The sequence below is a fragment of the Cibotium barometz genome, chromosome 53, assembly GCF_041138505.1.
Source record: "Cibotium barometz isolate CiBa-2024 chromosome 53, ASM4113850v1, whole genome shotgun sequence".
Taxonomy (NCBI): Eukaryota; Viridiplantae; Streptophyta; class Polypodiopsida; order Cyatheales; family Cibotiaceae; genus Cibotium; species Cibotium barometz.
This window is the reverse complement of record NC_141098.1, coordinates 12,593,250-12,665,338: the sequence shown is the minus strand read 5'-3', so window position 1 is coordinate 12,665,338 and position 72,089 is coordinate 12,593,250. Positions and strand designations below refer to the sequence as shown.

The 72,089-nt window shown below is 40.4% G+C and overlaps 1 protein-coding gene and 1 long non-coding RNA gene across 3 annotated transcripts; both read left to right on the top strand.

The window, feature by feature from the left end:
• The first annotated feature begins 14,404 nt into the window (after positions 1-14,404).
• LOC147608306 (uncharacterized) lies at positions 14,405-43,059 on the top strand. 2 transcript variants are annotated; one of them, XM_086789561.1, is made up of 10 exons: positions 14,405-14,537; positions 14,756-14,863; positions 32,130-32,191; positions 32,333-32,416; positions 33,434-33,465; positions 33,583-33,664; positions 33,950-34,178; positions 34,274-34,501; positions 41,948-42,219; positions 42,389-43,059. In XM_086789561.1, exons 3-10 carry the CDS (start codon positions 32,181-32,183, stop codon positions 42,606-42,608), a joined length of 1,158 nt encoding a protein of 385 aa, XP_086645687.1. In that variant the 5' UTR covers positions 14,405-14,537; positions 14,756-14,863; positions 32,130-32,180; the 3' UTR covers positions 42,609-43,059. The 2 variants fall into 2 exon arrangements, with proteins under 2 accessions (XP_086645687.1, XP_086645685.1); XM_086789559.1 differs by having other exon boundaries at positions 14,421-14,623.
• On the top strand, positions 38,974-39,398 carry LOC147608307 (uncharacterized). The gene is made up of 2 exons (XR_015264546.1): positions 38,974-39,151; positions 39,196-39,398. It is a non-coding gene; the product is annotated as an uncharacterized LOC147608307 (long non-coding RNA).
• Positions 43,060-72,089: the final 29,030 nt, after the last annotated feature.

The following is a 72,089-nucleotide window of genomic DNA, read 5'->3' as shown; positions in this document are numbered from 1 at the left end:
TACACAATGGTCTACTATACTTTGCTTTAATTCATAAAAATCAATGTAGCATACAATGTTAAAGCTCTACTTTAGTAATGCAGCATGCTCACTCTGCTCTTCAATTTCTAAAAATCAGATGGCATCATTGGAAATGTCATCAACTTCTACTCCAATAGAATCTGAGTCAAAAAGTTATTATGCATAAATAAAACTTACATTAGGCTTTAAATGAAACAAGGGTTGCAACAATGAAACCTTGTTACTTCATTAAAGCCTAAAAAGTTTGCATGGGTGTGTGTGTGTGTGCGCGCGTGCACGCGTACACACGCACGCACGTGTGCATGTGCATGTGTACATGTGTGTGTGCATGTATGTGTATGTGTGTGTACGTGTGCATGTGCATGCGTGTGCATATGTACATGTGCGTGTGTGTACGTGTGCATGTACATGTGTGTGTGTGTGTACATTTGCATGTGTGTTCATGTGCGTACATGTATACTTACATGCATGTGTGTGTGCGCACGCGCACGCATGTGCGTATATATGTATGTATATGAGTTCTAGGATTTTATTGGTGACACACCCCTCCACTCATTCATTGAGATTTTGCTACCCTACCAGGTCCGATTTGATCTCAGCTTCTCCCCTCTAGAATCTTCTTCCCTCTAGAATGTATGCATTTGTTTGATTTTTGGAAGAATGTACACTATTCATGCTTACATGTAGCACAACTTATTTCATGTCATTTGGGTGCTTGCACAGAGAGATTAATGTGGCCTCAATACATTGGTGCCACTTAGTGCATTAGAATTAGAAGCAAGGTCTACATTTGAAGAGCCTAGAAACTAAATCCCTTGGATCAAGTAAGTACTTGCTTATCACCATTTCAAAATGAGTTAAATTACGCATGATGGAACTCATGCTCAGACACATGGACAAGTTGATGGACACATGAGAACGGGGTTCCTAAAGTTGGCAGAGGAAAAAGCACCCATCTTAGTCAAAAATTAAAAAAAAGCAAAAAGTCAAACTATGTTGACCGATATAGCTGAGGGCACCATTGGAAAGAGGACATCGAACTATTGAACTTGAAATTGTGATTTTAAAATGGTGTTTGTCAAAAAAGTTTTAACATAGTTTGTATGTACCGCTTGTTTGTTATGTATAATGTGACTTAATGTCATCTTAAAGTAATTTGATAAAACATAGTAGTCATGGGAGTACATAACTATAATTTACACTTTATGTTGCATGTGTATTTTGTAGAGAAAAATGAACCGATGCACACTTTTTCAAATGGTAGGTGTTTCACAACCTTAAAATAAGTCGATGATGCATAATCTTGTCACGCCAACTTCTAGTAATGTTGAGAAAGATGGTTTTGATGATGTGAGATGATTAGCTAGAGAAAGGGTCATTGTCATATTGGCAAAATTGATGCCGACTGTCATAGGAGAGAGCTCCTACCTTGTATATGTAGAATTGTGAATATACAAGGTTTTATTTTACATGACTTTGATATATTAAATAAAAAGTTTCGACAAGAAGAAACTTGCTTTCCAAATTGTTTAGTCCTCAATACTACCCAAACTCTCTAAAATCAAGAGAGGAGAAAACCTCTCTTGGATTAAGTAGACTATTAGAAAAATTTGGAGGTCATGTGGTGGATGGAAAATTGAGTTGTATGCTTTTATGGATCCTACGTACTTGGGATGTGAAGACATGGCTTTGAAGAATGTATTTGGCGAGTATTTCTTATACGTCACATTGGCATGGAACATTTTCAAACTCAATGAAATTATGGTAGGTTATGCTAGTTATTCCCATTTCATTCATTCCTTGTGACAGAGTCTTCTCCAAACAGAATATCATGGAATTTGATTGTCACCAATGCTTGAAAGTTGCTACTTTAGAAGCACTAATGAGGGTCTCATTACTTGGACCAGAATTAGTAAATATTGATTTAGAGAGAGTCTGTGGTTCTCCAAACAGAATATCATCGAATTTGATTGCGCCAATGCTTGAAAGTTGCTACTTTAGAAGTCCTAATAAGAGGGACTCATTACTTGGATCAGAATTAGCAAGTATTTAGTTAGAGAGAGTCTATGAAAATTGGAAGCCTATAAAAACAAGAAGAGTATGTGATTTGTAAACATTTTTTGCTAGATAAAGACTTTGTGGAGGAGACAATTATGTGTTGTTTGTCATCATTCTTCTCTGTTATTTTTTAATTCATGTGAAAAGTATACCCAGAGTAGGGGGTGTTAAAATTATAGCAATGTGATGAGCTATGGTGGATCAAATGCTAGAATCAACATCATTAACAAAGTGATTAACAAATAATTAAGATGTGATTAGTGAGTAATTAACAAATAATTAAGATATGATTAGTGAGTAATTAACAAATAATTAAGATGTGATTAGTGAGTAATTAACAAATAGCTTAATGTAGGCATGGATAATCAAAAACCAGCAAATTCTCATTAGGCCAATGCCTTAATTTATAGAGTTTACATCCAAGCATCTAATCCCACTGATTTCTCCTTGATTCACTCCACCTCTCCACCTCTTTTGCTGGATTCTCTCCACCTCTCCACCTCTCCCAGAATATCTCCACACTTCCTAAATCTTCTCATGCTACCCTTTATTCTCTCCCAGTAGATTCTTCTCACCTTTTACTGGTTCTCTCACATTTACAGATTCTCTTTTATAGCCTCTAGCCAAGGGCCTGTTCCCGCACACACCCTATTCACTTGTATATTTCAACACCTCCCCTCAAGTGAATGCTCCTAGCACACCTGGACCCTATACCAAGTTTCCCTCTTACTTGATAGTCCGTGTGACCAGTGCCTAGCACACCTCCCCTCAAGTGAACTTAGCACACCTGGACCCTGTACCAAGTTTCTCTCTTACTTGAGTGCCTCAAGTCCCTAAACTCATAGTCCTTGACACTCTCTCTCTCTATGTGTCCAAGGCTACTATACATGCCCGTGACCTTGACTAAAGTGCTCACACATACATCTACCACGTGGCCTACATCATCGGTGGCTTAGAGGTGGTTTTACTTTGTTGGGGCAGGTTACATTGGGTTGTGGGGTCTCTCTCTCTCTCTCTCTCTCTCTCTCTCTCTCTCTCTCAGAGATTTTCACATGGCTCCTCACTCTTTGGAGCCTCACATCTTCTCTTGTCTTCAGTCTTCTTGTCGTGGCAGCTTCTCTCCACATGTCTGTCTCTTCTTTCAGTCTTCTTGTTGTGGAGCTTCTCTTCTCGTGTCCATGTCTTCCTTCAATGCTTCCTTTAGATCTTCTTCTCGGTGTGGATCCTCTTCTTGGAAAGAGATGTTCTTCTTCTTTCATGGCTGGGGCCATGAGCTTGTGCGTCAGGTCTTCTTGCTCCATGTGAGCAACGTGTTTAAATGTTTTGTGTTGATAGTTCTTTTGGGATTTTGATGTTTATCTTGTATCATTATGCAATGCAAACCCAAATCTATGCGGGAGGTCTTACCTCTTGCCTTATTCTGGACAAGGGTAGTGTCTAATCCCATTTTTACACTGATGTAATGTGCCCAATACATAATGCATATAGCATTCATTCTTATGCACATTCCCAAATGCAACTCTGGCCATGAATAATCTTGAGTTTGAGTGTGATTTGCAGGAATTAACCAAGGGTTAAATGCAAAATGATGATTACCATAAATTTATCAGCATAATTTTACCAGAAATTACATTAAATCAAGGGTAACCAATTTGTACAGAATGGTTGGAGTATCAAACCATTTTTGAATTGCAATCTGAAGTTATAGGGATCTGTATCAGATACCTAATAGTTAATTTGAACCCTCAATTATACCAAAATATAGTGATTAGTACTGATTAATCACTGATTAGTAAATTAATCCTCTATTTTATGTGCAAAAAACAGAGTATGCGGGGAGCCCAGATCTAAGGCCTTAGAGTTCAAATGAGCTCAAATCCTTTCAAGGCCATCAATAGCAATTAGTCTAGTAGAGGATTAAGCCAAGAAACACAAGATTTGACCAAACATTGAATGCGTAATCTCTATTTTACCAAAGTCACCTACAGATTTGATGAAGAGCTTGGATCTCACTGTAGACTTGATCAAATCAATTTCTGACTTCGCCACCTTGTAGAGCATGCTTGAAAACCCCCGGGGCTAAGAGGAATTAGATCAATTTGATTTGGAGTAGACAAGATCTGCAATTTTCTCAGAAAAAATTACGCTGGAAAAAACGCGATTTGCTCCTGAATGCGTCAGCGGCGGGCGGTTTGACGATCTTCTTGATGGGCTGGAGCCCAATGGTTATGGCTAGCTAGGGCTAAAAGGTTTTGAGCTAATGTTGTGCCTAGAGTGAGAGGGAGCTCCTCCACTGGCTAGGGGTACAGAAGGCTTCTTGAAAATAACTAAAAATTTGATTATTCTCTAATTATCTACTAATCTTAATTAACTAGATAATGGGCTCATAAACTTGATGGATTCTAGGCTAGGCTCTGATACCATGTTAAAATTACAGTAATGTGATGAGCTATGGTGGATCAAATGCTAGAATCAACATCATTAACAAAGTGATTAGCAAATAATTAAGATGTGATTAGTGAGTAATTAATAAATAATTAAGATGTGATTAGTGAGTAATTAATAAATAATTAAGATGTGATTAGTGAGTAATTAATAAATAATTAAGATGTGATTAGTGAGTAATTAACAAATAGCTTAATGTAGGCATGGATAATCAAAAACCAGCAAATTCTCATTAGGCTAATGCCTCAATTTATAGAGTTTACATCCAAGCATCTAATCCCACTGATTTCTCCTTGATTCACTCCACCTCTTTTGCTTGATTCTCTCCACCTCTCCCAGAATATCTCCACACTTCCTAAATCTTCTCATGCTACCCTTTATTCTCTCCTAGTAGATTCTTCTCACCTTTTCACAGGTTCTCTCACATTTACAGATTCTCTTTTACAGCCTCTAGCCAAGGGCTTGTTCCCGCACACACCCTATTCACTTGTATATTTCAACAGGGGGGAGGAAAATGAAGCCTTAAATGGGTATCAAACTTGCATATTGATGCCCAAGTTGAAGGCTACAACCTTGGCTTCTTACCACCAACAAGTTAAAGGGAGTCACTGCTGTTAATCCCATTTTGGATTAACAAAGATGCTCCCCCAATTGAGGACATTAATAAGTGTTATGTAAAGGCACTATAAAAGTTGTATATTTTGAGATATTGGCCACCCAAGGCCTTAGTTAGTAAGTTTTGGGCGCCCAAGTGTGAATAAGGGCTAGATGTATAAAAGGCAATTTCTCATAATGAAAGGACACAATCCCCCTTTGTGCTACAAGAGCTCTTGCTTTGTTTTGTATGTGTGTGAGAGACAGAGTGTGTACTCTAGTGTATGTTCCTCTTCTATGCATGTGTATTAGAGAGTGAGAGGAAGATTTCCTTACATTGTGATGTGAACAAATCTGTGGGACAGCGTGGAGGTAGAGATTGGAGGAGTGGAGGTAGAGATTGGAGAAGTGGGGCTTCCAAAAGCGAGCTTAGAGAGCCTCAAGGGACGTGAGCTCAAAGTATTATTAAGTACCCAACAATAGTTGTAGTCTATTGCTTCTTTTGATTGTGAATGGGTAGAGTTCCCTCTTGGGAGATGCAGTAGCCAATAACATTTTTGGTGCCGCTTTCGGGAAAGCACCATTGTTTCTTCCATCCTCTTAGAGCTCCAGCTCTCATTATGCAAGGTTCACTATTGCCTTTACATTTTGAAGGTGTATTGTGAAAAACTATGTAGATAAGGTTTGTGTGGAAGAGAAGAAATTAGAGTAATTGGTGGAAGAGTAGAAATTAGAGTAATTGTGGAAAATCATGTGTTTGGAAGTGTGGGTGAGTACTTGGTATTGCCTAGAGGAAAGCTACACTTAGTTTTATTTTCAATTTTGTTGTTTTTGTCACCAATTTCTAAAGCATGAACTAGCAGTTGTGGTGACACAATGTGTTCTGCTTTTTTAAAAATCATGAAAATTACAAAAACAAAGTGCCATTGGTTGTGTTGGGGACTTGCATTGCACTCCAATTTCTTGGCACAACCTTTTTGGATCTTTTGGATAGGGAAATCATACTCTAAACATCATTTTGTTGACACACGGCTGTTAACACGTGAACGTGCACAAAACAGTTCACGACGTGAGATACTCTATGCAATCAACACTTAAAATTTTGGGATTGCATTACTAAAGTTAGGGTGCCTTATCCTGACACACTCGACACAAGAAACGCCAAAAACCTTATCCCGTGAAAGTGCATTAAAATAGTTCATAACGTTAAAGACAATCTAGTTCACAATGTGAAACACCATCTGTTTCATGAACATGAACCACACTCTACTAGTTCACGGAGACCTAGTACTTCACAGTAAGAAAAGTCTTGTTCATGGAGTAAGAATTGTCAGACCAGCAGGCAAGATAAGTTCATGAGTACACCATAGGAGTCGCCGCCGCCGTCGACTATTATGGCTCACCTTTACCCTCCTTGAAACACACCCAACAAGAGATTACTTGGTGAACTGTGAGAATCTTTCCAATGGCTGAGCTCGTAACCCTTGAGATTTCCAAGCTCCATAACTCCTAGAGAAGCAATTCCACTGCGCCTCCTGCGAAAGCGTTGTCACACACCGCCGCATTGCACTACGTATACTTGTCCCTCCTCTCACCTCACATCACACTCACACACACTCACTCTAGTATGTATTAGAGAAAGAGATTAGCAAGAGGATTGGGAAGAGCAAGACTCAATTGTACAATGGGAGAGTATCGTTGTATTATGAGAGATTTTCACTTATATACATGGCCATAAGTGTTCACACTCACTTAAAATGTGGCTAACCGGGTACTTTAGGCTCATAAGAGGCCTAATGCTATTTACATTGACTACTCTCATAATATATCCATGGATTACATCACTTGGGACTTCATCCTAACTTACTACCACACGCTCTTAAAGCAAGAATCGCCATAAGTATTTCGTCACACCATTATGGGTGCCCGTCCAAGTTATAGATTTGGACACCATTGCTTCATAGCTTGAATGTATGACCTTTTGGTGTATCTACCTTGACTCCTTGATGTAAGATAACTGCAGTAGCTCTTGTTAACCCTAGAAATGGGTTAACATTCTCCCCTTTGATGGGAATTGTGTCCTCTGTGATCGCGTTGAAGATCTTTTTTGTATAGAGAGAATTATTGTGCTTGTAGATGGATTTGATTTTGATTGACGTTCAATGCTCTTTGTTCCTTTAGAAGGAATAAGAAGAGCTAGTTAGTAAATGAAAAGGTTAGTGGTTTATTGGGATTTATTAACGGGTTTTATATTTTTGTGAGCATGTTTTTTTTTCTCACTTTGTTTTTGGCAATCGTGTGCAATGTTACAATTAATATGTGTTAGTTAGGAAACTAAGAGATGTTTAATAAAACGGGGAAGAAAAGAAGGAAGGATCCAAAGGAACGTAGACATAATCATCAGAACAAGATTGTGTTTCTCAGTTTCTCATTTGATTCATTGAAGCGACATTCATCATTTGAAGAATTTAGACTTCAATGAAGTCCCTTTTTGTGGCAGGATTTTTGTTAAATGTTATTGAGTAGGACCTATTCCTCCTACATGCTTCTTCCCATGTGTTTTTTATGCTTTTATGTATACTTAAGTACTCTTATGAAGTAGATATACATGAAGTACAAGAACTGAGTCTCATAGACTCGGACACCACTACTTCTTTTTGTTGAAGTAGCTACTCATCGGCAGAACTTAAAAGAATTACGTCGACTTGCGAGACTTATATAGATGTCTTCACAAAGGATTAGGTATCATTGTGTTGTGAAGATTCTAGCTTCATTTGGAGAGGTTTTGTAGAGTTTGAAGGAATATTCCAAGCGATGGGTTATACCATTGACCAGGATTTTACCCACCATGGCCCCCCCATCTAGGGTTGTACCTCGAAGTTGTCGATGGTGAGGCTTTGGTACAAATGTCCTCCAATGCATAAGTATGGATATGTACTCATGGAGCAGCTGCTACATTAACTTAGCCAAAATAATAGTAAGCTATAAGCTTAACTAAATATAATGGCTATTGAAGATCCTTGGGAGTTGCTTGTGATATTGTACCATTTTTAGGTAGCCCATATGTGTTACTCCCTTGTGTTTGTGTGTATGTATGTGTTTTTTTTCCTTTTCCTTTTTTTTTTTGCTACCACCTTGCAAGCAACAAGTTCTTGTATCTACTCTCCTTTTTGAAAGAATAGGTTCTTATGTCCGAGTGATGTGCAATGCTGGAATTGTGGTGAGTGGGGTCATATCAGTCCGCAATGTGAGAAACCAGCCAAAGCTACTAATGGTGGTATGTATCAATTGTCTATAGGAATGAATGATAGGGTGGTTGACCCTAGTATGCAGATGAAGGATGCAATTCAGCCTAATGTTCACATGAAGTCCGTAAGGTCACATTTGCAGAGCAGGATATGGGACAGATTAACCTGTTGGAAATGGAGAAGGGTAAGGTTTTTGGAATCAGCCCTGAAGAGTTTTCAGAAGATGAGGAGGAGGAGGATGGAAGTATTGATGATGTGCAGCCAGTTATGATTCAGCCTATGATTAGGGAAGTGATGAAGACTCCAGTGTGCTATCTACCATGTGAACAGAGAAATCCTGATATGTTGTTTAAGAAGATTATTGATGATGCTGTAGATTGTAAAAGTGATGTTAATGCTGAGGAACCTGATGTGTTTGAGTATGGAAATGACTTAGATGATCTCTTTGATTCAAAAATGAGTAATGGCTTGCATGTGCCTGTACTTCAGCCAGTCAAGGTAGAATGTGATGATCAAAATGTTACTAATGATGATGAAGTACATATTGATGATCCGGGTGATAAGTTGGATATTGCAGCTTGTGAGAATTTGGATGATGAGCTGAACTGTATTCTTAATAATGCATTGGATGATCTGTTGGAAATGGCTACCTTGGAGAAGATAACAAATACTTGCATACCAGTTGTGCAGGAAGAGAATGATGGTGTGACTGATGATGAGTTAGATGCTATTTTGGATGATGACGTGATAGATTTTGCATGTGCGGTTGCTGATCATAAGGTGTGTATTTCTTGTCATGCCCAAGAGAATGAGTCAGTTGTCAGTGGTGGTGAGAATGCATGTGAGGTAATTGTTGTTGGTCAAGGGGACCAAGATGCTTTGCCTGGCAGTTTAGGAAGCTTAGACTTGGTAGAGATGCCTGTGCAAGATGTGGAGAATCTTGAAGGATCACCAATGGTCTTGAAGCTGGAGAAACTACAGGGAAGTGGCAATGATGAGTCTACAGTGCATGAAGTTGCTATGTTTAATGTTGATGGGCTGAAGGGAAATGAGTTTATGGTGGATATACCTCATGTTGATGCTCAACATATGGATGAGTGGTTTGGCTATAGTCTTAGTTTGGCAGTTTGTCCAAAGGAAGAGATGGAAACCAATGATGTAGGTTGCAAATGACCATGAGATGGAAGTTGATGATCAGATGTTTGTTAATTCAGTATATGATTATGAGTGGGATTCAGATGTGTTACAGAGGAGTAGAGGTGAGGAATGGTTGTTTCCATCACAAGACTATGTGAGCTGCTATGGAGGAGGAAATGCAATAGTATATATTGATGATGCCATATATAAAGAACCCAGGGGGTTGCTGAAAATGGAAGATCATGACAGGATGTATCAATGGTTATTTGACAGAGGAAAATGCTTGAAGAATTGGAAGGTGTATCCACCGAGATTTCTGTTTGATCCAAGAGGATAAATAGTCTCTGTTTGTACAGCTGTGCTGGACATGAATGTCTCAGCAGAGATAGGGGGTTGCTAAATATGTGTGGACAAAAACAGAGACTGATGATGTGTACATACTGTGCAGAGTACTAAGAGTTTTAGGAAATATGTAATTAGTTTGGGTCAGCTTTGAGTTTTGGTTGAGATTAAATCTGCTGAACAGGAGGAGCAGAGGCATAACCATCAAGCCTTGCATCCTCATGATGTGGTGATCTTGTTGCTTTTGTTGGCGAGCCTTCGGGTGTGTGTGTGTGTGTCGGTGCCTGCATGAGCGCTGACCGTTTGCATTTGGGCATGCCCTTTATAAATATATAGCATGGATGTAGGTGGCGTGTGACCTAAGGCCAATGAGGAGGCAAAAAAGGGTGGTGTTAATGGCATGTGAGCAAAAGGATGGAAAGGGCCACATGGCAAGAGGAGGTGAGCTTGCTGTATGGGGAGTAGGGAATCCCTGAGAGGAGACGAAAGAGAGTCGCCAAGGGAGAGCGTGTCGACGACAGTAGAGGAGGGGAGAGGGCGTCAACTGCAGCAAAGTCGAAAAAAGAAGATGGATGATGTCGTCTGCAGGGAAGGAAAGAAAGGTAGCGTCATCTGCAAGGAAGTAGAGATAGAGAGCGTCGACTGCAGAAAAACAATGAAGGAGAAACGGTGGCGTCCACTGCAGAGAAGCAGAGGAGGATAGAAGGTGACGTCAAGAGGGAGAAGGTTGACTGTTGCTTTTGGAGAGCTCTCGGTCGCTACTGCAAGTTGGGAGATTCATAGGAGAAGCGACTAGGAGCTAGAGTGGGCTGATTTTGAATGGGTGTTAGATGAAGATGGTTCTGAGGATGTAATGGATGTTCAACTCTGTAAAGACGAAGACTTGTATTGAAATAAAGTTTTGTATATGTTCTTGGGTCTGGTGTTCTGGGTGTGTTTGTATCAGTGTGTGGAAGTGTGACACTCTATAAAGGCATATATAGCTATACCGCTTCCATGTCATCATCGTGTGTGAGAGAATATCTTGATACAGAGTTCTATACCCACTACGTTAGTGGGGATGTTGTAGTATCTAGTCTATACCATGCATAATGGAGTTGATAGTTATATAGTCTTATGGGTTGACTACCATGAGTATATAACATGCATGTTCCTAAAAGGTGAATTTGGGCATGTTCCTGGATTCATCTAGGTATATATATATATGTATAAAATCACCTGAAAGCTAGGGTCCATCCTTGTACTCTAATCCCTTTAATCTATTAGGGGTTGATGATAGTGAAACATCCTCTATGGAAGATTTAACTAGCAGGTGGAGACAGCATGGAGGGACATCTGGGGGGCATGATGATGTTCCAGTAGTTGAGGTGGAGATGGTACCGGCAACTGCTTTAGAATGAATACAAAATGCGAGCTGAAAGGGTGTACCTAAAATGTGAAGGGGATAAGGGATAAGAATAAGAACCCATCTTTTTGGGGGTTAGTCAAGGAGTGGGGGATGTCAGTAATGGCGATTCAAGAATATAATCTATTTGGTCTGAAATGCTAGAGAAAAGATAGGTTTTTGGATTGGGTGGTGTTATATGGGGGGGTGTTATATGGGGGGGTGAACTTAAGCTATATTGGTGTTCTGACTATTGTAAAAAAGAACCTAAAACCTAGTATAGTAGCTAAACATCCTAATGGCAGGATCTTGGTAGTAGAAATTCAAATAGAAGAGGAGAGGATGTGGGGGTAATTAACATATATGGAGATCATAACTATAAGGTGAGAGGAGAGATACAAGATTGAATAGCTAAATTAGACATCCAATGTCCCGCATCATTATGGGGGGTTTTAATGTGGTATAGATACATGTGGATAGGCATGGAGGAAGTACTATTTTTATGGGTCAAGAGAGAAGGAAGTGGGAAAACCTCAAAGGCAAGTTGGGACTGACTGATGGATGGGGACTGGGGACTTGGGGTTCTGAACTAGGTCACACCTACTTTAGTCTCCAGTATTTTGGGTCATCCTCAAGAATTGACATGGTTTTCTTTACTCAATAGGCTATATAGGTTCCTCATACCTTTTATGTTGAAGTTGATCCCTGTTCATTTTTATAATCATATGCCATTGAAATGGGGATGGCATGTTATTAAATGGGGGGAACATAAGCTTATACATTTTCTTACAGGGAAGCTGAGAGTGAACAATCTTCTGCTGAAGGATGAATTGTTTATTTCTTGCACTGAAGAGGCTATTAGCAGATTGAGAAATAAAGGGGGCAGAGATGGATCATGGAGGAGTTTTGCTAATGAGATGCAAGGTATTATCAAGAGAATTAGCAAATTAAAGGCTGAAGAGAAGAGGCAGGAGAGGAGGACTTGGGGGGAGAAATTGGAGTATTTACAAAAGAAAAAAGAGATTGGGAGTTTGTTTGAGCCTGAGATTACTCAATATATTAAGTGCCAGACATTTGAAGAGAGAGGATGATAAGTTGGCTGGAGAGAGAGAGAGAGAGAAAACGGGGCTAGATGGAAATCTTGTAAACATCAAGAGGAAGCCAGATAGATATCTATTTGGCCTAGCTAGAGAGAACTTAGAAGGGGAATATGGAAGTGATAAGACATGTTAGGGATGAGAAAGGCCAAGAAATGGGTGATATTGATGAAGCTGCCCTGAAATGGGTGGAATTCCTTGGATTCACACTGAGCGTGAGACAGGATTGTTCCCAAAGGAGGTTTCAGGTAGAGAGTAGGCTATTAGACATAGTTAGGAGGAGGGTGGAGGATGATAGGCCTAATTGGGTGGAAAGAGAAGTGGAATTGTTGGCTGGCCTTACAGAAACTTGGGAAGGAGAAATCTGCTAGGTGGGATGGTTATCTGTGGAGTTCTTTATTGCCTTCTGGCCCTCTATCAAGGAATTGGTTTGGAACACATGCAAGGATGCTTTTGCCACAAGAACGCTAGATAAGGATTTGAAGGAAGGTGTTGTAAAGCTAATTCCCAAATAGGTTGCTTATCATAGGTTTAACCATTGGAGACATATATACTTTGCTCACTGTGGTTTACAAGGTATTAGCAAAGGTCATTGCTATAAGGATCAACCCTATTTTGCCAGGAGGTGATCTCTAGAAAACAATATGGTTTCATTAAAGGAAGATCTATTTATAACAATATCTTTGCTACTATGTTGGGTAGAGAAGTGGCTCAAAGAACTGATCAGAAGTGTGTTATGTTTTAGTTAGATTTGGAGAAAGCTTATGATAGGATCCACTGGTCCTTGTGGCTAGGGTGATGGAAAGTTTGGGGTTTGGTAATAGGATGGCTCCTTGTATATACACCCTCACTGTTGCTCCTTGCATATACACCCTCACTGTTGCTGCTGGTGGTGGTGGTCAATCCAAGCTGCTGATAAGTGGAAGATTAGTTGGGGGCTTTGAAATCAAAAGGTCTGTGAGGGAGGCAGGGATGTCCTCTAGCCCCTTAACTATTTGCCATAACTTCCCATCCCTTGATAGTGGCTTTGGAAGATACTTGTGATAGGGGTGTGGTAACTGGATTAAAGCCGAGGTGTGGGGAACAGCTGGTGAATGTTTGGCAAATGATTCACTGCTATTTTTGAAGGCTGCTAATGATAATCTAGGACATGCCTTGCAGATTGTTCAAGAGTTTGCTGATGCTTCTGGCTCTAGATGCAACATTCACAAATATAGGATTATTAGCCTAACTGAGGGAGATGATTTTGACTTGGAGAGATGGGGATGTGAAGTAATAAAAAAGAGACAGATTGTTAGACATCCAGGGGTTCCCTTTGGAGTGGGGGTGTCAAATAGACAGCTGACTAATTGGGTAATTGAAAGGCTTCTAGATAAGATAAAGAAATGGGAAGGCATTAGGGTTCCATTTCATGATAGGGTGGCTATTCTAACACTGTGCTAAATGCTTACATTATGTTTCTCTGTCCCGGGTTAGATTTCAAAAAATGTCACTAGAAGAGGATTGTAGCCCCAATAAGGAATGGTGGAAATGACAAAAAGGCCTCAGCTTGGTTAGCGTGGGAGAAAATGAGCTTGCCTAAAAAGGTGGGGGCATTGGGATCCTGCATCTGTCCATCCATGCCAAAGCAAGGGTTGTAACTAGCCTACCTAAATGTCTTCAGCAAGAGGAGATGTGGACCAGGATGGTGAAAGAGGTTCCAATGTGCAATACAAAGGTAGGTGGCTTGGGCTAGACTAGAAAGATAAGCTTTTATCTTATGCTGCTTTGAAAATTACAAGTGGCTTGGGCATGAGACTTGTTGTGAAGGTATGGACTAAATATGGTAGTATGGAGGAGCAAACTCCAAAAAAGGTGTACTATTGAATCTTTGCTTTCGGCCTGTATGCAGCTGGGCTACCATGTTTCTTGGGAACACTCTTCTTTTGTTTGGGGGGATGAGAGATTGGATCAGATCTGTAGCTTGTTGAATAGGGAATAGGGCGGATGAGATGGATGGAAGTCTTTAATATAAATATTTCAAACACACTAAGGGTAGTGTTTTAGAGAGGCAAATAAACCTCTTGGGTTTGGTTTTATCTAGGGTGGGGCAACTAATTAATAATGGGGCGTGATTAGTGCACTAGGCTCCCATAAGCTATGCTCTTCTCTCTCCAACGCGATCCTCGTGTTACCTTCCGTGCAACATGCTGATGGGTGCTTCTCTATAAGGTAGACGACATATCCAGAGCGCTCAATACATCCTTTGCTTCAGCTCTCAAATGGCTCTACTCAACGATAGTTCCCCTCCTGAAAATGTGACGCCCGCCCCTAAAACTGCTTGTTTGCTGTCTGCTGTTTTGGGTTTTGTTTCTAAGTATTGGGCTTCCTTTATTTTTCAATTTGAAACCTGGGATTGTTTTTTTTAATTTGAGAAATTTGTTGGCTAGCATGGACCTCTGGCTAGTACCAAGGCTAGCCTTGATAGAATCAAGCAGCAATTGACCACCTCTGGGCGCTTCCTGCTTCAAGGCTCCCTTCTTAAGCGATCCCAGACGGTAAGTTCCATCAACAATATTCCAGTTAAAAAATAATAATAATAATAAAAAAGCTGAGAAACCTGTAGTTTTTCATGTCTTCGAGCTCGGCCATTGTCCAAATTATTTAATATTATTATTGGGTTTGGGGTTTGGTATATCTTTATTTTCTTGGAAAATGTTGCCTTTTTCTTTTAGGTAGAGGAGGGGCCCCCGGGGGGAGGGGGATGTATGTTTGGGACATCTTAATTTTGTTTGTTAAGGCTGATTTGGCAATGGGCGTGTATCCCAGTGGTGAGAGCTTGTGACTTGGTAAAGAGTTCGTATCCCCACAGGCCTCTGTTGGTATTGTGGCCACTTTGAGATCACAAGTTGCAATGCCTTTGGATGCAAAGACCAAACTGCCTCTGGGCGGGTACCAAAACCTTGCGGCTACAGAAGGATCTACTCATTGGGAGTTGAAAAATGGCTGATTTCCCAAGGTAAGGATGGTCTTTGGAGAGCTGTAGGCTTGCTAGGTCCCGCCATATGGACTTGTAGTCAGAGCTTGAGTTGGCAATTGGTGATTCTCTTGGAGGATGTTGGCATTCACCAACATTCTTTTTGAGAGGATGTGTCGCAGAAAGAGTATTTGAACGACGAAATGATACAAGCTTTTTCTGTAGAGATTGACATAAGCTGAACTGATGCTATCTCGTACCATTGTATAACCCAAGGAAACAGGAGGGATGTTTACTTTTTATGCTGCGTGGCACAACGTTACTATGCAATCCACAGGCTAGAGAGACTATAATATTATGGTGTTATCAAGTCGTCTTTCCGCCCCCCGCCCCCCCGCACCGCCCCGAGGTTTCCAAGCGACCAGACTTACACCCTTCTACACAGCCTCAATTTTACTTTGTTTCACAGCAGTTCAGGTCTATTATATGAGGTTTCTTAAGTAGGGGATATGCCAATTTTGTCCCGTCAGCACATTGAGAATGCATAACACGAGTGTGGCAACCTTCATGCCTACCCTACATGGTGCATTTTTTTTTTGGTGAGAAATGGAACTTCCTAGGACTGACATGATGGATTACTGGCACTCTAAAGAAGAAAGAAAAATGTGGGGGCTTTTACTATAGCTGGCTGTCATGACATATTGTGTGAAAGGGTGAAGGGGAAGAGGGTGTGGGGGGTGGGAGTTGGGCTAGTTAGTTCCTGTACAATATGGTAGTGTCCTTGAAATTGCTTTTGTTGGCTGTGGAGTGCGTGGATGAGAGCAGTCTGTAATCTTTCAGAGGGGTAGCAGTCTTCTCCCTGCAATGTGCATGTTAGATTTATTGATCATAGCCCTATGGAGTGGATTGTGGCTGTCTTCCAGGCTAATCCCTGAAGTTGCATTATCTCTCTCTCTCTCTTTCTCTCTCTCCCCCTCCCGCAAAATTGAAACTGAAGGTTGTATAGTATTAGTAAGTGCTTTAATGTTCATTGATGAATCTTCTAACTCCATATTTTAAAATTTTATAAGTAAACTATAAATTTTGTATATATATATATATCGGGGGCAATGTTCACTACGTTTGGAATCTTTTCAGCACGTTTTCCAAACGTACTAAACGTATTGTTCACTACGTGTGGAACCACCTTGCTATATTTATATGATACAAAAAGATGTACATGTTCTATACCAAATTGCGGCCTTTGGCCTTCCCAAAAGGGTAACCTGATGTCGATCTATGACCTACCCTTAAGAGATGTAGATAGTGAGACGAAATCTAGCCTACAAAACTGTGGCCTTTGGCCTTTCCAAAAGGGTAACCTAATGTTGATCTATGACTTGCCCTTAAGAGAGGTAGACAGTGAGACGAAATCTAGCCTAGCCACTGTAACATGTGGAAGCTTACATATGAGGATTATACTTTGATAAATACTTTTAGTGCTTGGTTCTTGATTGTAAGATCCCTGTTCCCACCGAGCAACGGATTCGGGGTACTGGCAGCGGAAGTAGCGCTTCTCGCGCGGGACAGGGGTCCCACACTCGGGGCCTCGCCCACGGATATCCGGATAAGAGACTAATCCGTCGGTTGTTCCAAACCGAACCCGGAAAAACTTCCTTTACCGGAAAGCACGGGCGATTCCACCAGGATAACTTTTTACTCTAACGTAGTCAAGATCATTTCTGATCGAGATGATCCGATTACATCTATAAGATACTTAGTCAGTTCAAGGAAGAAACTTGCACTTGGATCATTGGGATCAACGCTTTTTTCCCCATTCAAGAGGCACAGCCGTTGATTCCTATCCATAGAACAGTTACTGTCCGGGATTTATTTATTTATTTTTTTTTCTATCGTAAAAACAAAAGTTTGAGTCTCGATTTACGGATCCATCAGTCCAGCCTAACCCCATCCAATCCCATGGGTTAGCCAACCGCCCAACCACTGTAGTGATGGGATCCAATTAAAAATTTGGTTAGGTTTTGTCCCGGGTACCAAGGAAAAGAGTTCCAAGGCCCCCTAGCCGGATGTTCATGCAAAATAAAACTAGTCACACCACTCACACACCCAATATGAAATTGCCTTTTTTTCAACCAGATTCAACCAGTTTAAAACAATCCTTTAATAAAACCATAGTATCATTGATCACCATCTTCCAATTTATCCAATTGATTCTTAATTTCCCATCATTCCTTCATCAGAGTATCTATGGCATCATTGGTAACTAGAACGCTCAGGAGCCGTTTCGATAGTTCCTAGCTCATAATACTTGGCAGTATAATCACTTAACAAGATGGACTCTCGTTGAAGATCAGCAAGATCAACCAACAGATCCATATAAGGAGCCATGGACTCATCCATTGAAGACCAGCAAGGTCAATCAACCAGATCCATGCTCGATTTCAGAAAACAACTCCAACTCTGTTCCAATATCTTCCTCGACGCACGCGTGGGTATCCTAGGCAACCCAGAGCCCGAGCACCGTATGGTCAGCACCCTCTAGGATCCTTCGCAGGTAACCTAGCGCTTCACGCATAGGCCGCTTCCTTGGCCCCTCATCCACCGTACCGGAAGCTCACCATTTTAATCGCACCGAGGCTGGTCAAGACCTCGGCCGACCTTGCTACGCGAGACGTCCTTCATTGACTCCCCGTCAGCAGTTGCAACTTTACCATCACGACTTTAATCACAAGACGGTCAAAATGCTCCCCCCAGCATTCTTGACATAAAACAATCATTTTCAAACAGCATTTACAAACAGCATTTACAAATAGTATTTACAAACAGTATTTACAAACAGTTTACAACACAATTTCTATTTTAACTTTCATTTTTCCACATTATCCTTTATCAATCTACATTACTTATTCCCTATTCCATTTATATGTATACTCAGCCCATCACTTCATTTCTATCTCATCACTTCAGATTCCCTCACATCGCATATCGTATATTCACATCCATACATCCACATCTATATGCGTACATTCACATCTACATCTATACATCTACATCTATATGCATACATCCACATCCACATCTATACATCTACATCTACATGCATACATCCACATCTCCATTCACATCTACATCTATACATCTACATCTATATGCATACATCCACATCTCCATTCACATCTACATCTATACATCTACATCTACATGCATCCATCCACCTCCACATCCACATATACATCTATACATCTACATCTACATGCAAACATCCACATCTCCATGCATAATAAAATTCTTTTAATTAATCTAGGATGATAGTTCCTAGAATATGGTAGAAAGTCCTCTTTTTATGCTTTGAATGAATTTATTTTATGCGTAATTTCTATAAAAATTTTGCCATAGCTCCGCTACTATGACTGATAAATCTCAATTTTTTTCTAAGGGATAAAGCTCATTATTAAAGAAATAATTAGAATGGTCTCTAATTGGATCATCAATCCATAATGGTCTCTAATTGGATCATTAAGAAAACAATTAGAATGGTCTCTAATTGGATCATCAATCCATAATGGTCTCTAATTGGATCATTAAGAAAACAATTAGAATGGTCTCTAATTGGATCATCAATCCATAATGGTCTCTAATTGGATCATTAAGAAAACAATTAGAATGGTCTCTAATTGGGTCATCAATCCATAATGGATTGAATCATCAATGTGCATAAACTAAAAGCATAGCAAAAAGCCATTAATTTGGCCTCAAGAATAGCTTAATCTTGGATTAAGGAAAAGCTTTATGAAAAGCTTCATTTGGATTGAGAATGGGTCATGAGTATGACCATTTCTTGAGTGAGAGAGAGAAATTATAAAAACCATTAGAATTTAAATATAAGTGGAAATTAACTTCTATAGCATTTATTAAATTATGTAACTCTTCACTTCTATTCACCAATTAACTTCATTAGCATTTAAAAAAAAACCATACCAATTAAACTTCTCAAGCTTGAGAGGGGTTGAGAAGAGAGAATCATTGAGAAATCATAGAAAAGATCGAAATTCAATATACTTACCTTATGATTTGCTTGATTCTTTATTCACGGTAGAGGCCCCCAACCAATCAATTGGTTTAGTATGTTGATGGAGCCACCAATGGAGATTGAAGAAAGAGAGAGGTATCAAAAACTAGTGAATTATTAAAGAATTCACAGTTCTTGGCTTAGGTAGAGTAGAGTAACAAGGCATAAGACTCTATCTAATTTGGCTTAGGTGGAGTAGAGTAACAAAGCATAAGACTCTATCTAGTTTGGCTTAGGTGGAGTAGAGTAACAAAGCATAAGAGACTATATATTTTGGCTTAGGTGGAGTAGAGTAACAAAGCATAAGAGACTATCTATTTTGGCTTAGGTGGAGTAGAGTAACAAAGCATAAGAGACTATCTATTTTGGCTTAGGTGGAGTAGAGTAACAAAGCATAAGAGACTATCTATTTTTTTCAACAAGGGGAGGCTTCTATTTATAGGAAAATTTGAGCTCCTAACCAAACAAACTGATTCTAGAATTTTCTAAGTCAGTTTGGTCACTTTTTGACCATTTTTAGGTCAGTTAAGCTAACTTTCTGGAACTAGACTTGAATGAGGAGAGAGGAGAGATGAAATATCTCAATTTTTATGAGTTTAAAACTCATTCAAGCATGTGAAATATGCACCTCCTTTAAAGAATTCCCCTTCCTTACATATGTGTCAAAATTGTATTGCTCATAGTTTTTTACTAATAAACCTTGTACATTTTCAACTCTTCATCTTATGTGAAATATGCACCTCCTTTAAAGAACTCCTCTTCCTTACATATGTGTCATAGTTTTTTTACTAATAAGCCTTGTACATTTTCAACTCTTCATCTTATGTGAAATATGCACCTCCTTTAAAGAACTCCCCTTCCTTACATATGTGTTTATTTACTAATAAACCTTGTACATTTTCAACTCTTCATCTTATGTGAAATATGCACCTCCTTTAAAGAACTCCTCTTCCTTACATATGAGTTTATTTACTAATAAACCTTGTACATTTTCAACTCTTCATCTTATGTGAGCATTTACTCATTTTTGGGTATCTTCTTTTACAATTTGGATTTATCTCCTCCCTACACATGGATTGATGCTATTGGCCCATAGAAACCTTAATTGGACCATAGTCTAAAGATTTCTGAAAATCTAGGCCCTTAGACTAAGGTTCTTTATACCTATTTCCAATTAATTCCAATTGCACATTGGAAATTTCTTTTTGAATTTCTGTTTCAGGGAAACTTATTTTAATAAGATGAGTTATTTTTCTATCTAAAAATATTCATAATCTGAATATTCTCTCTCTAGAATATTTTCTCTCTCTAGGTTAAAACAGTTAGAAACAAGGTCTTTATATTTCTGAAGAGGGATTGATTACGGGGGAAGATACTAGACATCAAAAAGGGGGGTTGGGGGAGGAATCTTACATTCTATCCCACTTAAAAAACGCGAGATGTCCTCATCTCGCAACTTGGGATAATTTCGCAAGATGCACCAATATGAGACTTAGAGAAAATTTTTAATCACGATTAATCACCAAGAAAAGTCTTAAAGAGAGAAGATTCAAAATAAGAACAAGATTTAAACTTTATTCATTCTCGGAACTTATACAGTAAAGATAGAAGAACTCTTTACACTTCCATAAGCCCGTCCATCATATGGTCACAAAAGCAGTCCTCACAAGCTGCACAAGTGTAGGGTAACTCATCTATGGGAATGATTCTGTTGGTTATTGCCGTACCTATCTCAGTGGTATGAGGTGATCTAACAAAAGGACCTCTGAGAGGCAAGCCAAAAACGGGGTAAAGGCATATCTTCTCATGAGGAAGAAAACATGCCAATAAGAAGACCCGCTCAGAAAACCCAAGATGTCTCGATCTCATGACGCAGTAGTAATGGGGACCCAAACCCAAGGCTTCGATAACCATGGCCAAGCGGACATTGTTACAAAAGTGCTGCTGACCCCAGGGTGTTACCCTAGTTATGTTTTGATAGGTCCGCCATTTGGTCTGCGCTACAGAAGTTCCTAGGTGAGGAAAAAGTGAGCGCTCATACTGTTCTATAAAGTCTTTCTTCACAGACTCTCTTGCGTCTTGAAGGTGAGAAATCATCAGGGATAAAACTAATTCCTGTTGCCAAGCCATGAAGGAGATTAAGAAAGAAAGGAGATTGATGGGAGTAAGATTACTGTGAGCGACAAGTAAAAGTTACGACTTATATAAAGGAAGGAGCTAGCGTAACCTAGAAGCCAACGGTAACTTGCCACTGAAGTTTTACCGTCTTTCCATGATTTGTGTTTGACACATTTCTCTATAGAAGGCATTAAGAATTTTGAGATGAGGAGATAAAAGAAACTTGTAGGCTAAGTCACCTACTTTCATTGAATTCAGATATAAGGATCACAATATCTGGGGATAACTTCTTATACTCCCCAAGAGATAAAGAACTTCTTTTGGGCCATACTCGAATGAAAACCAAAACCTTGGTATCCAAAACACCGATTCTCACTTCTAAACTCATTGTTCTAAATCCTTAAATTAGGCGTGACTCCTGAGAAGTATTTTAGGAAAAGGGTATTCCTTTTTTAAACAGAAACTTTCTTTTATTTTAGAGAGGGAATAATTATAAGATCCGAAAGGGAGATTCTTACTCCTATATACCTCGAAGGCTGGGGAGGAATCTTACATTCTACCCCACTTAAAAAGTGCGAGATGTCCTCATCTCGCAAGGTAGAGGACATCTCTTTTTCTTAAGATCCAATTTTATTCTAGGGTTCCTTATATTCTGGTCAACCCAACAGAACACTGGGATAAATATCCCTTATATAGAACTCATCATTAAATAACAATTCATTCAGATCATGTCATTCATATCTTTAACATGATAATGGTCCATTAGACCGAAAAGTTTCATTGGGAACATTCCTCCACGGAAATTTCAGTCAAGCGAGTTCTCAATTTGACATCCCTTAACTTGATCTACCGGTCAAGTATTAATAGCAGCAATCTGACAGCACAACCCACTAATCTCATAGTGATTTGCTGAATTCATTATCATCATTCTAGTTATGAATATCATCACAGGGACTCGTCCCATTCCCCCTCATTGTGGTTTCATTATATTTCAACTAATTTTTTAAAAATCAACATTTTTCAATCAGCATTTTCAATCAGCATTTTCAATCAGAATCCAAATCAATTCATCCATTCTCAAACAGAATTAAAAATCATATCAATCACATTCGAAATCATCATCTAGATAGCATTAACGCTTATAATTTCAAGTCTTAGACTTACTCGTATATACTGTCAGTAAAGAGCTGCAGTATACTCTCGGTATATACGGGTAGTCACGGCCCTTGGAATTATAAGGTAAATACTATCATGTCTACGCCTCAAGCAAGTCAGGAATTCTATATAATTGCGGTTTTTCTAATTGAAGTCCTAATTACTAATTTACGAATTTCAGTTGGAATAACAATTTGTATGAATTATATCACACAATTACAACCTTTTGTGCGTCTTGATAAATTTTAGACATAATTGGCTCCTCAGTTGATCTTATTGGCGATTTATGACATATGTCTGATAAACAGATTTTTTTTTTCTTTTTCCGATCGTCCGTAAACAATCACTTAAATAACAGGAAGTCATTTGTATATTTATATACAAGTTGCAATAAGTACATAGAGTGGCTCGGCTCCAATATTCAAAATCTCCTCGGGAGACGCATAAGACGACGGTACTGGGCCATAGTCATGCCCTGTTACATAATTCTCTAATTGCGAAGGGAGCTGTTATTTTCTCCTTAGGGATAAATCGACTAAAGAGTCTATAAACTCGACAAGCAAGTCTGAAATTTTGAGGAGTTGAATGATATAGAATGATACCACGCACCATTTTCAGCTTTATCAAGATCATGGCCAATGAGAGGTTCTGCCTCAGCATTGCATGCTGGTTGCAAGGGGCGTGGATATATAGCCCTGCAAACCACTTATGCTGCTGTCTCTCCACTAGATTAGGAAAATATAATTCCTCGAAATGGCGTGCGAGTCTCGCTCGGCTTGTTCGAGTTGAAGCGGAAGAGATGAGATGCTCGAAGGCAAATGCAATCATATCTTGAGACTGGGTGAGGTCGGGAATACCAGATAAATGGGGAACTTCCATCTATAAAAAAATAATTTCTTTGATTAAAATTTCTTCATTAAAGAAGCTTACGGACTGAAAATACATTATGAAAATGCTGTTCCTGAATTCTTATTACCAATTTCAGATAAGAATTTAATTATCCTTTTTAGCCTTCAATTTGGCTCTGATACCAACTGTAAGATCCCTGTTCCCACCGAGCAACGGATTCGGGGTACTGGCAGCGGAAGTAGCGCTTCTCGCGCGGGACAGGGGTCCCACACTCGGGGCCTCGCCCACGGATATCCGGATAAGAGACTAATCCGTCGGTTGTTCCAAACCGAACCCGGAAAAACTTCCTTTACCGGAAAGCACGGGCGATTCCACCAGGATAACTTTTTACTCTAACGTAGTCAAGATCATTTCTGATCGAGATGATCCGATTACATCTATAAGATACTTAGTCAGTTCAAGGAAGAAACTTGCACTTGGATCATTGGGATCAACGCTTTTTTCCCCATTCAAGAGGCACAGCCGTTGATTCCTATCCATAGAACAGTTACTGTCCGGGATTTATTTATTTATTTTTTTTTCTATCGTAAAAACAAAAGTTTGAGTCTCGATTTACGGATCCATCAGTCCAGCCTAACCCCATCCAATCCCATGGGTTAGCCAACCGCCCAACCACTGTAGTGATGGGATCCAATTAAAAATTTGGTTAGGTTTTGTCCCGGGTACCAAGGAAAAGAGTTCCAAGGCCCCCTAGCCGGATGTTCATGCAAAATAAAACTAGTCACACCACTCACACACCCAATATGAAATTGCCTTTTTTTCAACCAGATTCAACCAGTTTAAAACAATCCTTTAATAAAACCATAGTATCATTGATCACCATCTTCCAATTTATCCAATTGATTCTTAATTTCCCATCATTCCTTCATCAGAGTATCTATGGCATCATTGGTAACTAGAACGCTCAGGAGCCGTTTCGATAGTTCCTAGCTCATAATACTTGGCAGTATAATCACTTAACAAGATGGACTCTCGTTGAAGATCAGCAAGATCAACCAACAGATCCATATAAGGAGCCATGGACTCATCCATTGAAGACCAGCAAGGTCAATCAACCAGATCCATGCTCGATTTCAGAAAACAACTCCAACTCTGTTCCAATATCTTCCTCGACGCACGCGTGGGTATCCTAGGCAACCCAGAGCCCGAGCACCGTATGGTCAGCACCCTCTAGGATCCTTCGCAGGTAACCTAGCGCTTCACGCATAGGCCGCTTCCTTGGCCCCTCATCCACCGTACCGGAAGCTCACCATTTTAATCGCACCGAGGCTGGTCAAGACCTCGGCCGACCTTGCTACGCGAGACGTCCTTCATTGACTCCCCGTCAGCAGTTGCAACTTTACCATCACGACTTTAATCACAAGACGGTCAAAATGCTCCCCCCAGCATTCTTGACATAAAACAATCATTTTCAAACAGCATTTACAAACAGCATTTACAAACAGTATTTACAAACAGTATTTACAAACAGTTTACAACACAATTTCTATTTTAACTTTCATTTTTCCACATTATCCTTTATCAATCTACATTACTTATTCCCTATTCCATTTATATGTATACTCAGCCCATCACTTCATTTCTATCTCATCACTTCAGATTCCCTCACATCGCATATCGTATATTCACATCCATACATCCACATCTATATGCGTACATTCACATCTACATCTATATATCTACATCTATATGCATACATCCACATCCACATCTATACATCTACATCTACATGCATACATCCACATCTCCATTCACATCTACATCTATACATCTACATCTATATGCATACATCCACATCTCCATTCACATCTACATCTATACATCTACATCTACATGCATCCATCCACCTCCACATCCACATATACATCTATACATCTACATCTACATGCAAACATCCACATCTCCATGCATAATAAAATTCTTTTAATTAATCTAGGATGATAGTTCCTAGAATATGGTAGAAAGTCCTCTTTTTATGCTTTGAATGAATTTATTTTATGCGTAATTTCTATAAAAATTTTGCCATAGCTCCGCTACTATGACTGATAAATCTCAATTTTTTTCTAAGGGATAAAGCTCATTATTAAAGAAATAATTAGAATGGTCTCTAATTGGATCATCAATCCATAATGGTCTCTAATTGGATCATTAAGAAAACAATTAGAATGGTCTCTAATTGGATCATCAATCCATAATGGTCTCTAATTGGATCATTAAGAAAACAATTAGAATGGTCTCTAATTGGATCATCAATCCATAATGGTCTCTAATTGGATCATTAAGAAAACAATTAGAATGGTCTCTAATTGGGTCATCAATCCATAATGGATTGAATCATCAATGTGCATAAACTAAAAGCATAGCAAAAAGCCATTAATTTGGCCTCAAGAATAGCTTAATCTTGGATTAAGGAAAAGCTTTATGAAAAGCTTCATTTGGATTGAGAATGGGTCATGAGTATGACCATTTCTTGAGTGAGAGAGAGAAATTATAAAAACCATTAGAATTTAAATATAAGTGGAAATTAACTTCTATAGCATTTATTAAATTATGTAACTCTTCACTTCTATTCACCAATTAACTTCATTAGCATTTAAAAAAAAACCATACCAATTAAACTTCTCAAGCTTGAGAGGGGTTGAGAAGAGAGAATCATTGAGAAATCATAGAAAAGATCGAAATTCAATATACTTACCTTATGATTTGCTTGATTCTTTATTCACGGTAGAGGTCCCCAACCAATCAATTGGTTTAGTATGTTGATGGAGCCACCAATGGAGATTGAAGAAAGAGAGAGGTATCAAAAACTAGTGAATTATTAAAGAATTCACAGTTCTTGGCTTAGGTAGAGTAGAGTAACAAGGCATAAGACACTATATATTTTAGCTTAGGTGGAGTGGAGTAACAAAGCATAAGACTCTATCTAATTTGGCTTAGGTGGAGTAGAGTAACAAAGCATAAGACTCTATCTAGTTTGGCTTAGGTGGAGTAGAGTAACAAAGCATAAGAGACTATCTATTTTGGCTTAGGTGGAGTAGAGTAACAAAGCATAAGAGACTATCTATTTTGGCTTAGGTGGAGTAGAGTAACAAAGCATAAGAGACTATCTATTTTTTTCAACAAGGGGAGGCTTCTATTTATAGGAAAATTTGAGCTCCTAACCAAACAAACTGATTCTAGAATTTTCTAAGTCAGTTTGGTCACTTTTTGACCATTTTTAGGTCAGTTAAGCTAACTTTCTGGAACTAGACTTGAATGAGGAGAGAGGAGAGATGAAATATCTCAATTTTTATGAGTTTAAAACTCATTCAAGCATGTGAAATATGCACCTCCTTTAAAGAATTCCCCTTCCTTACATATGTGTCAAAATTGTATTGCTCATAGTTTTTTTACTAATAAACCTTGTACATTTTCAACTCTTCATCTTATGTGAAATATGCACCTCCTTTAAAGAACTCCTCTTCCTTACATATGTGTCATAGTTTTTTTACTAATAAGCCTTGTACATTTTCAACTCTTCATCTTATGTGAAATATGCACCTCCTTTAAAGAACTCCCCTTCCTTACATATGTGTTTATTTACTAATAAACCTTGTACATTTTCAACTCTTCATCTTATGTGAAATATGCACCTCCTTTAAAGAACTCCTCTTCCTTACATATGAGTTTATTTACTAATAAACCTTGTACATTTTCAACTCTTCATCTTATGTGAGCATTTACTCATTTTTGGGTATCTTCTTTTACAATTTGGATTTATCTCCTCCCTACACATGGATTGATGCTATTGGCCCATAGAAACCTTAATTGGACCATAGTCTAAAGATTTCTGAAAATCTAGGCCCTTAGACTAAGGTTCTTTATACCTATTTCCAATTAATTCCAATTGCACATTGGAAATTTCTTTTTGAATTTCTGTTTCAGGGAAACTTATTTTAATAAGATGAGTTATTTTTCTATCCAAAAATATTCATAATCTGAATATTCTCTCTCTAGAATATTTTCTCTCTCTAGGTTAAAACAGTTAGAAACAAGGTCTTTATATTTCTGAAGAGGGATTGATTACGGGGGAAGATACTAGACATCAAAAAGGGGGGTTGGGGGAGGAATCTTACATTGATGATGAATAGCACACTGTAACATGTGGAAGCTTACATACGAGGATTATACTTTGATAAATACTCTTAGTGCTTAGTACACATACGAGAGAGAGAGAGAGAGAGAGGACAACACACAGTATTGGGTTCCAAATACCCTTTGAAGGGCACCCACCACGTATGGTGTATTTGCTTTATTGAATGAGTAGAATATCAGACTTTTGGCTGCTAATAGCCTGGATGGACTTTGGATAGCGTCCCTTGCCTGAGATCTTTTAGCCTAAAACATGTTAGACATCATCCCCTACTTGCTGGCTTCCTATTTGGTGTCCTGTTTTAGCCTCTAGGGCTGACCATGTAAGTTTGAGGGGCTGGTCACCCCTCGCATATATTTTACCCATATTTATTCCCCATTTTATGTTCTTGGGTATTTTCCCAGTAGTGGAGGCATCTTATCTCCAGTTGGCTGTCTTCATGTAGGCATATATATAGCCGGCATGCCTCCCTCATATATTCATTGCTTGCCTAGCTTGTCTAGCTGCAGTCCCTCACATACGAGGTTCTCCCCTCTTGCTCGGGACATGTATTCCTTTTGGTGATGATATTGAGAGTAGGTTCTCACCTGTGTTCTCTCTCTCTCTCTCTCTCTCTCTCCTTTGTTTCCACTTTCCCTTCTTTCGCTGCACATTCTATCATGGTATTAGAGCGCCGGTGATTGTCAGCGTTGGATGCTCCCTCCTCTACCTCTTCATTTCTGAGTTTTTCTGCCTATGGACAGATCTGCGTTTTTTCTTATGCATTGAAGCTTGCGTTTCAGTTCTTCAAGGGCTGATTCATCCCCAATTCAGTGGGCTGCAGTTCCTCCTCATCAGGGCGTCAATTGGCAGCCTCTAGGCAGCCTGACAAGGGTGTTTTTTTCAGGACAACATACTTGCCCTTTTTGTGGCACCCCTCCAGGGTCCTCAGGCGACTTTTTTTCAGGTCTGGGCAGCAACATAGCTGTCCCAACAGGCTGCGTTTTTGGCCTGTTTGGGCTTGCTTTCCCATGCCCTCTTCTTGGAGCTCTTTGGGCTCCTCTTTTGCCTGTCCCTTTTGGTTATTTGTGGCACCCCCCCCCCCCCCCCCCCCCCCCCGATTGTTCTTGTTCTCTGCAGCAGTTCTTGATCTGAGGCTTCAGCGTTTCCATATTCAGCCTATTCTACAGCTCCTTTTACCTCTGTGTTTTCAGAATTGCAGCCATGGTTGCTGCGTTTTTCTGAACCAATCTTGCTGGTACCTCTACCTTCACCTAGGCTTCATCTATTGGACCCGAAGGTACCTTCTCTTCAGCATTTTTCCTCATAGGAGGTGTGGACATTGGTTGACCTGAATTTTCAGGTTTGTAGCCCTTGTTTGGTTGCGTTTTCTTCTCCAGTGGACACAGATCACCAAACAAACCAAACAAACGTGAAGGGGGTGTAGGCTTGACTCACCTCCCAACCTAGACAGCCGTGGGCAAGCCCACAAGTCTTGGCTGTCCCCACCGAGCCACGAGCTGAGCTAACTAGATAGACATACCGACCAATCTCTACCTCGTGACGTCCCATACCGCCACGAAGCTACCCTCGCGGACCTTGAGACTGTTGCCGGCCTCGGCTGTATGAAGCAGGTGCACGTCTGCACTAGATCTAGGCTCCTGACCATAGAGCTCTCCCAAAGACACGCGAGACTCTATATGACTAATGACTAACCTTGGCCACCCTTTTATAGGCTCTTGGCTGGTCATCGGGCGTCCACACTTGGGTGCCCGCCCGTCCACACTTGGGTGCCCGCCTGTTAGTCTATCCCTAACTTAGCTTGCCAATCAAGCTCCAAGCTTCCCCAAACCTCGAAGCTAGTCTTGTGTGCGTGTAGCACATGGTAGATACACACTGTGCACATGACAACATTGGAACCATCACTTCAGCTTTGTCGATGATATTAGGTTTCGGTTCATCTTGGACATCTGAGGGAGGAGGTCCGGCATAGTGGTTCAACTGAGCAACATGAAACACATCATGCATGGTCCATTTGGAAGGTAACTTCATCTTCATGGATTAGCATGGAAGATAGCCATGTCCATGTGTGCACAAGTCAACCACCTTGTAAAAAAGCAACAATTTGCTGGGGTGATCTTTTCGATTCTTGATACCTTGGATTGTATACAACACGCACTTAAAGTATTTTGCACTTTCTTGGAGGATTTTCAAGGGAGGTGGCAATCTTTTGGTATTATCACAGCCAAAGCCCCAGGTCTCATGCCTTTGTAGCCAAATTCTCTAAAATTTGTCCAAAAGAAACCATTGGAAAGGTGTGGGCTTGTGCCCATCTGCTCCGCTTCATAAAGTAGAGCATACCCTGTCTCCATTAGTCAAGCAAGAGACGATAAAACTGGTGCAAAGGTGGCCAACCAATCAACCACACTATTCTATGGCCTTGGCATGGGGAGGGGAGGGTGTGGAGTGTTATTTTCTTTTGGAGAATCATGGCTGATTTACTTTCTCCACCTGATGGTTTGGGGTCTTCTTTCACCAAATTTCTCCATCACTCCTTTCTTTTAAGGATGCGCCAACCATAATCCCAACGTGGGAGATGGGATTTGGGTTTGCGAGTCCCTTGAAAAGAGTGAGTCTAAGCTACATGTGTGTTGGCTGTACATGCATGGGAGTTAGTTTCTGTACGATATGGTAGTTACCTTGGAAATGCTCTTTTTGGCTGAGGAGTGTGTGGATGAGAGTGGAATGTAATTTTGGTTAGAGGGGTAGAAGTTTATACGACCTCCCTGCAAAGTGCATGTTAGATGTGTTAATCATAGCTCCATGGAGTGGAAGGATACCCTAGGATCTATTGATCAAAGGAGCACGGAGTGGAAGGATTCTAGGGTAGCATTGGAGATTGATTGGTCATCGCTGAAGCAATCATATGAAGATCCAGGAGAGACGAGTGATTTTATTTTTTCCGAGAGATTTAGTATTTAGTCATAGCAACCGAAAGGGTGTAGTAAGCAAGGTCTAACTAGGTTCCTCGTGGCAGATTTGAGCACTCCCAAGTACTCCACTACAATGACCGTGGTCTTTTTAATAAGGTGGTGCACATTTTCCTCTCCCAAGCTTGGGGGTGGTTTGGTGTAAGCCTACGGATCCGTCTATTGCTTTCCTTGTGTGCCCTATGTGTGCTCGTGTGTGCACTTGATGCAGCAGGGTCATGGGACAGCATCATGGCGATGTTAGAGCTGATATTGGAGCCCAACTTGTATTCGCTTGGGTGATCCTTTTAATTTTTGATACCTAGGATTCTATATAACACGTACTAAAAGTATTTTGTTACTTCGTTGGAGGATTTTCAAGGGAGGTGGCAATCTTTTGATATTATTACAGCTAAAGCCCTAGGCCTCATGGCTTTATAGCCAAATTTTCTAAGCTTAGCCCAAAAGAAACCATTGGAAAGGTGTGGGGCTTGTGACATCTCCTTCATAAAGTAGAGCATACCCTTTCTCCATTAATCAACCAAGAGCTGATAAAACTTGTGCAAAGGTGGGCTAAGCAATCACCCACACTATTCTATGGCATATTTTGTTACTTCGTTGGAGGATTTTCTAGGGAGGTGGCAATTTTTTGATATTATTACAGCTAAAGCCCTAGGCCTCATGCCTTCTAGCCAAATTTTCTAAACTTAGCCCAAAAGAAACCATTGGAAAGGTGTGGGGCTAGTGACATCCCCTTCATAAAGTAGAGCATACCCTTTCTCCATTAATCAACCAAGAGCTGATAAAACTTGTGCAAAGGTGGGCCAAGCAATCACCCACACTATTTTATGCCATATTTTCTACATTCCTCGGCATGGGGAGGAGATGGTGTTGAGAGTGTTAGTTTCCATTGGAGAATCATGGCTGATTTGCTTTCCCCACCTGATGTTTTGGGGGTGTTCTTCTCCCGAATTAATCCATCACTCCTCTCTCATGGTGTCAATGCATTTCCAACAGAGATTAGTGAGTGTCCAGAGCCGCCTTTTACTTGTCTTTTTGGTTCCTGACTTGTTTATTCCCGTAGGCCAAGTGCCTCCAGGTCACTTTCACCCCTAATAGGTTTGCACTTACATTAACCCCTTGCACAAACCCTAATCTACCCTCACAGTCCCGCCCACAAAGTCTGCTAAATTAAATTACCCTATTCTACCCAGTATATGTCATCGGGATGTTTTGGCACATGCCCAAGGATTGATGCTTGTGATAATAGGGCTCACAATGGCCTAACACACCTAATCTGTCTCCTACAGTGCTTCAGCAGTCATGGCACATGCATCTTAGACCTGATACATGTGACGAAGTGTGAAGTTACTGTAATTGCTCTGTGCTGATGGTTACAAATAATGTCATTTGGCTGGCTACAAAATGATGGTCAATATGAAGTTTATTGTTGAAGTTACTATCTTTCCTTCATTTTGGAGGTATTTTTTAGCTCTAATGGTCTCATCTGGCTCAGCTGCGTAAATGGAATCAAAGATGGTTTACTCTGGATCCTACAACTGGCAAAATGGAATACAGGCAGGTCTTTGGGGCACCTATCAGCACCCTTGCTTAGCTGTTTTCAAACATCTTGACAATATCTTCTGTATTATAGACGTTACCGTCCAAGTCTTTTTGCTTTTTGGTTTCTCTTATGTGTTCGTTGTCTAATGTTTCAAGGGTCGAGAGGGGTGATCTTGTTCCAAAAGGATCGATCAATTTCGACGCTGGCAGCACGATTATTCTTTCTCCAATAAATTTTCAGTAAGGCTTCTACTCTACATAAAGATGATTTTTTATGAATAAATAAATAGATAAACATGTATGCATAATGTATGTATGTATATATGTATTTGTGTAGATATATAGATGTGTGTGTACAAACGCCCGCCCGCATGCACGCGCACACACACATGTATATATGTATATATGCACGCATTCATACATACATACATACATACATACATACTAACTACATGTTTTTATGTATGCATACATATACATTTGTATGTATGTATATGTGTGTGGTGTCTGGGTACATACATATATGTACATGCAAAAAATACAGACATACATGCATTTATATGTACGTACAAAAAATAGACATACATGCATATGTACATACATACTTGTTTTTATTTATATATAGACACTACATGCATACGAACATACATACATACATGTATATGTATTTTTTTAGTGTATCTACATATATATATCTCTCTCTATTCACACACACTCGCTCTCTCACACACACATATATGCACGTGTGTGTATGTATGTATGTATAAGTAGAAGTGTATACATACATACATGTATGTATTTTATATATATCTATGTATTTATGTATGCATACGTATGTACATGTGTGTATGTGTGTATGTATATGCATACATGTGTGTGTGTGTATTAAGTAGAAGTGTATACTTACATACATGTATTATGTATGTATGTACATACATACATATACACACATGCATACATATACACATACACACTTACTATTTGTACATACATACATGCGTACTTGTAGTATGTGGCTATGTACAGACATGCATACATAGTTGCATATACATTGTAGTGGGTTACATATTTTATTGAAAATGTTGGGGTTTGAAGTCACACCCTCTTCTGGCCAGCATGGTACGATAGCCATTGGGGCACGACCCCGCCAACAAGATCTGTTTAAGTGCTTTGTTGTTGTTTTCTTGCAGGGATTTTGTGTTGTTCTCTAGTAAACATGATGCATCGTACCTGATCATGCATTGCACTTGTATGCAGGGGGTTTTCGAAGTATGATGGATGCTGTATTTGTATCCTTAAGTGCTTTGCTATTGCTTTTGTAGACATCATGATGTTTGCCGTTGCAAACTTTTGCCGAGCCCTTTGATTCTTTATGAGTGTGAGCTTTCTTCAACTGGATGCATTAGATATTCAAAACTTGGCCAAAAAGGAATACTTTCTTTGTGCAGAGACTCGAGGGGCTGCACGAGCTTGGGTTTCAACTCTCCAGTGAGTTTAGTGGTTTGATGAAGAAATCTGTTTCAATCTCTTGTTTACCCTTTTGGAACTTTTAGTTTATCAATAAGGCAATATCCATCTAGGTGGATTGTCAGTGAGTTGTCTGGCGTTAAGTGCTGAACCTTGATTATTTTCAATCAAGAAAGGGATTAACGAGGTTTAATTCCATGAGATGAACGTGAAATCGCATGAATCCTAAATTCCAGGGCAAAAACTGCCCGCAATTTGGGGTTATTTGGGATTAGGAGCTCTAACCTGCTATGGTTTTGGTAACAGAGCTGCACAACTGGTGCTGAAGGCTCACAAGGAAGCTGTCAACTCTTTGGGTGGAAGTGGATCGGCAAAACTTGGGACAGTGGCTGCTGTTGTTGCCGCAGCAAATGCAACCGCCAAGGAATGTGCAAAGGAGATAGCTGTTGCAATGCAAGCATCAGCACTGGCAGCAGTGAAACCTGACATTTCACAAGGAAGTATTATGCCGATGGATGATCTCAGCATTATGAAGGTTTGATATGCCCTTTTTCCTAGGCATTCATGATTTCTTTAAAGTCTTATTAACATTTTTTTGAGTTAATTATATGTGTGTACGCATATATGTAGGAAACTCTTAGGGTTAAAGATGAAGAACTACATCAGATGGCTAAGGACATGCGAGCCAGGGATGCCACTATCAAGGAGCTGGCTGAACGGCTGTCTGAAACAGCGGAGGCAGCTGAAGCCGCCGCATCTGCTGCTCATATCATGGACAAGGAAAGGAAGGCAGCTAGAACTGAGATTGCAAAGTTGCGGAGGGAGCTGGATGAGAAGCTTCGCTACAGCTCTCTTGATGTAAGATTCTTCTCGTAATAGAGGACATTTCTAAATTTAGACTGTGTCTTGTAAATTATGTCCAATGAAATGATGACTCTTGCGAGGGCAATATGCTCCCATTATTGCAGGTTGATTGGTTGACGTGCAGTTGATCAGTAACCAGGCAATATGCCCCTATTATATCTGGTCAACTGGTTGACATGCATTTTGGCGGCTGGCATGTGCAGCATTCCCTTTTTCAGGCATTTAGGACTGCTGACAACCAAGCCACAATTGGGCTGCTGTTTGTTGTCTCGTATTGTCCTGTCATGCTTATGCTCTTTATCTATTTAACATGATCCATCTGTTCTAAGGGGCATTCTCATAGGCAAGTGCTCTTTCGGGTGGTAAATCACCTTCCTTCAGTGAAATCCTAGCGAGAGCTTACAAATTGGGCCTTTTGGTAGGATATATAGAGCTCAAAGCTGTGGAATGATCACATGCGTGTGTTACTTCTGTGGGAGGAGTGAGACATGATATTTATACCCTTTGTCTCTAATCTGAACTTTTAATGTTAAAAGCGTAGTGTAAGTTAACACAAGCATTCAAATCTCATTTTTAGTCTTACATGTCACATTGAGTTAAAAATGTCAAAATCAAGCAAGACTAGACTCAAAATGGCAGTTTTCAGAACTCTTCTCTTTGTCTTCTGATCTTCTCATGACTTGTATTCAAGCATATATCTGTACATATGCACATTTACATACATAGATACATAGATACATAACATATGTACATTCATAACAACATACATACAAACACGCGCGCTCGTGTGTGTGTGTTGTATGGAGGTACTGTACCTCTCCTAAATTGATTGAGGCTTCCAAAAGACATATTGTGAATGCCTAGCTCCTTTACAACCCAGCTAAATTTGAGCTAAATTTTCAAAAGAGCATTTAAGGTAGCCTTATTCTGATTTGAAAGTACGCTTGCTGGCTGCTCTTGTTTTGGCTCTCTGAGTTATGTTGTGTGAAAGTTGGTGTCACGTGCACATCCATGGACGTGGCATAATCTCAACATATCTTCAGTAGATCCCTGTTTAGGACAGCATTATAGGCAGTCTAGGTTTAGTGTAGGCTTCTACAGGAGCATCATCTGGAGTCGGCAGCAGTACAGGTAGTAGTCGGCAGCATTATTCCACACGTGTGAAGACAAACACATGCATATATACAGTCGTGGACATATTTATAATGGCTGACAACTGTAAGGGTGGCCAACCAGCTTTCCAGGGCCCTATATAAGTATCAAAGATCATTGTAGATAATGATCTTATTCCCTTTTGGGGGATCAGGTCATTCTGCAGTCCTAGGAGTCAGTAGTTAGTAGCCCTTTTGGGAAGGCCTACGGCCAAGCATACATGTAACCTTTTCCATGTCCCACATGAGATCATTTGAGCAGAGATGGCTGCTGCATCACTCGTAGTAGAGTCTCTTACCAGGTCAGTATCTTTCCTCCATAGTTTATTGGAGCTCCCTCGTCACAGATAAGCTAGGCTCGCTTTGGAGTCATCACGACAGCTTGCAAAAAGGGGAGATGAGACATGCTGGTATGCACAGATGGCTACATGGTTCGGTCTACATGGGATCTCAATGTATAGATTGCCACCTTTTCAGTACTCTCTAGATGCCCCTTCTCTGCCTTTGCACCACTCAGAGGTGAACAGAATCATCAGGCAGGATATTATCAGATTAGACACTGAGAGGACATGGGTATCACCAACGGGCCCTCTAGGGACGAAGATGAGTTTTTACAGAGATCACCTGCTTCGCCTCACAAAGGATGGTTTCATTGCTTGTCCGAGATACATGGACATACATTTGTCACATGGCATCAGATGCACTATTGGTCAGATCCGCACTTCCTCTCATCAGCTGAGGATTGAGACAGGTAGATATGGACCACAGAGAGTACCGGCAGAGTAGCGTATATGTCAGCTATGTCAGCTAGAGCCAGAGACAAAGGAGCACTACATTTGCTGATGCCCCGTGTACTATGAGATTAGAGGGAGGTTCCGTATCCTTTTCAGAGGAGGGGTTCGGCCCCCTTGCTAGAGTGATGGACTATAGTGACCAGAGATGCCTAGGACTTTTTCTATTAGAGATATGCTGGCATAGAGAGAGACTCATACGTGGAGTAGTAGCGCACACAGTTCCTGTGCAGAGACAGCTTACTGATTTCTTTGGGAGCACCACTTCAGCACAGCAGAGGCAGGGTCAGGACACAGTTGCATCCACATCCAGAGGGGTCACTCTCGAGCGTCCCTCTCAGCTATGTCGGGACAGACGCCCTCGCCCTAGACCTCGGGGTATCCGTAGCAGATCCAGATGGCATGGGAGGATTAGAGAGATCATCGGAAATCACCAATAGATACCCTCCAGGCAGTTCACCCTGGAGGAGCTTGTCTTCATGCCTCAGCGACCTATGAGGGATTTCATCCATTGAGGACTGTCTATACCCTCACACATTCATGAGTCTCACGTGCCCAGAGATGTCTCTGAGTGGACACTTTCGTCCCCGCTTAGTAGCTTTCCAAGTTTCCCATGTTTCCCATTTTCCCATGTTACTCTTGATCTCTAGATCTGTAGAGCTTTAGATCTTCTCTCACTTTTTTCTGTTACACATCATTGACATTTGTACTTCATCTGACCAGATTATTGGAACTTTTGGTCTCATAGGTCATTTTGGCCTTTCGAAGATGTTAATACAGATATCATTTCATTTTATTTCTCTGTGTGTGTGTGTGTGTGTGTGTGTGTGTGTGTGTGTGCTCTCATGCATTTTGCATTAAGGTTCCTATAGATGCTTAAGGGCTGTGATTAAGGCATGAAGGCTTCTGCTATGTCTCTGTTGGGCTTCTCTGTTTCTTTTTGCGGCATATGTTTGCAAGGGTCTCAGGACTTGGTACCATAAAAAAATCATGTGTAGGAAGGTTTGTATGGATTAATCATTAACTTCATGTAATGATAAAGGAGCGTGTGACTATGGTGATGCAAGTGTGAACTTGCAACTTAACATCCTGCTGAGTCATCCTTGGGTCGTCTTGGTGGTTTGATGGATCGAAGGTTATGCCCATGACTTCTCTTTTGATTGATGTGTTAGCAGCTGGGTTGATGCACGATGCTGGAGTGTGGTGTGAGTGTTTTATTGTACATGTGCGCTATGTTTTTCTTGTCTTGAGTGTGTGTATGTGATTGGGCAGAGAGAGAGAGAGAGAGAGAGAGAGAGAGAGAGAGAGAGAGAGAGAGTTAACGTCTACAAAAGAACAAAGGGTCCATGAGACTCAAATTATTGCAGTGAGTCCAAGGACTAACTGTATTATGGAAAAAAAGACATAGTGGCTATCAAGATAAAGAACCTTGAGTGATAAGAGTTACAAGGTAGCCCTCCGATGGCTGAAGCATGTGATGACAATACATCTCAAGTACATGTCCGTGCCGTGAGAGAGTGTCTTCTGAGATCGAATGCATGGGACCTAGTTATGCAAGTACATGACTAAACAAGAAAATGAAAAAATTAGTAGATGGAGTTAACACGTCCATTAAGGATGCGATGTAACTGCCCAGGGGTCTTAAACACTGGTGTTGCACCATTAGTCGGTTTAGCATTCAAAAAAATGGCAGACCCACAAGAATGCAAAACAATAGAAAATTTAGAAATGTTGTAGACCCCCTTGGGATTTTTGGATGAGGGCTTTCCTTCACATCCCAGCCAGAGTATTTTTTTAAAACTTCCAGTACTTCAAAAGTACATAATATTCAAGAATATCTCAAATTATCAAATATCTTGAAGCTCCTAGCTGTTGTGAATATTGATCTTCTCTGCACACAGGCCTTCAACCAGAATACAGGCAGGGTAGCATATACAACTGGTACAAATGCAGCTTCATCTGGTTCAGCAAGGTCAAATGCAGGTGCCCATCCTTACACAAAATGCAGTCTGTACCACAAGCATAGTAGGAGCTTACAGTCCCAAATCAGGTAGGGGAAATGCAATCAGCAAGTAGAGCAGCTACGGTACCTGTTCCAAGAAAGGTATGGAAGTGCAACAACAGTTATAAGGTTCCTATGGCCTGGTCCAGAAGCGGCAACAGCTGTGGGTACAAGAGATGCAACCTGTACAGTAGAAGCAGCAGCTTTACAACAAATAGCAGTGCTATTCTTCAGTTGCAGCTCGTGGGACAGTCCTTAGAGCAGGTACAGTATGATCTCGTACGATAGTACGACCTGCATGACTGCCAGTCAAATACAGTTGGGTGCAGATGGTGGTACAGCCCAACAGCACAGTATCAGAGTCGTACAGCAAGTACATGGAATGTACGGCTAGGAGTAGGTGGTGCAGATTCAGCACAGCCAGGTGCAGTATGGACAGGCTAGGAGTAGGTGGTGTAGATTCAGCACAGCCAGGTGCAGTATGGACAGGTGCAAGAATGTACCACCTGCTGCATGTATGTATGGAAAATAGGTGAATACTGAATAATGACGATAAAACTTTCCCTTTGATCTCATATAACCTCAGAAATTATCACTTTGAAAAAAATGGTAAAATTCATGCATGTAACTCCAAGTGGAGTTGTTCAGGTGCCATGTGTGCGGGGCCTTGCACACACCTTAAAGGTATCTGATTTCATAGGTGGGAGCCCTTCAAGCGAGTAAGGCCTTGCACAGACCTTAAAGGTGGGAGCCCTTAAAGCGTGTAAGGCCTTGCACACACCTTAAAGGTGTCTATTTTTTTAGGTGGGAGCCCTTTTCCCTTCACACAGTAAAGAAATATAGGTGCCCATTATTATAACATATCTGGCCCTTTCTATGAAGTGACCACCCTCTTTTAAACTTGATGTGAACATTGTAATATTAAACACACCTTGATGTCCTTTCCTTCAGCACTAGGTTCACATGGTTCAATCGCACATAAAATACAGACGCCCATGGTATGGTTTTTTGCGCATTTCCTGACCCCCAATGATCACACCAGAGTATATAACTGTCCACTCAATGATCACACCAGAGTATATAACTGTCCACTGACATTCTCCCAGGCACCAAGTGTATTGGATAAAATTTTAGTCTCAATAGCTTGTACCACACATACATACATGCCAAGATCCATTGAGGATGGAGCTTATGTTACAACTGGTGACACAGGTGCAAATAGAGACAAATCGGGTATTCTAAAATAATATGCTTCTTGTCTTGTGAACACTGATGGAGCATACGTTGCATGTCCTTAGCACTCTGGTCTATGATGCCAGCGTCCTCATCTCACATCGCATGTGCTGAGAGCTTAGTTGAATGGCAGCTACATTGTGGATTGCGTTCCTTGGTACTGGTTCTGTCAAGCAGTGGGGCGTTCTACGATCTTACCGTAAAGGAGACATTATGTGATGGGGCTTATGTGTGAGATGTAGTGGCAAGTGCTGGTACTTGGATGGAATTTGCCTTTCCTATGTAGTCAAATAATGCTGCTGGAGAAATGCTTTGTTTATAGGGGGCTCTTTAGTTAAGGAGGTTTGGGACGTCATATCTAGCAAACCACTGTTTGTTATTCTGAATTCATGATCCCCCCAAGTTTAAAAGCTCGCTTTCGTGTGTCTTCTGAACCTTGCAACTGGCTTCCTATGCAAGGGTGCATGTTGGAGCTTGATTATGTATTCAACCAGCTTTTGCATTCTGAGGACCTCAATGGGTAGGAGGCTCTGCGATTCAAGGACGACTAGGTAGGGAGTTTGTTGTTTGATTTTGAAGTGTCCGCACCCCCCCCCCCCCCCCCCCCCCCCCTTTTGCCAAAAAAGAAAAAAGAAAGTTTAAAAGCTTGCTTTCGTGTGTCTTCTGAACCTTCCAACTGGCTTCCTATGCAATCTTAGGAAACCTTGCTGAGGGTGCATGTTGGAGCTAACCTTGCAAACTGGCTTCCTATGCAATCTTAGGAATCCTTGCTGAGGGTGCATGTTGGAGCTTGATTATATATTCAACCAGCCTTTGCATTCTGAGGACCTCAATGGGTAGGCTCTGTGATTCAAAGAGGACTAGGCAGGGAGTTTGTTGTTTGATTTTGGAGATTTCCCCTTCCCTCCCCTGGCCCAGGCTTTACCTGAATCTATAAAGCCTCTTATGCTGTAGAAAATGACACACCCTGAGGCTTATAGATTCCTTTCTCGTTCTTGCCAATGAGCTTTTGGATACATTGTGTCTACTCATGCACAATTGGCAAAATTGGAACTAATTTTCGAAATGTAGTTGTCGGAGCAACAGCCCAATGACTTGCTGTACTCCAAGATATTGAGTCTCTCTGAGTCTTGCATGGAAGAGGAGATTCCCAATGAGGTAGTATCTTCGGTACAGGTACTATTGGAGGTAGAGCTAGTGTGTTTATGCCAGGAGCTCTAGTAGAGGTACTATTGGAGATAGCACCGGTGGATATGGAGCACAGCCTACAGATGGACCGGATGTGAAGTGGAGCAAAGGAACAAGACTTTCCCTAGTGCTCTGAGTTTAGTAGGAGGGGATGTCTTGTGCATGCCCTTTTAGGGATACCCATGGACATGTCCTACTAGTGCAGCCACCATTCGGGTAGGTCAAGGACCACATTTGGGTCCCTGGGCTGCAGTTTTGGGCTGCCAGATATTGGACAGCAGGGTACCCAAAGATCAGTGGGTGTGCAACTTTTGGATTCAATGTATCTAGTCATGCCCAGTTGGCCAACCAGCCAACCCTAGTCAACTCTTTAGCCACTATATAAGGGCAAGTCTAGGGTCATTGTAGGACATCACTCAGAGTCTGCAGAGCTGAGGCATGTGGATCATAGTCTTCGAGTGTCTCAGCGAAGGACAGCACGACTTGCATTAAATGGTAGATATGCATGATAGATATGGGAACTCATTGTCGGCAATATACAGTAGTTTAGGGTCGTTGTTGCCTCTTCTCTACTGTGTCCGCGCTTTAGTAGGATTAGTGTTTCTCTCTCTTTGCCTTAGCATTAATTAGATCAGCTTCTTCTTGCATGTTAGAGAGAGAGAGAGAGAGAGAGAGAGAGAGAGAGAGAGAGGGGGGGAGAGAGCGCCACAACTGTAGAGTAGGAAGGAATTAAACCTGGAACCTTACCAACTCAGTCCTCTACTACAATGGTGTCAAACTTGTGTTGTTGAGCCCTATGACATGGAATGGCTAGTCAATGCTAAATATGGTCTTCAACTTGTTGATGATTATGTTCAGTTTTCAGACATTCCACTCACTATTCATGACCTTTCTCATGGAATTTTTTCACATATGAACCGTCATAAAGATATGTGCTTATTGCTTAACAGACTGGAACCTTTCAGCTTCATTTTTTATTCACATGGGAACCTGTTTGAATCATAAAGATGTATGCTCAATGCTGGAATATTGGAAAGCATTTAATTCAATGTCATGGCTGTATTTGGTTGTGAAGCTGAAGGCTATGGAGGAAAAGCTATTAGCTGCTGAAGGATCCAGGGATGAAGCCTTGCAAGAAGCACATATGTGGCGAGCTGAGCTTGCAAAGGCAAGGGAACATGCTGTCGTTAGGCAAGCAGCTCTTCTTCGTGCTGAGGAGAGTGCCAGACAAGCTGCTGCAGATGCCAAATTCAATCTGAAGGCTTGTTCTAATGAAGAGGCAGCTGCTGTGTCTGCAAAAGATGCAGCTGTAAAGGAAGGCAACTTATCAGAGTCTCGTTTGAAAAAGTATTGCTGCTTTCTGCTTATACTCTTGGGATTACAGGCTTTAACTTTAGTTCTTACTTTTGAATCGTTTTAGCATCTTTATGCTTTGTTTCACAATTTTTGGTGGAAAATAAAGGCTGGTTTTTAAGTGCATTTCCTGTTTTCATGTCTTCTGCTGTGGAATTTGTAGTGTGGGAAGCTGCTCGGAGGATGCAGATAATGTTCCTAATCAGCTACAGGCTAACGTGTTGCATCTTTCTGAAGAGCTGAATCCTCCACCAGGGGGGGAGACCACCCCCCACAGTCGAGAGGCTGAGGCTCAGGTTCCTGTTGGTGTAACAAGCTCAGTAGAACGTGAGATTGATGGCCAGACAATTAATCCAGATCTAGATGCTGTAGGAAAACTGTGACGTTTCAAAAGGAGTTGGAAAATCTGAATGGAGGTCCAATATGAAGGATATGCCAGTGGTGATTATGATTGATGATTCACTGTACAAAAACATTTAGATGCAGAGATGGATGGTGGTGAAGTGACTGAGTCTGCAGACCCACCATTATACATCAGTCTTTTCAATAAATTTATCATCAGGGATAGGGTTTTCATGCTTGAGCCTTTATATGTGGCTTGCATGAGTTAGTACTGTAGTGAAAAATACAAACTAGTTTATAAGGATGAAATCTCTCAAACAATGGTGTATTTGTTGAAACATGGGACCTCTTCACTTTATGTGATACAGGTAAAAGAAGTGAAAACAAGGTTTACTTCCTGGTGGTAGTGCTCATGTTGGATGATCTATTGGCAATTATGTAACATGGTGTATTATGATGCCTACACATTACAATATGATTGAACATTATCAATATTGGTGCAAAAGGAGAGTTGGTTGTAGGTAGGCAGGTACAATATGGCACCCAACCATCCATAAAGGGCTCTCTCATGATGGTTCCAATGAGTGAACCATTCTTGATTTTAAATAAGCCCATCCACACTAACACGGGATGTTACAGGACCTTTGGTACATCGAGATTTGAATATACGATAAATTGATAACTAAAGAATAAAATAGACACCATAGCATAAATCAAGAGCGTAAAAATCCGAGAACACGAGATTGGGTATTATCCTTTTTTCCAACGTGTGGTTTCACTCACATTTGGTATTTAAATCATATTTCATAAATTTAGCCTTTGGAGTCATAAATATCATAGTTTTTTTAAAATTAGGCTTTTATAAAATTGAACCATAGTTCAATGTCTTTGAAGCATTTAAAAAAAATAACCTTGTTCAACATATGTACAATGGACTAAAGTACACAAAATTAATTATTTTGCACACGTGTATGGCTAGATAACTCTGTCTAATGTTCACTTTTGTTCTTCCGAATTTATGATTTATACTTAATAGTTGTGTACAATGTTAGATCACAATTACTTTGGAATCATGCATAATAATAATATTGACAAGTGGAAGTCATTATCTAAATTCACTATCATACTTCAAACATAAACCATGCATCACACATAATTGATCAGATTTGGTCACAATGTTTACATATAATTAATTGGATTCATTTATGATAGTCTTCACATGCGTCGTATGTATTTACAGAGTTAATCGGATTCATTCACAATCAAACTCACACTACACGTCTCACATGTTACCATTGATCGGATTCACTCATAATCACATTAGTTTGGGTGCATCTCATATGTATTATCGTTGATTGGATTCACTCATAATCAACTCAATCCATGATATTCTTTTCACTTGTTGAGTTACCCAACAATTACTAAATTAATTATCGTAATATCTTTCTTGTTTGGGTTGTAACTGTCTTTAGTTGCATATTTAAATGTTAGCAAGTAAAAAGAGTCAAGATAGAGTATTCGTTAGATAGAATCTCTCTCAATATGTAATTGTGATAAGTTATCCATCATAGATAAATATTATTAAAAGTATCCATCACAGACATCAACAAGAGTATCCTTCATAAACACTAACACGAATGTGTATCATAGATAACTCATCCACCTTCTTTTGAAGTTGAAAAGAATAATTTCTAGAAAGTTTAGTTGAAATATATATTTATAGATATACTAAGGTCTATGGATTCATTGTGAAATGACCAAGTGATATATATCCTTCGGTGATCAATCGAAAAACATATGTGCATTATTGTTATCTTACTGAAGTCTTAATATAGCAAATGGTCTAATATGTATTTTTTTTTCGAGAAGGTCTAATATGTATTTTCTTTCATGTTTAAAAAGTATATATCAGACATTGAAACTATTATGACGAATAATTTGAATTTAAATAAGTATTATTCTTTGTCTATTTAAGAAATCAATAAATATATCTTAGAGTAATTTTTTTTCTTTTGACTGGTAAAAAGTTATGATTTGGAGTATCCTCTTGATTTGGTTGGTAGCCGTTGTCTTCGTCTTCAATTACGTTCACGGTCACAACTCGATTCTTTGTCTTCTCTGGGAACTCGTATGCATACTGTCTTTCTTTGTCACATTTATAACATGTAATCACATGAGGCTTTTGCTTTCCATTGTTATTCTTCTTTGACAATTTGGTATTTTTTCCATTTGCTTGTGTACCATTGTCCCTCACTTTCTCAAAAGGTTTGGAAAGAGGTTAGATTAAGGAAATTGAGGAATATGAGAATTCGTCATTGTAGTGTTCTTAGAAAATCCATTTTCTTCTTACAGTTTGTCGCTAGAAAAATGGCATTGCTAAGAGAATGATGATGGAATATGTTCACTTTCTCTCTAATGACTGACTTCATTCCAGTTATGAACTTTCGTTTTTGTTTCTTCGATTGCACTCTCGATGATCTAAAGTTGTATAAGTGTTTGCCAAAATTTATCCACGTACACCTGCACAGTTTCTTTATCAAGTTGGTGTAACATATTCCATTATTGACACGCCTTGGCTTTGTATATTGAGGTGTAAGAAAATTTTATTTGATGAGATTTTGAAATTTCTTCCAAGTCTTTGGACTGTTTGGTCCTTGCTTGATGGTGTTCCACCATAGAGATGCACTTTCAACCAAATGGTTGGCAGTACATTTGACTTTGTCCTTCTTAGAATTTTTTTTCCAGAAAAATAGTCGTCAAGTTGACTAAGCCATGACTTTGGTTTCTTCTTACCATCAAAATTCTAAAAAGTAAAAGCTTTGCAGCTAATCTTGCTTTTCTTCTTTCTTGCCTGTGCTTAAAGAGAGTAGCATGTATTGTCTTGCGTATGCGATGCCCCTGAGAATCTGAAGAATTGGATTCGAAAGACGGCTTCTTCTTTTCTTGCGTGAAATTCTTCTCTCAAGTTCTTCTTTTTGATTACGCTTACTGGTGACAAGTTGAGCTTGAAGTGCATTTAATTGATCTTGGATAGTTGGCGGAAGAGGATATGTTGCCCTTGTAGAAGAATCAAGCAAAATAATATGAAAGTGTGAAAATAAAATAAAAGAAGTAACAAGCTTATCTGACTCTCGTGTATTCGTCGAAAGAAGGTTTGTTGAAGCGCTCAAAGTCGATGGCGTCCAACCAACAATAAGAATAATGATCCAATATTGTCTTGATGTCGATAATTTAGAAAGAAGCCTAGAACATGCTAGTGAGTGATATAACAATGATTCATGCTTTCTCACTGACATTGGAAGGAAAAGCACATCAATGGTTCCGAACCCTCAAACCCGAAGATAAGGTTTATTTCACACTGCTCAAGAATGTGTTTGTGCCCAGCTTTGCTAGAAGTGGCGACAGATGGAGTCCTGTGGCACAGCTGCACAACATTAAACAAAAGGAAATGGAGTCAATGCGAGACTGTGTGTCTCGGCTAAAGCACTTAAATTCAAGGTGCAAACTACGGGAAAGGCTAACTGATGATCAGTTATTGCCTTGCTTTCAGAGAGGAGTTAGAGACCACAAGATGCATGATTATTTGGTATTAGCCCGACCGGCTACTCTAGGTGTATGTTGTAAACTAGCAATTGAATATGAAGGCAATATGCTGGAATTGCCACAATCAGAAGATGTCAAAATATCTTCGGCAGCAACGACTTCGCGGGTTTCAAGTCACCAAGACATTGGGTGGAACTCAGAGCAAGCAAGTCGGGAACATGACTGTGGAGGAACTTAGTAATGCAATATTGGAAAAATTGAAGGTAAAGGATGGAAAAGAAACATCTGGGCATGGGCATACCCATATTTACCCCCATATAGAATTCGTGTGGTGCTCTATGTGTAGATTGAATCACACTACCACCGAATGCCCATAGTGAAGAGCAAGGCCACTACTATATTGTGCACACTGTGCAAAATTAGGGAATCATGTCACCTCCATGTGCAAATATCCAAGGTTCCAAACAGTAGCATAGTTGCCGGTACCTAGAGCTCCATTGGCCTTATCATCACCACTTGTGCAAATCACCGTAGCTTCAGGACAGCCAAACTCTTCTTGTTTACCTAGGGAGATGTTTCGGGTATAGGACACTTCACCTCTGTCGCCACCTACTCTACCACCACAACCAGCATAGGCTAAAATCAACCAAGTATTGATTGAAGAGCCATAAGAAGATATGGATATGGTGCGTGAAGTAGAACTCATGAGTACTATGAGGAAGCTGCGGAGATTACACCAGAATTCTATGTCCTATAGAATAACACGCTAGTACCTGTGTTTCAAACCACGGTACAATGGAAGGGTAAGGACATAAACTCAAATATGAGGAGAGGACCGCTATAATGTTTTGGTTACGGTGGATCGCATATCGAATCGCTAAATGTCCAAACAAGAATGTGGTTCATACACACTAACCCCAACAACTGATTGCTCCACCAATGACATGCCAGTACTTACTTGTACTAAATGTGGGGTTGATCATTTCATTAAAGATTGTCCATACCGCGCAAGTGGTTCAACTTCCACTTCTAACCAGGCCACCGTCCGGACCATTAGTGTGTGCAGCCTGGAAATATCACGCCACTCAATGTCCTGACACGAGCCCATGCCCAATTAGGGGACAAAGGGAAGAACCCAACAGATGCAACCACTTCCAGAACAACTGGTAGGAGAAGGAGGGTGAAAAAAGTGGGTAAGGGGGGTGACACCAGGGTCATAATCCAAGATGGATCTGAAGAAGATACGATTGACACCGGATCCACCCAATCAAGAGAAGAACGAGATCAAGTGGTCAAACAAAAAGAGCCTGACCAAGAGATGCAAGGGGAAAGACCATTTACCCCTATAGGAGTCGGTGAATACCCAAATGCCGAAGAGCTCGAAGAAGCCAGGGCCCTAGTAAAAAAGTGTTAATGACTTTACGAAGCCAAGTTAAGGGCTTACCGGGTCACGGATATAATGTATCCAAGAAACGAACCAACAAGGGAAAGGGAATTGGACGTATCTACTCCAATTCCATAAGAGACAGAAGAGGGATCTCAAGGAAACATGATGCCAAGAATGTTTGAGGAAGATGCGCAGGATGAGTCCATCCATACATTCCCTAGGGATGGATACCAGATGCACACATGGAAGGAACCCTCAATTGCTAGAAATCCCAGAGACATAGGCAGCCTCGCGGTCGTATTGTCCACTTCTGTGAAAATTCCATTGGGACAACTACTACGCAGTTCACCAACATTATGCGAAGACATAAAGGAATGGGTAGAAGGTAGACTAAGGCTAGTCGACACTACAGAGGATGTTCTGTCACCTTTGGCAGAAAGAGCCTTAAAACACACAAGGGAAAGAACAACGAGAGTTGTGAAGATACCAGTTAATCAATTGGGGCGTTATTACAAAAATAACAACACTAATGCTACAATCCCAATTCATCATAACGGGAACCAGGCATTGGCTATCCTAGATGGTGGGGTGGGGGTTAGCATCATCACAAAATGGTGTTAGGAAAACTGGGAAAAACCCGATCTAAAAAGAGCAGATCTTATCGTTAAAATGGCAAAATGGAACATCTTCAAGGCCCATTGGACTTTTAGAGAATGTGAGACTCAAACTCTTTACGTTTTGCTACCATCATACATTTGTAGTAATGGACTTTCTGCGCCAACGAGACTCATATGACATAATATTGGGGAGGCCCTTCATGAGGGAATCCAAATTGGTGCACGATTGGGCATTAGACCATGTGTATGTTCGTAGGGATTCGCAAATTCTAAAGATAGATTTGAGAACATAGAAAGCACACCCCATGGAAGGGCAACTATTCAGTAATGATTTGGTCACAACCGAGCGGACCACATCCGTACAAATATGCCAGCCCACAGTGGAAAATTCCAAAGAGGAAGAGGAAACGAAAATTTATGCATCACTTCCCCCTCTGAATTTCAGTGAAAACTGGATGTATATGTTAGCTACCAACCATAGATGTGATGCAACCTCGAGGAACCCAATATGTTGAATGTGGAACTGTTCCCACTACCTCTGTTTTGTATGGTCAATTGGCAAACCATGGATGAGGATTCCGAAGAGAAGGTCTCTCGCATAGAAGGGACTGGATCACAGGGCCGTACGAGCGCCCAACACCTTAGAAGATGGCGAAAGGAGAAATGATATATTGCTTGATGAAATGCCCTACTACGAAGAAAACCCACGGATGCCCAGTGGTGGCTGAGATACCTTGAAGCCACTAAGGTACACGATGAGTTTTCTAAGGATTGGGGAGTAAGATATTACTTGAAGGGAAACATAGGGAGGAAGTTATCCTTTAAGAACTAGAAATGCCTAAGCTTACGAAAGCTGGGCATTGAAAACGAAACAAAGCTTTGGCACAGAAGCTGAGCGAGAGGCCAGATAAAGTTATGGCTAAAACAAAAAGTGAGAATCAAGATAAACCAGACCTGCTTTCAATACCAGACCATTACAAAACCTATACAATTGACGAACAAAAGGTGGTCCGACTGACGGCAATCGACTGACGGGGGCAAAAAGAGTTAAGAAAGATGGGTTGTCCACATCATACGATGGCCAAGGAAGTGGATATTACGAAACGAGGGGAGGAAACCAAATCTGTTTATATAACTAAGGACTTGACTTCGGTTGAAGAAAATGAGCTTGTTACTCTCCATAAGGAGTTTAAGGATTGTTTCGCCTGGAACTACAAGCAGATGAAGGGAGTACCACCTGAGGTGGTGCAACATACGATCTCAATCATAGAGTGAGTCACATATGTTCATCCGTAAACCATCAGGTTGGCTGTATAAATCACCTAAAATACGGAACTAGAGAAAGAAATGGCAACAAAGGAAAAATTCAAATTTCCTTATTCAAGCACAACAAGATAAACTCGTTGAACTCTAAAGAAAGAGATTTCAACAAGTGAAAATGCCGACGAGATTACACTCATTAATACATGCAGGCTATAGATAAAAGAAGTTTATCTAGAGAATGCCCACACTATAACTTCTAGTGAATTTAGAAAATGAGATTGTCTTTGAATGTTGAGGTCAACATGCTAAGTGATGTAAGCAAAGCAACAATATTGAGTCCAAATTATCCCATAAGAGAATATATGTGAGGGATCACTAGCGTCCCATACCACCATGATACCACCCATACATACCTTAACACTTTGAAACTCCATAGTATGCTGTCTAGGAAAATATGAATAAAATCTTGTATAAAAGGAATAAGATGGCCTTATTCTAGGCTTTCACATACTAAAGCCTGTCTCTATATACCGGAGACCACATCAAGGAATAACTTTTTTCGAGTACATCATTAGAAAAGAATTTTGAATTATTGGCACCTTTCTAATGATAACTACCCAATAAAGCTGGGGTAGAAAAATAATTCACCTAGATACATAAGCAACTAAGTATCCAAGTTGGAATATGTACAACTCCAAAATTATGTGCCAAAAATGAAGGCAAATGCTACCCTCAAAGCACATGAAATTATCCAAAAGATCAAAAGATCCTTATTAAACCATGGATAAAAGCATAGAAGCTCCTCGAATCCATGAAAACCATAGTTGATCATAAAAATCAATGCATGCCATCTAATGGTCATTAATCATGCCAAAAGAAGCATTAAAATTGGTGGCCAACTCATCAATCCAGAGTATATGAACATGGTGTCGTTCAAGCAGAACTCCAAAGTAAGCAAGTGAAACACATGCGTGTAGCACCACTCATTAAAAACCTCTAGATACAAGTGATTTAGGCAGAATCTGATGAGTCCAAATAAAAGTTGGAAAACATCCAATAAAATCCACCAAAACAAACAGATCAACTAACCCACGATAGAATTTGTCTTAGGCTTAAGAAATTAAGCATAGGCCACACTTAAACAAGTGCAAAATAAATTATCATGAAAAAGTGTTAAAGGTGAAACACACTTTAAATGCAGATTCTAGCCATCATTGAAAAATTTAAGGACCATGTCCAAAAAGAATAGCTAAACAATGGTAAAAATCATGAAGACATCGTTTAGAAAAGACAAAAAAAATCGGAATGTGAAAGGTCAAAAGTTTCCGGAATACGGAATGTCAAAAGGTTTTCCAGAAATTGGAAAGCCAAAAGGTTTCGGGAAAGCGGAAAGCCAAAAGGTTTCCTGGAAGATGAAAAGCCAAAAGGCACCAAGAAAAAAATTTTAAAAATTTTCAGAGATTTTTTTTTCTCAGATTTCAAATTTTCTCTAATTTTTAAGCTTTTTCCAAGCTTTTTTTGAAAATAAAAACTCTTTTGTAATATATTTTAAAGCCTCTCTTAAAAAAAATAAAGCTTTTTTATAAGCTTAAAAAAAAACTTTTTATAACTAAGATTTTAAAAAAACCTTAAAAAAAACATATTATGGGGGGGCGAATTTCGTCGGCGGTTGCTACGTAGCCTCCCCTCCCCCTGCACGTAGAAAATATGAGAGAGGAAGAGTCTCCCTCTCCACTCTCCACTCTCCATCTTCTCTAAATCATTCTCTCTCCTCCCCCTCCTTCTTTGTAATCAGAGAGGAGGATTAAAACTTGATTAATATCTTGATTTAATTAAACCACTCCTAATCATAATTATCAATTAATTATGATTAACGCTTAATCAATTTAAAAAAAATCCCTTTTAAAAGAAATTCACACGGGCGGGAGGAAAATAGACGAGAAAAATCAGATTTGAGAGGCGGAGAGGGTCCCACGCACATGGGAGAGCATTTCTTGCATCAACATGCTAGGCCCTACTGCATTTCAGCAAAAAATTGGCAGAAATTTGATCGCATACCCGTGGAAAAATCCACAAAGATGTATAAAAAATATATATTTTAATCATAAAAATGCACAAAAAAATTCTAAAAAATTAGAAAAAAATTCATAAAAATTCTAAAAATTTAGGAAATCTATTCTACCAAAAATATCCACAATAAAATATGTGGTATTTTTGTAAAAATTTTCCATTAATGCTTATTTTAAACCATAAAAAAAGAAAAAAATAGCATTAAACTCACGAAATTCCCCCGCAACGTCGATTCGTCCATTGAATAGTAGTAACACGTGTTCCAATCACCATATCAATAATCCACGTGTAAATCATCAACACAAATCAATAAAATAATATTTTTATTAGTAAATATTAAAATTTACTTAAAAAAAGCTAAAAATTACAAAGAAAAATCAACAACAATTAACTAGAGATTGCTCTGATACCACTGTTAAAACCCTAAGATCTCTCTAGATAATTGTTATGCATAAACATGCATAAATTAGATATAAACTCATCCACCCAACCACCCCCGAGCCTAAGGGGGATGCACATATAAAATATAATGAATACATCATACCTCTACCTTGATGTCCCATACCATCAAGAGGTATAACTCCAATCCAATAGCATGTAGCTATAGTGTGAAATGATAAGTGAGTAGATATGATCCTCTACACAAGAGAGCATAATATAGCCTTGGCCTAAGCCTCCAAGCCTCCCTTGAGTGTGCCCCATGCCCCTATTATATAGGAGGGCTCTCAAGTGAGTCTTGACTCTCCATTTCCCATGTGTGACCCTTGGATGCCTGACCCTAACCTTAATCCTTAAGGTTAGTCCTAACCCATGCTCCACTAGAGCTTGCTCCCATGCTCCCATGCTCACAAGCCTAATGTGGGTTAGCCTCCTAGTATATGCACACCTAATGTGCATATAACAGTTAGGGTATGTGCGGATCTTAGCTTCTTGGATGGATTTTCAGGCTACAATTAGGTGTCTATAGCACCTGAAGACCAGCATAAGACATCCTTCAGGGGGACATTTGCTTACAAAGTCATGTCTTTTGGTCTCACCAATGCCCCAACAACATTCCAAGGATTAATGTGCACAGTCTTCAAAGACTACTTGTAGAAGTGGTTGGAGGTATTCATTGATGATTTGTGCACACTCTCGATGGATAGACCATCTGGCTTGCTTAAGGAAGGTGTTTGAGAAATGTTGATTGTATCATATATCCTTAAACCCTTTAAAGTGCCAATTTTGGGTCAAACACAGTGTGATATTGGGACACATTGTCTCTAAGAAAATGGTATATCCACATATGACAGCAAGGTCAAGTTGATCTTGGAACTGCTACCACCCACTAATTACGAAGGTGTGCAAAGATTTATGGGCCACGTTGGGTATTACCGCCGCTTCATAATCTTCTATGCTGAAATCGCCAGGCCATTATATAAGCTACTCATTGTCTTTGAATGGACTGAGGAATGCCAGGAAGCATATAATAGATTGAAGCAAGCATTGGCTAGCACGCCAATTCTAAGACCACCTAATTGGGACCTTATATTTCATGTGCATATCGATGCATCGAATTTTGCTATTGGATGCTTATTGGCACAGCCTGGTGAGTTCAAATCGGACTACCCAGTTTGCTTAGCTAGTAGTCGCTAGTAGTTTGCTTAGCTAGTAGTCGCCAACAATTGAATGATGCAGAGGTGAATTATACTACCACAGAGCGACAAAGGTTGACCATGGTTTATGCAGTCAAGAAATATCGACATTACCTATTGGCCAACAAATTTGTGTTCTTCGTGGACCATCAGGCCTTATTATATTTGGTGAATAAGCCTTGCACTACGGGAAGAATCACACACTGGTTGCTATTACTATTGGAATTTGACTTCATGGTTACGGCGGTGAGAAAGGGGACAAAGTATGTGTTGGCCAATCATATGTCGAGAATTCCAAATGGGGAACTGAAAACTGGTGTTGATGAGATAACCTCCCTGATGCTTGTTTGTTCAAACTGGATATGGTGCCCGAATGGAGCGAGGAAAAATCCGATTATCTAGCTCATGTTTTTTTGCAAAAGAACGACCCTTGAACAAAGATAAAATGCGACGGCTTATTAAGCTTGCTGCACCTTATCAATTAATTGTGGGAGAGCTATACAAGCTCGATAAGGACAATGTTCTAAGGAGATGCATGAGAGAAGATGAGTTCGTTCACGATATTGGATGAAGCACATTCAGGGATAGCCGAAGGAAATTTTGCTAGAGAGATTACGGCTCGCAAGGTGCTTCAAGCAGGACTATGGTGGCTTACGTTGTTCGGGGACGCTATAGAGTTTGTCAAAAGGTGTGAAGAATGTCAGCAATTTGCTATCCCGCAAAAAAGGGACAAGATGCCACTCACCCCTGTTATTGTAAGACAACCTTTCGAGAAATGGGGTATTGATTTTTTTTGGATCTATTAGTCTAGCGGCGTATCCATCACAAGCTCAATATGTAATCGTGGCCATAGACTATTTCACAAAATGGACATAAGCCAAAGCCTCTAAGCGGGCTAAAAGTCAAAAACCTGCAATCTCACGGAACTAACTTTCACGGGTTTACGCCATTTCACAGGATTGCCCTTCACGGCCTACACTTTCACGAAATTACATTTCACAGAATTCCACCATTTCACGGAACTGACCTTCACAGAACTAACTTCACGGATATACCCCATTTCCAATTTTCACAGACTCTCTCTAACTAAATACTTTCTAATTCTGATGAGTCCCTCTCATTAGTGCTTCTAAAGTAGCAACTTTCAAGCATTGGCGCAATCAAATTCGATGATATTCTGTTTGGAGAACCACAGACTCTCTCTAAATCAATATTTACTAACTCTGGTCCAAGTAATGAGACCCTCATTAGTGCTTCTAAAGTAGCAACTTTCAAGCATTGGTGATAATCAAATTCCATGATATTCTGTTTGGAGAAGACTCTTTCACAAGGAATGAATGAAATGGGAATAACTAGCATAACCTACCATAATTTCATTGAGTTTGAAAATGTTCCATGCCAATGTGAAGTATAAGAAATACTCGCCATACATTCTTCAAAGCCATGCCTTCACATCCCAAGTACGTAGTATCCATAAAAGCATACAACTCAATTTTCCATCCACCACATGACCTCCAAATTTTTTTCATAGTCTACTTAACCCAAGAGAGGTTTTCTCCTCTCTTGATTTTAGAGAGTTTGGGTAGTATTGAGGACTAAACAATTTGGCAAGCAAGTTTCTTCTTGTTGAAACTTTTTATTTAATATATCAAAGTCATGTAAAACAAAACCTTGTATATTCACAATTCTACATATACCAAGTCCTATGTGACAGTCGGCATCAATTTTGCTAATATGAAAATGACCCTTTCTCTAGATAATCATCTCACATCATCAAAACCATCTTTCTCAACATTACTAGAAGTTGGCATGACAAGATTATGCATCATCGACTTATTTTAAGGTTGTGAAACACCTACCATTTGAAAAAGTGTGCATCGGTTCATTTTTCTCTACAAAATACACATGCAACATAAAGTGTAAATTATAGTTATGTACTCCCATGACTACTATGTTTTATCAAATTACTTTAAGATGACATTAAGTCACATTATACATATAACAAACAAGCGGTACATACAAACTATGTTAAAACTTTTTTAGCAAACAGCATTTTAAAACCACAATTTCAAGTTCAATAGTTCGATGTCCTCTTTCCAATGGTGCCCCCAGCTATCGGTCCAACATAGTTTGACTTTTTGCTTTTTTGACTAAGATGGGTGCTTTTTCCTCTGCCAACTTTTTTATGTGTCCATCAACTTGTCCATGTGTCTGAGCATGAGTTCCATCATGTGTAATTTAACTCATTTAGAAATGGTGATAAGCAAGTACTTACTTGATCCAAGGGATTTAGCTTCTAGGCTCTTCAAATGCAGACCTTGCTTCTAGTTCTAATGCACTGAGTGGCACTAATGTATTGAGGCCACATTAATCTCTCTCTAAGCACCCAAATGACATGAAATAAGTTGTGCTACATGTAAGCATGAATAGTGTACATTCTTCCAAAAATCAAACAAATGCATACTAACACTGAGCCAAAAACGTGAGGTTCAATCAAAGTAGCTGAAAATGCCAACTCTTTGCTGTTCAAAGGCCATAGCTAATGCAGACAACTCCATAGTAAAACATGTTCGAGAGGGGAGAAGCTAAAGCAATGCAACCTACGGCATTGAACACTGGCATGGAGGCCTCTCTACTTTTCTTGTTAAGAGGAGGAAGCGAGTAGTTCAGTAATGTACATTCTAGAGGGAAGAAGATTCTAGAGGGGAGAAGCTGAGATCAAATCGGACATGGGAGGGTAGCAAAATCTCAATGAATGAGTGGAGGGGTGTGTCACCTGATTCTTCAATAAAATCCTAGAACTCATTCTTCAACAAAATCCTAGATATTTTTATTGTTGGAACACTAAATTTAGATCACATATTATAAGTACACATATATACATACATACATACATATATACACACATGCGCACGTGCGTACACACACATGCATGTAAGTATACATGTATGCACATGAACACACATGCAAATGTACGCACACACGCACACACACGCACATGCACATGCACATGCACATGCACACGTACACACACATACACATACATGCACACACACACACATGTACACATATGCACATGCACACGTGCATGCGCGCGTACGCGTACGCGTGCGCGCGCGCACGCGCACACACACACACACACACACACATGCAAACTTTTGAGGCTTTAATGAAGTAACAAGGTTTCATTGTTGCAACCCTTGTTTCATTTTGTGCTTCAAATTTAAAGCCTAATGTAAGTTTTATTTATGTATAATAACTTTTTGACTTAGATTCTATTGAAGTAGAAGTTGATGACATTTCCAATGATGCCATCTGATTTGTAGAAATTGAAGAGCAGAGTGAGCATGCTGCATTACTGAAGTAGAGCTTTAACATTGTATGCTACATTGATTTTTATGAATTAAAGCAAAGTATAGCAGACCATTGTGTATGCTGCATTGCTGAAGTAGAGCTTTCTAAGCGATGAATTATACTCAAGTTGAAACGAAAAGATGAGGGGCAATCAAGCGTACTTGTTAGCTTGAAAGGGTAGTTAACATCCATGTTTGATTTAAGAAATCAAGCAAGGAGGTTGGGATAAGAAAATACATTAAACATTATAACAGGAGAGAGTATGATCATGTAACATACCCATCTTCACTAATAAAGAAATGTCCATGTAATAGATGAATTGATAAGTTTTTATGGTATAAAAATCAATGATTTTATTAAATGAGCCATTTCTACTTAGAATCTTCAAAATCCAAGCCCAAATTTGGAATCTGCCTGTGATTTTACCCTAGTATAGGATTTTATAGCATTTAAAACAGACACCGGATCAAGCTTATATTTTGGTTATTTTTAGTTAAAAAGCGGCGACCTTTAAACCTTAATAAAGGCATGACCGGGCGTCCGATCGACGAACGGTCTGCACCCCAATGACCAAGGGAACATCCCGGACAAAAAAAAAGCGACGACCTTTAAACCTTAATAAAGGCATGACCGGGCGTCCGATCGACGAACGGTCTGCACCCCAACGACCAAGGGAACATCCCGGACAAAAAAAAATTTTCTCCCTCCCCCCGAGCAGTCTGGCACGCAAATTGAGGTCGACGTCCCAAATTTGGAGATCCTGCCCCAAAAAAGAGACCGTGCACACTTACTAGGGTGCCCATACGATGGCCGCACAAGAACCAAAGGTTGACCGCCCACTGTGTAGTCCACACACACCGCTACGTAGACACCCATGCTGCCTCTGACCAGATAAGGTACATGCGCACCACTCCTTTCCCTGTTAACCACCACCGTACCTTCCCCCCCCCAGAGCCATGCAGGTCGCTGATCTACAGCCTTGCCGACACACCATCCTTTCGACCTTCTTTTGCGCAGCGCCCACACTCGTACCCCACAACTATATAAACCCCATGGGGTGCTCCATGTACAGCACACATTTCTGCGTAGCCTATACTCTGTCGTGTTGCCGTCTATACCACATCTGTCCCTGCGCAGTGTACTTGCTGCAGTGCAGCCGCCCTTGTTGTCGCCCCTCTCCACACCCCCTCATTTGCCACTTTTTAGATAAGGCAACTTTCCTCTACTCCCCTCTTGTTTTAGAAGGCAGTGTCCTTAACTCTTCTCCCCCCCCTTCCCCCCCACTTATAGCAGCACCCTTCTCCCCTTCAGCAAAACGTTTTTGTGTTAAGGACATCTCACAATCCCCCCCCATTTGCGTGGACTTTAGTAAGAGGTTTTGGCCTTAGAGAGGATTCATACGCTGTGGTCTTTTGCTCATACGGTGAGCAAACGATCTCAGAATTGAGATCTGACTAGAGCGTTTCGATCACAACAGCAAGACCTACAAGGTGACATCCAAGATAGCCCCATCCCAGAAACGTCAAAATATTACCTCGGGAGGAGTGCGCAACAATGAGATTAGAGAAGATACTCCTAATGCGGCCCCAACCCTCCCGTTACAAGCTCCTCAAGGAAATGGTGGCCAGGTTAGCTTGGTTATCTTTTAAAGAAGAGTTTTTTTTAAATATTAGTGTTAATAAATGTGTATCTTTTCCTTTTAAAATAATGAAATAAAATTGTATAAAGCTACGATTTGAAGTGATGCAGTATTCAATGAATTGTATTGAAATTGTTATCCTTAAAGAGTGCAAGTTTTTCCTGGCTTGGATGCTAACTCCGTTCCGTGCTTGTGTAGCCGGGCGACATCGTTATAGCAAAGTCCGAGAATGGCCCAAGGTATCCCTCGTACCATTGGGAGAATAAGGTTCACCGATTGAGGCGAGAGATGTAACGCGCGGAAGCTCTGGGTAGTCTTCTTTCAGCCCTAAACACTCTTGAAAACCTTCTGATGCAAAAACGCACCATCTGATGCAAAAACGCAGGTAGAGAGAGAGTAGAGAGAGAGAGAAGTGCTGGAATTTCAGTATATACTATGGTACAAAAAGGTACATATCTGTACAGCCATGGGCTGCCTTCATAAAAAGGTAATAAACCCTACAATCTGTCCCCTATGGGACCTCTAAGGATCCAATCCCCTAGTGGGAGAGAATGACTCAAATGAGGAGCACCCTTGGCCTTTTATACTTGCTCTTGGACTTCTAGGACTGCTGGAAACTGGCCGACTGCTGGTCGGCCAGTTATAAATGAGTTAAATGCCATTTATATCAGCCGACTGGTTATTCTTGTCTTGCCTTCATGCGCCTTGCTTCCTGGTTCAGCCGACAGCTCTTGTCCTCAGCCGACTGCTCCCTGGTGCTTCTCCAAGTCCAACCTGTCCACTACTGCATCTTGTGCTCCACAGTCTGACTCTATCTGGTTCCTAGTCTTTATCTGCTTGCCTCTTCTGGATCTAGCCCTAGAAATGTCCATGGCATCTGTGATGCACATGACATCCCCCTCTGCTAAACTTGATGACGGGAATCCAACCTGCTCTTGGATGACTGTCATCATCCCAATCCTGTTCCGAAGTCCCTCTGTCATCATCCATCCCTGGCAAACCTTTTTCTCTAAAAATCCGGTCTGTTCTCCAAACCACTCTGTCTCTGATGAAGATCTATGCATCTGGTCTTCCTCTAGTCCACCATCCATTCCTGCCCTGACTCTGAACACCGTCTTGGTCTTCGTTCCTGGAACTGAGTCTGGCACTCTCACATCACCCTTGGAGGATCAACCTCCCTTGGGACCGTTCCCTTAGAACCTATCTGGCTCACGGAACTGCCATCCCCATCTGGCACTGTGGAACACCACCAACAAACCTCCTGGGAGTTCTTCCCGATCTGTGTTCTCGCCTTGGGCTTCGAATCCGTGTACTTTCCTGTACCTTGGACCTGTACACCATCATTTGGGACTGAATCAGTGTTTAGCTTTGCTGAGCTTGATGCTCTGATACCAATGTAACGCGCGGAAGCTCTGGGTAGTCTTCTTTCAGCCCTAAACACTCTTGAAAACCTTCTGATGCAAAAACGCACCATCTGATGCAAAAACGCAGGTAGAGAGAGAGTAGAGAGAGAGAGAAGTGCTGGAATTTCAGTATATACTATGGTACAAAAAGGTACATATCTGTACAGCCATGGGCTGCCTTCATAAAAAGGTAATAAACCCTACAATCTGTCCCCTATGGGACCTCTAAGGATCCAATCCCCTAGTGGGAGAGAATGACTCAAATGAGGAGCACCCTTGGCCTTTTATACTTACTCTTGGACTTCTAGGACTGCTGGAAACTGGCCGACTGCTGGTCGGCCAGTTATAAATGAGTTAAATGCCATTTATATCAGCCGACTGGTTATTCTTGTCTTGCCTTCATGCGCCTTGCTTCCTGGTTCAGCCGACAGCTCTTGTCCTTAGCCGACTGCTCCCTGGTGCTTCTCCAAGTCCAACCTGTCCACTACTGCATCTTGTGCTCCACAGTCTGACTCTATCTGGTTCCTAGTCTTTATCTGCTTGCCTCTTCTGGATCTAGCCCTAGAAATGTCCATGGCATCTGTGATGCACATGACAAGAGATTATGATGCTGTCTAGTTCTGAGGGCCCAGGCTAGTGCGGTGAATAAGCCCACCCTAGTGTTGCAGACATCCCTCTGAGGGGCGGGAGGATTGAGGCGATGGAGCCTGAGAGAGCGATAGGCCGACTTGAGTCCTCGTCGGTTGACGATGAGGTGTATGGTCCCGTAGTGTCTCGCCCAGCATGTAGAGGATGGAAGGCCGAATTCTAGATCATCAGCAGTATAAAGGAAAAAAATAAGAGAGCCGGTTTGGCTTGTATGAAATTGATTCATGTATAAACGTTTTTTATAAATCTTGTCTTTGGCATTATTATATTGTGAAAAAAGGCTGTTTTAAAAGGGCCTTAATTAAAGAACATGTTTATTTATGTCAAACAGTGTGGTAGGATTAATTAGAAAACAAATTGACGCGTGAGTAGGGTGGAAAGTGGGAGGATGGAATGCCCCGACGGCACCATTCTACCGACAGGTGGACCCGATTAGTCAGGTAGCTTTCCAACAGATTAAGTGAAAGCCCTACACTAGATAAATAGGTTCTTGGGAAAATTCTATTCTAGAAGACTAGACCAACGGATGTGCCTTGCATGGATGAGGAAAAAAGCGTTGCCTTTAGAAATCAAGTCTAGTAGTTGCCCAATTTATGATCAATTACCCTATGGGTGATTTGATTTTTAGAAGATCACGCTCCCCTTACGGGATAGGACTAGGTCTTACCTATGAATCGTATCCTTGAATCTCTGCATGGTCAAGGTGTCGATGAATAGGAAATTGTTGCGTGACGAGTGAAGATCAATGCAAGGATGCAACAAAAAAAGACACTTAGGGCTCTTGTAAAGAGTTCCAAGTTGTGGATGAGTGTGGGAGTGGGCTTGACAATAATCCCACATGGGAACTTTTGGGAGTTTTAGAGTTTTTGTATAAAAAGTGGCTCATTTGAGAGCTTAGGGACACATTGGGCAAACTCATGTTTGAGCTCTCTTGAGACTAGCTCTCCCTCTTTTCTCTCTCCCCATCTACATTGTTGTAAGTTCTATTCTTTTGTTAATTCAATGCAATGAGTTGATATTTGTCTCTCTTCTCATGTCAATTCTCTAGTGTGCATGTTTCTTATTGATAGCTTCAAGGGTTGTGTGCATGCTAGGAAAATGAGTATTTGAGAATGAAGAATGCTTTGATCTTGTGCATGCAATAGCTAAGCTTTCTTCTTGTTTGGATGCATGGATGAGTGGAATGTGGAGTTGAGTGAGCAATAGCAAGATTGAGCTTGTGTGTATGTTAAGTCTATGTCAATAGTAGTAGTATTCCTAGCATTCTCTCCATCAAATGGATAAGCTTTTAAAAAAAAGAAAAGAGGTGCGTTGCTAAGCTCTTCCATAGCTTATGCAAGCTCCATAGGCTCCAAAGTGAGAAGCCTCCTTAAGGAAGAGAGGAGAGTTTGAAATTTTGTTTTTTGTTATATATATATATATATATTTTTTTTTCTTGGTAAAAAAAAAGATAACACACAAAAGTTGAAGGCGTGTGGGTCTGCGTGGAGAGGCCGTCGAAGAGGCTGCGTGGAGTTGTGAAGCCGACCTGCGTGGAGAGTAGCTGCAGTTGTTGAGGCGCAGCAAAGAATATATATATATATATATATATATATATATATATATATATATATATATATATATACGCTGAAGCGTGGAAGAAGGCAGGTTGTGGGGGGGCGTCTTCATCGGGCGCAGCAGCAGAGGCCGTCGAAGAGGAGGCGTGAAGCTGTTGGTCAGCTGCTGGCAGCTGGAGGCGTAGCAGCAGTTGGAGGCAGCGTGGAAGAGAAGGTCGCAGAAGGTTTGCGTGTAGGCGGGCAGTAGCAGTTGAAGGCGACTGTGGGACGTAGAAGGTGGAGGCGCAGTAGCAGTTGAAGGCGGGCTGTGGGAGGTAGAAGGTGGAGACGGCCGGCAGCAAAACTGCAGCAAAAGGGCACCGTGGAGGGCGCCTGAGAGAGCAAAAAAAGGCAGCTGTCTGCGAAGTGGGCGCATTGAAGTTAGCGGTGGAGTGGAGAAGAAGGTGGGGGCCGACGAGTAGCTGGCCGCAACAAGGAACCACGTGCGCCGGCGAGGAATCCGGAATGGCTCGAGGTGATAAGGTTAGTGATATTTTTATTTTTTTTATTTTTTATTTTTTTAATTATTTTTTGTTAATTTCTTTGTTAATTGAAAAAAAATAATAAAAATAAAAAAACCATAAAACAATAAATTTTGAAAAAAAAAGAAAAAAAAGAAAAAAAAGAAAAAAAAAGAAAAGAAAGAAAGAAAATAATAAAAAAATTTGTGTTTTTTTAAGGAATCCATATTCTTTGTATATTTTGCATTTTTCATTTTTTAAATTTCTGTAAAATTTTACATAATTAGAGTAACTTGCATTTTTTTAAAAATTTTTGTAATTTTGTGCATAGTTAGTATTTTTGTGTAATTAGTAAAAAAATAATAATTAAAAAATAGAGAAAAATAAAAATTTAAAAAAAGAGAGAGAAGAAAAGAAAATAACAGAAATAGAAATAGAAAAAAAACTCTGTAAATTATGTATTTTTTAGGAATCCAAATTTTTTGCATATTCTGTAACTTTTTATTTCTTAAATTTCTGTAATTTTTTGCATAATTAGAGTACTTGTATTTTAAAAAAAAAATTGGTAATTTGGTGCATAATTAGTATTTTTTTAGCGTAATTCATATTTTTGTGTAATTAGGGGAAAAAAAAGAAGAGTAAAAATAAAATAAAATCATTTAAAAAAACAAAAAAAACAACCAAAAAAAAAGGATAGATAGTTACACCACACATACTCATTTTAGTTGCATTTAGTGGTTAGGTAGGGTAATATATATATATATATATATATATAACAAAAACAAAAACAAAACAAAAAAGAAAGACACACATAAAAAACCAAAAAATTTTGACCTTATGCACTTGCGGTTGGGACGTCTTATAGATTCTGCCATAGGGCCTAGGGTACCTTCTAGAGTACCTACGCAGGAAAGTGGGACCCAATCAGTAGGAAATTTGGCAGATATTGCTGAAACCTTTTTCGAATCCCAATCCGACACCCTTTCCTCCAGAACAACTAGTTCATTGTCCATGGACAATCTAGGGCCGTCAAATAGTCATCCCTTAGCCCCAAATAGAACACCCACAAGATCTTTTAATCCATTTGAAGCCGACACCATGGGGTTAACACTCAATGTGAAACTCCAATATGTCTACACGAATGCTCAAGGAGCTGAGATCTTTAGGGATCCACAACATCGGTATCTTGTTAAGATTGCCGACTTTTTCTCAGAACTTGATAGAGCACCTCTAGTCAATGACCAGGGTAACATGTACATGGGTGGAGATGGTGTTCGCTACGAAGTCACCTACCATCCAGAAAATGTAGACAAATTAGGGGAGCTATCTAAAACCGAGTTCTTAGACTTATCAAAGCTTTTTAGAGCAAGGGAGTCTAGAGATGACTGGCTCATTGAGCCGGACATGCCAGGACCATCCAATGCTCAGTCCTCTCAAAGCCATCCATAGATGATTTACTTCTTGTAGATCTAAATTTGGAAAGGGATAGGAAAGACAAGAGCAAAATGGATCAGGAGGCTGAGAACCAATGGGAGTTTGTACGACAAATTCCAGTGAGAAAGGTCTTACAGGATGACCCACTTCAAGAGGTCTATATAAGGACTCTTTAGAGGGATATTATGCCACAATTAGAATGCCAGAGCTAGATCTTCCTCTAGCACTTGTGGTGGTAGTCGAGAAGCTTGCAGGACACATGAACCGAATAGTTGATAAATGGGCCAATGAATACCGAACCTTAGATTGGAAGGAGATTCGGGAGCTCACGTGGAAAGGACAACCATTATTCATGGAAGTGTTCTCAACAAATACAGCTAAACCAGGAGAGACAGCCTTTCTTGGAGAAACTGTGGCTCCTCCCCTACGAGAGTTCACTAGAGAGGGACCCTCAACATCTAAGTGGACCACTGCTAGTAGCCCAACTCTAGCACCAAGACATTATCCGACACCAAAAGTGCGACCACAGATCACACCACAACAACATTTTTCTCACTATAATAATCGGAGGATAGGGGAGCCAACTCGGCCTCCCGTAAATGCACCTCCTGAAATGCGAGTGACAAGATCTTTGGAGGGGTTTGGTGAGGCTGGTAATAGGAGACCCACACCAATTTGGGATGCATGTGGACCATCTTACCAAAGAGAGGAACAATTCCCACTAAGAGTGAGAGGCCGTAGGCCCTATGACGAGTATTCAAGACAAGTAAGGCCATCAACTCTTCAGAAACTGGTAAAGAAGTACGAAGGGTCGGGAGATCCATACGACCATGTAGCAGCATTTAGGCAAGCAGTTCGAGCTGACAAGCATACTCAAATTGAAGGATTTGGGCTCACTCTTGAGGGAAAGGCCCTTGCTTGGTTTCAGGCACTAGAGGCTTCAGACAAATCTTCTTTACGAGTTTTGGAAGAGAGATTCATTGCTGCTTTTTCCTTGATGGGGATTCAGCATGACACGGTAGCAAACATCTACTCTTTCAAGCAAGGTGAGAATGAGAGTGTTAGAGATTGTGTAAATAGGATGAAGCAGTACATTAACCGTTGCCCAGAAGATGAGAAGCCCGCCGCCCAGAGTCGATTAATTTCTCTCTTCTTAAAAGGACTCAAAAATTCAACACTGCATACACATCTCTATGCAAAGAAGCATACAAATTTCAATAAGTGTTTCCATGATGCTATGGATTTCACAGATAACTTCAAATTCCAAGATGGTACTGGCTCTGAGGTGAAACCTAGAGATTAGTGGGGTGATGACCAAAGTTCAGGGTCTAGCGCTATAGTAAATCCAGACCAGATAGCTAACCTAGTACTAAGGAGATTGGGACAAACCTATCGCCCACCCATGCAGCCACAACAATAGCAGCAGTGAATGAGGAGTGTACTACCTACAGGTCCTCATCTTTGTGGAGCATGTGGCGGTAACCATAAAGCTGAAGAATGTAATACCTTTTCTCCTCTAGTCACAAACCAATCCACAAAGAAGTGGTGCCAGGCCTGTGCTTGGAACTTTACCCATACCACACAGGAATGTACTCGCATTGCAAGAATGAGACAGGAGCGTGAGCAGCAAAGGGGTGGAGTGGCTCCACAAATGCAACAACAATATACTAATTATGAACGTAAGCCACCGATGGCACAAGAGCAAGCACGACCTATTCTTGGTGCTCAACCTCCTGCTCCTGGGACTGCTCCTGTGAGGGTTATTGACTACGACAATTCAAATATGTGTAGAGAATTGGTAAACCCAGGCTATGTGGAGGAGGAATATGCATCATATTCATCCAAGGAAAATCCCTTTGAAAGTCCCGCATATCAAAGCCAGGCACTGGCTCAACCAGGGGAACACAACTCTTTGATGTTGCTAGGCGGCTACCAACCTAGGACTCCAGGCCCCTCAGGTCAATGGCAGCAAAGGAAAGTAGAAGCCAAACTCATGGGCCCCTGTTATGAGTGTGAAGAACCCCATTGGGCTCGTGATTGTCCACATCGCTCAAGGCAAGCAGCTCGATCCAATACAGCAGTACCACAGTTTCCACCAATTGAAAGATATTGTCTAGGGTGTTGTGTAGAATACTTTCCAAAGGATTGTCTGCTGAAACCACATGAGGAAGGCACCTCTCAACCAAAGGTCTCACTCAACCTTGTAGGGGCAGTCCCATCACCACCTTCATCTGAGAATGAGGATGTCGTGCCACTTAGAGTCATGACTAGATCACAGACACGAAATGCCTAAATACAGACTGATGAGACACCTCGAACTAGGGATGCAAAGGCAAATCTAGTGGACAAGACCCTACATTCCAATAGAAAAAGGACCACTAGGAGGAAAAAGAACCGAAACAAGCGAACTAAAAGTGCATCCACTAGTTCTCAAGAAGCCTCTAAACAAAACATGAAGGATCAAACTTTTACATCCCAAGAAGTGCATGAGGAGCATCAACCTCAACCTGGGCCTAGTGCTAAACAAGATGAGGCTAGTACGACCGAGGATAGTTCTGGGGGTTCTGTTTTTGTGAATAAGGTGAATGAGACTCTAGATGCCATCATTGATGCTCATAGAAGTCGCATTGCAGCTTTATCTGAGCTACCCAAGAAGCTTCAAGAATACCCAAACCCTCGTGGTGAGGAGAAGATCAATCTAGCTGTACATCAGCAACTCATTAGGGAAGCTCAGTCAATACTTGAGGGACCACCACCACCTATTCCTCGGGGCCCAACCTCTCTTAAGCCAACATTAGAAACCATACCAGAAGTGTCATCAAGTCGGGAAATGAGAAGTGAGCTCATCTCACAAGCTCATATAGCGAGAGGTCTGCACCAATTGACACCCCATTGAAAGAAGGTATTCTGCCACCATCTAGCCTTGTCTTCCCATGCAATGATGAAGTTATTGATGCTAACGAGGACATGGCAAATGAGATGTGGGCAGCAGTTCATGAGAACATGTCCTCTATTAGTTCACCTCCATTCTCTAAGGTGGATTTTACCAGGGGCACAGAAAACAATTCTAGATGCCCAAGCATCCAGGAGGAAGTTCAAACAATTGTTTCTCCTAGAAGTAAGCATACAATGAAAACCTTACCATCATATTTGGGAGAATATGAGAACTGTTCTCAAACCTTGAGGATACCCTCCATGCATAAAAGGTTGACAAAGGAGATGGATATGGGTATTGTGCAAGCTATTTTGTCAGCACCAGTGGCTTGTACCTTACCTTTGCTTGATTTGATAAAGCTTCAACCTGAGTTGTGGAATGATATTGCCACATGTTTGTCAGAGCAGGTATTGCTACAAAAGGGTCACCATGAGTGTACTATACACCCTGAGACAAAGCATGTTTTGCCAGTTCCTATCAACAAAGTAGGAAAATTTTGTGAGGACGATCAGGGAAATGCTACCCTCCCATTAGAAGTGCGAAAAGTAGCTTCAACTGCAATACTTGATAGTGGTGCAGGAGTGGGCATTGTGACAAGGTCCATTTGGAAAAAGTGGGGCAAAGCAGCTATTAGGAGTACCAGGATGCGCTTGCAGCTAGCAGATGGAAGCTTAGAACATCCCCTTGGGCTGCTTGAGAACATATTGGTCACCACATGTAGGATTGAATATGAGCACACCTTTGCAGTAGTGGATTTTGGAAAACATCCAAACTATGAAGTGATATTGGGTAGACCATTCATGCGACAATTTCAAATGATTCAAGATTGGGGATACAATTATTTGTACCTCCGACATGATTCTGTCATCACAAGGGTCAACCTAAGGAATCACTCATATCGTGATGTAACAAGGTCTCCAATAGATGAGTCTCTGAGGGCTCAAGAGTTACATTGTCAGACGGGCGAGAAGATATGTGGATGTGTGGAGCCTCATGTAGGGATTTCAACACTGAGAGACTTAAGGGTAATCCAAGAGTGTATCAGACGAGGCATACATTCCACAACCCTTCCCTGAGCATTTAATTGATCCACTAGAATGGAGTCATGTCCTTGCAACATTATCGACATGTGCTTTACCTAAGCCAATTCAATTTTGTGACTCAAATGGATATGACATTATTCCTATACGAATGGTACAACCACGTGACCTTCTAGATGATTTGTACTATAGGAATGCATCCACAACAGCACTGTATGAAGTCTCATCAGTGGAGGATTTAACACTCGAATTTGCTAATGATGCTGATAAGGAAGATGGATGGGACTGTGAATTTGATAATGATGTGATAATCCCTGAGGAAGAGTTAGGAAAGGCACGCCTACTCTTGAGAGGAAGGGAGGTTCAAGTAGAGATCCCTCAAAGCCGACCTAAACGTAAATGCTATAAGAGCCATAAGAGAATCCGTAAACAAGATGAGAGGGAACGGTATGAGAGACTACAAAAAGAAAAGGAGGAGTCTAATAGTGAACACTCTCGACCACCACCTCACTTCTCAAGAAAGAACGGATATCTATACTATGTCCAAGCACAAGATAGTATCAAAGACCAAGTAAAACGATCAGATGGATTCCAAGCAGGAGAAAAGCTAAAAACTGTTAGCAAAAATTGTAAAAAAATGAAGAAACAAAAACCAAAACTCAAGTCTAAAACCGATTCAAAAGAGAATGTCGGAAGTGCAAAGACAACGGTTGAACAAAAAAATCCGATGCAAGATGGCAAAGGAGAGCTCAAAACCACATGGTCTTCAATGAGTGACGACTCAAGTGGACAAGAACAAGGTCTCAATGTTTCCCCCAACTTCACACAGTACACTCTTCAAGATCGGAAGATTGTTCTTCAACAGCCCATGCGACAAAAGCCAAGCATGCCAGGGGTTTCATATGATGGTCCAGAAGATGCAAAAAAGATTGATATTGCTAAGCCAGGAGAAGAGCCTCGCTATGTGTGGATTGCCACAGACTTGTCCTTAGATGAGGAGAAGTTATTAATTCAAACAATAAAGGAGTATCACGATGTTTTTGCTTGGAATTATAAAGACCTCAAAGGAGTTGATCCAAGCATATGTCAGCATACAATTCCATTGCGAGAGGATGCAAAGCCTTCTAAGCAACGTCCTTATACTTATAATGAGAATTTTGCACGGAAGATAAAGGAAGAAATAGACAAGCTCTTAGAGGCAGAATTTATCTATGAGATTGAACACACTGAATGGGTCTCCCCTATTATAGTGGTGCCCAAGAAAAATGAAAAACTTCGAGTATGTGTAAACCTCAAGAAGGTAAATGTAGCTACTGTACGTGATCATTACCCACTTCCAATCACTAATCATGTTCTAGAACAAGTTGCAGGGAAAAAGGCATATAGTTTCTTGGATGGATTCTCCGGTTACAATCAAGTGTCAATTGATCCAAAGGATCAACACAAGACAGCCTCCTTTGCTACTGAAGATGGCATCTTTGCCTATCGTGTTATGCCATTTGGTCTAACAAATGCACCAGCAACCTTTCAGCGGTTAATGAGTCATGTATTCAAGGAGTACCTTAGGCAATTTCTTGAGATCTTCATGGATGATCTATGTGTTCACTCACCTGAGCGTGATGATCATATAGAACACCTCAGACTTGTGTTTCAAAAGTGTCAACTTTATCGTATATGCTTGAATCCTGACAAGTGCAAATTCATGGTAAGACAAGGAAAAATCTTGGGCCATATTGTTTCTCGCAATGGGATTTCAACAGATATGGATAAAATTGATGTCATTGTCTCATTACCTCGACCTATCAACCCTAAAGGTGTACAAACATTCATGGGACATTGTGGCTATTATCGTAGATTCATCTACATGTACGCTGTCCTAGCCAGACCATTATATGCTCTTCTTGTAAAGTTTAATTGGACTGATGAGTGTGAGGAATCCTTTGAAAAGTTGAAGCAAGCATTAGTGACTGCACCCATCTTACGGGCACCAGATTGGAACCAAATCTTTCATGTCCATATTGATGCTTCAAACTTTGCAATTGGATGTATTTTGGCTCAATCGGGAGAACATAATAAGGACTTCCCAATCTCATATGCTAGTCGCCAGTTGAACAATGCTGAGAAGAATTATACCACAACAGAAAGAGAAGGATTGTCCATGATATATGCAGTGAAAAAGTTTCGCCATTACCTTTTGGCAAACAAATTCATATTTTTTGTGGACCATCAAGCATTGCTATATTTGGTGAATAAGCCTTGTGCAACCGGAAGGATTGTGAGATGGTTTATCATCCTTCTTGAGTTTGATTTTGAAGTGGCAGTCTGAAAAGGAACAACTCATCTTAGGGCAGATCATTTGTCTCGAATCACGTCAAGCGAAGCTCCTGTGGGTGTGGATGATGATATGTTAGATTCAACACTTTTCCTTGTAGAGACAGCTCCTAGATGGTCTGAATCCATCTTAGAAATTTTGACAAGTCGGCAGATACAACTAGCGGGTCCTAATGTGGACCTATGATGACCATTCAAGTTAATCTCAGGGAGATTATATCGTGAGGGTAATGATGGAGTGTTGAGGCTTATACCTAACCCTGACCAATATGAGGAAATCTTAGAATGGGCACATGCAGGTATCGATGGAATCCATGCATCAGCTACTACTTGTGTACGACGTATATCTCAGGATGGGCAATGGTGGCCTACCATGCATGCGGATGCTGAAAAATTTATTCGTAACTGTGCTTCATATCAAATTCAACAGCCAATTCATAATGTCACATTATTCCAAATTTCAACTACACCAAGTTGGAGTAAGTATATAGTGGACTATCTTCAGCATGGTCATACTGATCAAAAAATTCCTAAACATCGAAAGCGTGCTATTAAAGTTGAAGCGGCCAACTATATGCTGATAGAGGGCCAACTCTACAAGAGGGGCAAGGATGGCAACTTACACGTGTGCATGTGAAGCTGACTACTTGAAAATCTTGACTCATGCACATGCAGGTGTTGGGGGTGGACACTTTTCGGGCAATACCACATGCACATGCAGGTGTTGGGGGTGGACACTTTTCGGGCAATACCACAGCTAGGTTGATTAGGTGGTCTGGGCTTTGGTGGCCAACCTTACAAATGGATGCCGAAGAATATGTGAAACGTTATTGTCAAAGGACCAAACCTCCCATCACAAAGAACAATATGCCATTGCGGCCTATGTTAAGCACACGTGCTTTTGCAAAATGGGGTATTGATTTTGTCGGTCCCATTAAACCTCCAGCTCGTCACACGCATGCTGAATATATTATAGTCGCAAGTGACTATTTGACCAAATGGGTAGAGGCAAAGGCTACAGTCAAAAATGATGCCAGAACCACAGCCAAGTTCTTGTATGAGTACGTGTTTACACGCTATGGCTTACCCATTGAAATCGTTAGTGATCAAGGTGTGCACTTTGTGAATGAGGTCATAGAGTTTTTGCTTCAAGAATTTATGGTAATTCACAAGCGTTCTGCACCCTATCATCCCCAGACCAATGGACAAGTTGAGAGTACTAACAAGATTCTCTGCACAGCACACTAATAAAGATTGTTGAGAGACATAGGACTGATTGGGAGCAAAAGTTGCATTCAGTTCTTTGGGCATATATGTAAGATTCCTCCCCCAACCCCTTTTTGATGTCTAGTATCTTCCCCTGTAATCAATCCCTCTTCAGAAATATAAAGACCTTGTTTCTAACTGTTTTAACCTAGAGAGAGAAAATTATTCTAGAGAGAGAATATTCAGATTATGAATATTTTTGGATAGAAAAATAACTCATCTTATTAAAATAAGTTTCCCTCAAACAGAAATTCAAAAAGAATTTTCCAATGTGCAATTGGAATTAATTGGAAATAGGTATAAAGAACCTTAGTCTAAGGGTCTAGATTTTCAGAAAATTTTTTGGATTATGGTCCAATTAAGGTTCCTATGGGCCAATAGCATAAATCCATGTGTAGGGAGGAGATAAATCCAAATTGTAAAAGAAGATACCCAAAAATGAGTAAATGCTCACATAAGATGAAGAGTTGAAAATGTACTAGGTTTATTAGTAAAAAATTATGAGCAATATTAAAAATATGAGATATTTTGGGTATCCAAAAATGAGTAAATGCTCACATAAGATGAAGAGTTGAAAATGTACAAGGTTTATTAGTAAAAAAATATGAACAATAAAATTTTGACACATATGTAAGGAAGGAGAGTTCTTTAAAGAAGGTGCATATTTCACATAAGATGAAGAGTTGAAAATGTACAAGGTTTATTAGAAAAAAACTATGAGCAATAAAATTTTGACACATATGTAAGGAAGGGGAGTTCTTTAAAGAAGGTGCATATTTCACATAAGATGAAGAGTTAAAAATGTACAAGGTTTATTAGTAAAAAACTATGAGCAATAAAATTTTGACACATGTGTAAGGAAGGGAATTTCTTTAAAGAAGGTGCATATTTCACATAAGATG

Coding starts and splice junctions, on each gene's coding strand:
- LOC147608306 (XM_086789559.1), top strand. CDS start 14,588: ATGGCTCTACTCAACGATAGTTCCCCTCCTGAAAAT. Junction 32,192..32,332: donor ACTGGCAAAATGGAATACAG/GCAGGTCTTTGG, acceptor TAATGTTTCAAG/GGTCGAGAGGGGTGATCTTG. Junction 33,665..33,949: donor GCTTGGGTTTCAACTCTCCA/GTGAGTTTAGTG, acceptor TTTTGGTAACAG/AGCTGCACAACTGGTGCTGA.